Source organism: Helianthus annuus, chromosome 3 (assembly GCF_002127325.2).
Source record: "Helianthus annuus cultivar XRQ/B chromosome 3, HanXRQr2.0-SUNRISE, whole genome shotgun sequence".
NCBI classification, from domain to species: Eukaryota; Viridiplantae; Streptophyta; class Magnoliopsida; order Asterales; family Asteraceae; genus Helianthus; species Helianthus annuus.
The window spans coordinates 12,300,112-12,372,200 of NC_035435.2; the positions used below are offsets into that span (position 1 = coordinate 12,300,112).

Genomic DNA, 72,089 nt, shown 5'->3' on the forward strand with positions numbered 1-72,089 from the left:
GGAAGGTTTATAGTGATGCGCAACTCAAGAAAGGTTTTTGAGATACGAGTGGACACCAAGGCCGTTGACTGTTATTACGCATGCAGCTGGTTTCGAGGTTACATAGGAGCGGTTTACGCGGAGACATTAGTCTCACCGTTTGCAGTGGCCTAGCTTAATCGTCATGTTTACCATATGCATTTTCCAGCCATATTTTGCTATATTCTTACTGTTTTATTGGTTTCCAAACCTAAATATGTATGAAGAATATTTTCCTTTTGCTGGCACATCTTAACATGCATTACTTAACTTGTTCTCCTAATTTCTCTTGCGTGCTTTCGTTACATTTCATATATGTTCAAAACAGCCATTGTATTTATTAGAGCTATATGTTAAAAGTAAAAGTAAGCTTCCAGTGTTGTCCGAACCAATAACAGACTCTTTCATGCACTGTTGAACTCTAAAACGTTTAAAACCCTCATACATCCTGCAAACAAACGCTAAAAAATTATTACAGATACAATACCAAAACGTTACCCAAGACAAAAAACAAACCGAAAATCTTGTTGCCTTTCGACTTGTTCCTTGGTGATCGGATGTAACTCCAAAAACCAAACCGTTGTTTGCGTCCTTTTGTTTCGGACCCGCGTCGTAGACTATTCCTCGGGTCGCACGCCACTAGAAGATACATATGATTGACCACATATTTACATAAACGCGTCCCACACGACGGCAAAAAATAATTATCAGACGTCTTTTTGTAAAAAATATTGGGAAATTCTAAATGTGTATAGATGTGGAAACATTAAAAAGGTTAAGATAAATTATATGGGCTCGCCAATGAAATTGAGCTGCCACTTTTTGTTTCAGAGCTTCAATATATTATATAGAGCAATCTGCATACCATAATGTCATCCAAAAGATGAAGCAAACAATTTTATCATGAACAGGTCGGCTCAGGTTGTGTTTGTCTAATTAAAAATGGGTCAAAAGTCCAAGGAACTGTAAAATAAATTTTATTTTCATAGAACCACTTAAATCATTTTGTTTGTAATTTAGATAATTGTTGACTTGGTATAATTTTAAATATTAATCAGCCCTGACCCATTTTGACCCGCACAAAAACTCACCTATTTTCCCACCTATGTGGCACAAACTGTAGATGGTTTGATGTTATTACATACCCCGCTCGAGTCTCGAAAGTATGGATAAGTGGCTTTGGTCTCATAGGTTGCATCATATGCTTCAATGAGGTTACGAAAAGCATGTCGGATGCGAATTTCCCTAGACCAAAAGGGTTACAAGAGGGCATCGGCCCTAATGGGTCCAAAGGGCAGAGGTGCTCATCCAGACCCTTACAAATTATAATGTAAAGTGATCTTTAGAATCTAAAAGAATATACCTAAATTAGTATCATAACTATACACAAGAGAGATAAGTTGAATGATAGAAGTGCTAGCTATAAATGAAAAGCAACCTTGACTTAAGTTACATACTTACATTCTATGACAGAGTGACTTAACAAATATTCTCAGAATTAAGATTAAGCCTTTTAAGAGTAGTCCTGTTAAGTTAAAATGTACTCACCTCACAAAGAAACAGTTTTAATAACTTCTACCTTTTGTCACTCAAACCGTCGTAGACTATTCCTCGGGTCGCACACCACTAGAATGGTGGCTAGAGCCACTTGCAGTGGCTTATAAACAGACCCAGATTCGTATATTTGTCACCGCAGAATATGCCGACGTTAAATCAGCCCATAAGTTTGCAGAATTGTTTGCTGAAACTTTGCCTCAAAATTTGTCCTTTAACTGAACTCAATTAGGAGTTATTCGCAGATTTCGCTAAAAATTGAACCGTAAATTTGCGCCTCCTTAAATGATCATTTGATAACAGATCCATTCACTGTTAACACCCCCAGAATTAGAGTCTATTAGCTGAAGCCGGTTCGTTCGCTAAACACTGGTCATCCACAGATTGTTTTTCGCAAAAGCCGTTAAAATCAGTTTCGTTCGCTGCAGTTTTGTAAAACTCAGGGGCCAGCGATGAGCCTCTGTCCATGACCCCTTTTACTTTTCACGCCCACCATCATGCCCCAACCCCTTTTAGTTTCTTGTGTGGGTTTTGTAGTAGCGTTGCAATTTGTGATTTCATGAATTATCATTCAAACTGTCATTTTCTTCCCTTCTAAATCAACATTTCGTTCAGAGTCGGTACACCTGTAACTCTTAAAATTATTTACTAAAATGATTATTTACACCTTAATTAATGTCACTGCTTTTTGTCTCCATTGGTTAGGTTGACGTCACGCTTCCACCCATTATGTCTGGCGGCCATAAAAAACCACGCACAGATGCAGCGTCGGTTGCACTACGGAAGGAACGTAACAGGCGATACTATGCTTCAAGAAAAGCCGCTAAACAGTTAGGCCCTTGCACAATGCACAATCAGACCCAACATGTTCTCCAAACATGTTCGACATCTACTCCACCAGTAGAATGTTCTTCATCGAATCAGTCAAACAATCAACCACGCACTACACCCACCGCCCGGAAAAAAACAAACTCTCAGAGTTCTACTGTTCTGCCAACAGGCCTGCACACAAAAGCTCAAACACACGTAGCCTCCAATTTAACGGGTAAGCCGATACCCAAAGTCTCTCTATGTTATACGCACCGCTCATTTACTAAATTCAATTTCCCTGCCCGAGTTAACTAACATTACGTCATTCAACAGGTACTCAAGCACGACATACACTGGTCAATGACTTTCAACACATCATTCATAGCACAGCAGTTGTCGAACCAAGTACGCCAGATGATCCATATAACTTTGTCTACGAGGGCCTCCCCACATCACACCGTCTCCTAAAAGAGAATACGCCGTGTCCTCATTGTGCCGCAAAGCGATTCACTTTTGAATTCCCAACCTTTTGCTGCATGGACGGGAAAACCGTTCTTGCATATACCGGGATCCCACAAGAATTACACCATCTATACACATCACAAGAAAATATTGGGAGGGTTTTCAGGGAAAACATACGCGCCTACAATACAAACTTCTCTTTCACATCAATGGGTGTCTCCTTAGACGAAACAATGGCCAACATGAGAGGGGGTGTGTACACATTCCGTGCACACAAAGGAATTTATCACAGAATTGACCAACTGGTCTCACGGGATGGCACGCCCAGATACTTACAGCTATATTTTTACGACCCTGATACAGAGTTACAACATCGCCTGAGATGGCCAAATCTGGATGCTGATATCACTCGAATTTTAACGCATACACTCTCCACAAACCCCTATGTCCAGACATTTCGCCGCCTCGCCGAACTTGGCCCCCTGGACAACTACAGAGTCACCCTGAATGCTGCACTTCAACTTGACCAACGTGTATACAACCGACCTACCACATCTGAGGTAGCTGGTATATGGGTAGAAGGTAATGAGAATACCACATCATACAAAAGAAGCATCATTGTTTATGGGAGGTCTGACCATCAAACAACTATTCAACCATACTTCAGCTGCTATGACCCACTCTCATATCCTCTATTCTTTCCCAATGGTGAGCCCGGATGGCATTCAGGTATACCACGGCGTGGAGTACTTTCAAATCAACTCCAGCCGAATCACAATACCATAGACGACGACATAGACGGTAATAACATCTCTCCCTATAGTATTACAAAACCACAAACAATATTGCCTTCCAAGAATTATGTTACATTAATTACTATCATTAAACAGACCTGGAAACAAGAAGTTCCCGATCAACTGTTGCTATGCGAGAATACTACTGCTATAAGTTCCAAATGCGCCCAGCAGAAAACATATTGTTGTTGGGTGGGAGGTTGCTACAACAGTTTACAGTTGACATGTACATAAAGGTAGAGACATCACGATTAAATTACTATGAACGGAACCAACCCAGAATAAGGGCAGAACTGTACCAGGGAATTGTGGATTGCGTGAACGCCGGGGACGCTCACCCAACCAGAATTGGGAGGCGTATAGTTCTTCCTGCATCTTTCATTGGCGGCCCTCGCGACATGCGCCGTCGGTTCCTAGACGCAATGACTTTAGTACAGGATGATGGAAAACCAGATTTGTTTCTGACAATGACATGTAACCCCCAGTGGCCTGAAATTTGTCACAATTTGCAGCCAGGACAGACTGCACAAGACCGTCCTGATCTTGTTTCAATTTCCGTGCAAAATTGGAGGACCTGAAAGAACAACTCTTTAAAAAACACATTCTTGGCGAGGTCAAATCACACGTTTACGTGATTGAGTTCCAGAAACGTGGTTTGCCCCATGCCCATTTCCTTCTTATAATGTACCCGCATCACAAAATCAATAACCCAGATCAGTATGATAAGTTTGTGAACGCCGAAATCCCAAACATACAAACGCATCCCCAGTTGCATGAACTTGTCGTAAAACACATGATTCATGGCCCTTGTGGCACCCTGCGAATCAACAGCCCCTGTATGCAAGGGGATCCTAAAAAGTGTCGTTTTCATTATCCAAGACAATTTAATGACCGCACAACACAAGGAGAGGATGCATATCCACTCTACAGAAGGCGCAACAACGGGATAAAAGTCGACGTACGAGCCAACACTCTAGATAACAGATGGGTTGTTCCGTACAACCCAAAGTTACTTATGATGTTCAACTGCCATATTAATCTCGAGATATGCTCCAGTGTTAAATCCGTCAAATATCTCTTCAAATACATTTACAAGGGTCATGATAAACAAGTCATCCATATAGATCCGGATGGCGAGGACGTTGTTATCAACGAAATAAAACGATTCCAGGATGCACGCTATGTATCGCCACCCGAGGCAATGTGGCGGATTTTTGCCTTCAACCTTTCTCAGATCTACCCGACTGTTTTAGCATTACAACTTCACCTCCCTAAAAATCACACAGTTACATTTACAGACACCGCCATAATCTCTGAAATAATACACCGGGAAAGGGATAAACATACAATGCTCACTGCTTTTTTTGAGAAAAATAGACAGGAACCAGCAGCCCGACAGTATTTGTACAAAGACTTCCCAGCAAAGTACACGTGGAATAAAGCCAGCTGCCGTTGGAATTCCCGTTTGATAAAAAGGCAACAGAGAGGTCGAATTGTTTCCGCAAATCCATCTGAAGGAGAACGGTACTACTTACGACTTCTTTTGACACACATCCGGGGGCCTACTTCGTTTGAACACCTTCGCACTGTACAAGGTGTGGAACACCCTACTTTCCGTAAAGCGGCTTTAGAAAACGGGTTAATTGAAAACGACAACAACTTATCACTATGTCTCGATGAAGCCACCATATTTCAATTCCCAAATGCCCTTCGGAGGTTATTTGCAACCATATTGGTCTTCTGTGAACCAGGCGATGTTCGCAAGCTATGGGATGACCATTTTGACACACTTTCAGAAGACTATCAAAACCTTTCCAGTAGCAACAATCACATCCAAAATCTGGTCTTACAGGATCTTAGTTCACACCTACAATCTATGGGTAAAGATTTGGCCGACTATGACCTCCCAACCATAGAAAATGAACACACGCCACTAGACGTAACAGATCGTGACACACAAGAGGAGTTAAACATAGTTATTGACCCGGCCCACTTACATGCGTAATACTCCCTCAACTCTGACCAACGGAATGTGTTTGATGTAGTGATGCACTACGTTACACATGGCGTACCAGCAGTGTTCTTCATTGATGGCCCAGGTGGAACTGGGAAAACATTTTTGTACAACGCATTGCTCGCTGAGGTCCGTTCACGAGGCCTAATTGCACTTGCAACAGCTTCATCAGGCGTCGCGGCAAATAACATGCCGGGTGGTAGAACCGCACACTCAAGATTCAAAATCCCGATAAACCTATGTAACAACTCCATGTGCAACTTAAAAAAACAAAGTGGTGTCGCTCGCCTTATCAACTCATCGAAACTAATCATTTGGGACGAAGCCTCCATGACAAAACGACAATCGATAGAGGCAGTCGACCGCACCTTGCAAGACATCACAGGCATACCTCTCCCATTTGGTGGAAAAACAATGGTAATGGGAGGAGACTTCAGGCAAGTGCTACCCGTTGTCAAGCGAGGCACGCGAGCACAGATCGTAGACGCTAGCCTTCGTATGTCACCTCTTTGGGTATTAACTAGGAAAATGCGGTTGACCACAAATATGAGGGCAATCAGCGATCCATGGTTCTCAGACTTCCTATTACGAGTAGGAGATGGAACACAACCGTCAACAGATGGAACATACATCTGCATCCCCGCAGACATGACAATCCCCTTTACCACCAAAGAGGAGTCAGTTAAAGAACTCATTAACGCAATCTTCCCATCACTACGTACAAATGTCCAACCCACCGAATGTATAACATCACGAGCAATCTTAACAACTAGAAACGAGACCGTCGACGAGATCAATGACCATATGATAGACCTTTTCCAGGGGGACGCAAAAGTATACTACAGTTTTGACACAACGGACGACGACAAACAAAACCTCTATCCAACCGAGTTCCTCAACTCACTGACTATCAGCGGGTTACCACCTCACAAGCTTCGCCTGAAAATTGGATGCCCCATAATATTGCTTCGAAACATCGACCCGTCAAATGGTTTATGCAACGGCACACGACTTATATGTAAGGCATTCGCACCCAACGTAATTGACGCTGAAATAGCAATCGGTGACCATAAGGGGAAAAGAGTTTTCTTACCAAGAATACCCATGTGCTTATCGGAAGATGACATGTTACCTTTCAAACTAAAGAGAAAACAATTCCCCATCCGGCTTAGCTTCTCGATGACAATCAACAAATCGCAGGGTCAAACTATACCATACGTTGGTATCTACCTCCCGGAATCTGTGTTCTCGCATGGGCAGCTTTACGTCGCATTGTCAAGAGGCAAGTCACGTGAAAACACAAAGGTCCTTGTCCACCTGGATAAAAAATTTACACAGCCTGGCGTTTACACCTCTAATGTTGTCTATCGCGAAGTTTTGCAACCCTGATCCCCCAATCTTATACAAACCAAAACGTACGTTCGGTTATGTATTTAATGTCGCCAAGATGAAATAAAAATTGGGTCTCCACTCCACCATACATCACTTCCCAGATCCCCCATAGTGTCTTATACAATCTTTCCGATGTTTAATGTTGCAGTGACCGGTCTTTTTAATTCTACCACAACCCCCTACGAAAACATGTGATCTCAACTGAGCTGTTCCGTTTACTCATCGATTAATAAACGGACTCTGCTGCTGGTACGATTATACATTACTCCAAAAGGTTTACTCATACTCTTATGCTAATGTGTATTTACGATTAACAGTTGACCCGTTTGACGATTATGCAACACCATCTGCCCATACCAGTTTCAAAAAAAAAAAAAATACTACATCAATAGGCAATAAGTCCAAAACAGTTACAGTTGACCAATTTGTAAGACAATACCGGTTTGCATCACGACCAAACGGATCACCTATCATCTATCGTTATTATAACACTAAAGTTGACCCAACCAAAAGAACTTGACTGCTCATACTTTTTGATATATTTATTAACTTGGTGGTTTTTAAAAATTAATTTTCAGAAGTTTAAAGGCGACGAGAGGGACCAACAACGTTCATGCATCTGGAAGTCAACCAAAAAAATCAGAACCTGTTCCGCTTACCAGGTATGCCTACCTTTACTCATCTATTAATAAACCGACTCTGCTGCTACTATTATACATTACTACATACGCTTTACTCATACTATTATGCTCATGCGTATTTACGATTGCCACTTCACCCGTTAACCGATTATGTAACACCATCTCACCATAACAATTTTGGTTATTTTTGGTTTGAAAAATTGTTGTCTGAAACATGATTATCGTGGTGATTATATAAACAGGTCACAATTTCACAACCAAGCAAAACAAATACCACATGACGCGATGACGCCTGCCATTGCATGCCAAAATGAAACAACCAACAAGGGCATCGTAAACACATAAATGTATCTTGTAATGGTTTGTACTTCCCTAACCGGTTTTCATGGGATTTTAGTCACTAAATGTAACTGGTCTATTACTCTTTGTGAATGTCCTCCATTGGTATGTTTTTTGCTAAAATCACTTCCCAGTTCCTCCACAGCCTCTTATAAAATCTTCCCTATGTTTAATGTTCCAGCGACCGGTCTTTACAATTTTACCACAACCCCCTACGAAAACATGTCATCTCAACTGAGCTGTTCCGTTTACTCATGTATTAATAAAGGGACTCTGCTGCTGGTACGATTATACATTAGTCCATACGGTTCCGTTGCTGCTACTATTATACATTACTACATACGGTTTACTCATACTGTTATGCTGATGCATATTTACGATTGCCACTTTACCTGTTTGATCATTATGTAACACCATCTCAACATAACAGTTTTGGTTATTTTGCCTTCAAAAATTGTTGTCTTAAACATGAATATGGTGGTGATTATATAAACAGGTCAGAATTTGACAAGCAAGAAAAAAAATATCAGATAACGCGATCACGCGTCGCAATGCACGCCAAAATGCAACAACGTTTTAATAACCGCTTTTCGAAGCGTCAACAGATAGCCTTTCAAACCGTTTAAGCACTTCACCTGCGTTGTATAACATCCTCACACCAGCATCACTGATTACCCCTAAACTAGGGGTGTAAACAAGCCTAGAGGCTCGAGAGCTACTCGTGATTGGCTCGGTTAAAAGCTCGAACGAGCCGAGCCTTAACGAGCCCGAGCCCGAGCCCGAGCTCGAGCCTGAAATAGAGCTCCTTTTGTTATCGAGCCCGAGCTCGAGCCTGAAATACAAAGCTTGTTTAGGCTCGCGAGCCTAAACGAGCCCATACAAAATTTTAATTTTTTATATATATAATATATTAATAATGATGATAACATTGATGAGCCGGGCTTGAGCCGAGCTTTGTCTCGTTTAAGCGATGTTGAAGTGAGCTCGAGCCAAGCTTTTAGCTCGTTTAAGGTTGTTCTCCAAATAGTTCGAGCCGAGTCGAGCCGAACTCGAGCTTTGGGTTTTACTCGCGAGCCGAGCTCGAGCTCAAAGAAGTAGGCTCGAACCGAGCCGAGCTCGAGCTCGAGCTTCATAAAAACCTAACGAGCCGAGCTCGAGCCTGGTCGAGCTCGGGCTCGGCCCGGCTCGTTTACACCCCTACCCTAAACCGTCATAAAATTAGAACTTCAAATAAAAAAAAAACAAAAATTATTCAACCGCTAAAACCGCCCGCTTCCAAACCACCCTCCTTGCACATTCAAACAAATATCAACCGACATCACTAATTAACCCTATCATGTCATAAAAAACAAGTTCACCTAAAAAAAGTCCAAAAATATGTCAACCGGTATAACCCCCGCTTCGCATCGGTTCAAAAAACTTCAACACTGCATTCACCTTCAAATAAGAGTTGCAAATAAAACTTAATCGGTATTCCTATTCATACCGTTCGATACTACATTGAAATTCACTTGCACTCAAATCAAACTTACACTTAAATACATTATCTTTTATAATAAATAATAAATAATAAATAATAAATACTAAACAACAACATCCTCCCCATAAACCCCCCTGTAAAAAACACGTGCATCTCCTTCAAGCTAACCTAATGTTATAATCTACACCTGAATTCACAAACTGAAGCCCACCCTTAACCCTATTCAATATTTCGTCCATTCATATCACCCCATTCAATTGTTTTGTACGCTACTCAGGGAAAATCATCCCAATCATCGCAACATTCAATTGTTTCATATTTCATCCTTCATTGATCACTGACGATTCAAACCCAAAATTAAAGTCCACTCAGTAATTGACGCAACTAATTAAATTGCCACCATCGTTTGGAAACCCCCAATTATTTAACATGGAGCCCTCACATCAATTGTCTGCTCATTCCCGATTTCAATTCCATATTCTCAGGTTTGATTACCCAATTTTCTTATACCACTTCTTTGGGAATTCAAACAAACACGTTCTAACTTTCTGAATTATGAACAGGTCCGTGCAGGATTCTCGCTTCACACTGCGGCGTCCGGAATCCCCGTTTATCAGGTCACAATTTTCTCCGTTTTCCTTCCCTGCAAACTTATGACTTCATTTACCCGCTGCTTTCGCTTAATTTTAACAAAAACCGTACTTACTGGTTACACCAAAAAATGCATAAAAAACGCTGACCCAGACCGTAAAATGCATAAAACACGTCTGAACCGGACCGTAAATATCTCTAATTTCAGTATATACGGTTCACTCAAGATGTCAAACATATAGTGCATACGTCTAAAATAGTCAACTACCACTTAACTTACTACTGTCTCTTTCATATTTCATTAACATTTGCTTACCACATCTCACAGCAACATAAAAAAATATAACTCATTTCTGACTTTGTTAAAAATGATGATGGTTGACCACCATATGCTTCAAACTTCAAACCCAACTTAATTCTCAATTTAACTTGTATAAATTTCATGGTTTTGTCTTTGATTTCCAAAATATATGCTTTCAATGTCAACTGACTCATATATTATTGTCATACCTGATAACAAAATTAAATTTTGGAGTGGGAGGGTTTTCTATGGAGAATTACAATGTCCTTTATAACAAATTACGACACCATAACTTTCTTTCTCACTTCTAATCTGTTGGGTTTTAAGAATTCCTAAACTTGTCAGACATTACGTTTTATTCGCAACTTGCTTGCTTATTTACGACCTCCTCCCACTGATAACTACTTTGCTATCCTACTTTTCTACCCAGCCATGTCTTTAGGTGTTGAAGTCATTGTTTTTGGAATACTAACACGCCTACCAGCCAAGCAAGCGACCAGGTGTAAGATTGTCTGCAAGGACTGGTGTGCATTACTATCGACGCGGGCATTCGAAACATCACATTGCTCCCGCTCGCTACTTCCATGTAACCAAAAAACATTGTTAACCCGCCTATTGGTTTGCTCCGTTTACCCAATGGACTTTAAAACTTGTGATTATGGGACCCCGACTAACATTCAATTCCCATTTCCACCTGGTCTAAAGGGCATCTCAACACTAGCCCACCTGGATGGTTTGCTTTGTATAAGTTTGCAACCGACCAATGACTTAGTGCTATGGAACCCAACCACAACCAAGTACAAGCTTCTTTCCACCCCCACCGGCCAAGGACTCTATAATAACGTCAACGATGCGGTTGGTCTATACAAAGGGCCGGCGGACGACTACAACGTATTGCATATAAAGAGAACAACAGGTGTGACTACAGCACATATCTACTCCAGGCGTTTGGGAACCTGGAGACAAATACCTTTCGACACAAAACCCGAATATGCAACACGTATGTTCATTTGGTCACATGGGACTTTATGTGGAAACACTTTGTACTTCACAATCACAGAAGAATGGGATGTGTTTATAAACGTCGTAATTGCATTCAACACAATCACCGAGAAGATTATCGAGATACCATTCCCCCCAGTTCCACCGACATCCGTTTATGAGGGGGTTTTGGCAAATGTACAAGACTCACTACAAAGGCTTCTAATGACTACAAGTGGCGGGACTAAAAAGAAAGCCGACTTATGGACACTCAACGGCGATCGCTGGGATAACCTCTTCTCAACACCACCAGTGACTCGCATACCATTCTCAACATGGGTGACATTCACACACTTCATGACAAACGGAACGTGGTATTTTATGAGTGGCCCGATAAAGCTCTATGAATTCGCAACAGAAAACAACCCGTTGGACCGTTTCTACGCAGGGAACTGGTTTCAAGGAGACATAGGGGCAATCTTCACTGAAACGCTTGTGTCGCCAACTCCTTTAAACTAGCCCGCACATCATCAAAACTGTTTTCTTTTCCCCACATGCTAATACATCTTATTATTCAGATGTATGAATATCCAACATTGGTACCAATAAACTTTCGGAATTTTTATTTACATTCCGTTAATTAATGTTCACAATGAATTGATCACTGATGGACTCAATAATATTCTATCTACTTCACTTTCCAACCTCTCTTATCTATATACGTCTTTCACTTTTAAAGTATGCATACTAAAACCGATTTCCTACAACCCAATAAATCAATAAACTAACACTGGCATGTGACTTGTGTTTGAAAATATTTATTTAGAAATTACAAAAACTAAATGCCACTGACGGATTCCGGTGCTGCAGAACAACACTGATTAAATAACAACTAAACTTTATTTAACTACAATACAAAATTAACAACTCCCAAATTTCAGGACATCCATCAACACCAAATATTTAATGCTTTCAAAATGGGACAACAATCTTTTAATATTTACATTTACGACATGTGTTATGGAGATACGCCAATCATGACTCGCATTTACGTACATTGGTTCGTTTGGACTTTACCACAATATGGTGGACTCTAATGCCCTTACTATTGTTTTCAACTAAAGAAACCAGTGGATTATTTTCGTCCAAAACAAAACGGAAATGGGTCATTTTCATACGGATCCTAACTGTTACGTCTGGCCAGTTACGATGAACATCATGCCCTCAATTGCTAACAACGATTACACTCTTTTCCAGGAACCCACGAACAATGGAGGGAACAAGTAACCAACCGCAGGCAACACACCCCGGTACGTCAACAGCACCAACAAAATTTCAAAACATATTACACACAATTTATTCATATGCCACATTTTACCGCTCATAAAACGCACGTCACAATGCAACAGAAACGGCCCCAGCAGTCAAGCATAATAACAAAAGGAAAACACCATCTGTAACGAAACCATCGCCCAGGGAGTCTGACCCGCAAGCGGATTCCCCAACAAAGCACGTTAAAACAACCCCATCAGGTAGTCCAAAACATATTCAACTATTACAAATCAATTGCGTTTACATTGTCAGCATCATTTTCATTAACAAACAAAATCACATTTCAGCAACGTCCATGAACCACACAACAAACCAGCCAAACACGAACCAGGATGCTATTGCTACAGCCTCTGAAGCGGAGAACAAACGCGTTGACCAGGAAAAAAAGATAGACGATTGGGAAGATGATGAATGGTGGTCAACCAATATACAGGAGATCATCGACGCATGCACACCTCCTAACACCAAATGAACTGCCTCTATATGAATACGTGCTAATGGTTTTAAGGCGTGTCTTTTAAGTCAATGTTCAATAACTCAATGATGTTTTCCTTCTTAAGACCTGTGTTTTCAATTTCAAATAATCACCTCTTTGACCACCACATCCACCTACATTGTTCTATTAAAAAAATTAACAAACCTTTCTATAACAGCAAAAACAACCTGATATAATATGACGTCTTTACAATTTCCAAATATGATGTCTTTCACCACCACCTCCTAACTTCAGTGTTGTATAAAAAAAACCAACCTTATGCGAAAGTTTCTTAACACTCACACAACCCTTTAAACCTTAACCGTCTCGACTTGCTGATATATTTATGCTCGATATTATCGACTCCGCCGCAACGCGCGGGTCTCCCACTAGTTATATGAAAAAAAAAACCTTAGAGAACTTACCTCACCCGGAGCGATTCGTGGGGCAAACTCTGAAGTTTTTTGGGAAGAACCGACACTCTTCATACGGTTAAGCTGATAGGGGTCGATTGATACGTAAAGATTCTTAATGATGATATCTTTGGATCCGGGCTTAACCGCTAGGGAAAACGGTTCAACCTTGAGCTCAAAATCACATTCCTGTGGTTCACCATCGATTGTAGCCTTTATGGCTATGAATTTGTTTGTAACCTCCATTAATGAAGAGTTAGAAAAAATAGACAAAACTTAAAAGTTGGAAAAATAAAAGAGAATGGTCACCTTTGTACTTTTTTAAGACAACTTAAAAGTTGGAAAATAATAGAGAATGATCACCTTTGCACTTTAAAATAATAACACTACAGAATGAAGACAAAAGGGTAGAAAAGATTGTTTTCCCTTTCTTTATTTATTAATATTTGCACACTTTTTTTTTACTATATTGATGAAAAATAACAAAAGACATTTGGTCTAGTTGTACCAAAATATTGTTAACGAGTCTTTAAACTCATGTGTTGTGACAGACTGACAGGATTGTTAAATTGAACAAAAAACAGCCATAAAAGCCTTTAACCACGCACGCGTGTTAACTCGCAAAACATATAGCGATACAAAAACGAAATTTCAAAAATCCGAAAGGCGGTATCGTTAAACCGAAATAAATAAACAATGATTTATGTTAAAAATAATACAGTATTTCTTTTATTTCATAATTTTTTTTGATGTAATCAACTAAGATTAAGTGTGCGAAACGATGACTTCAAGCCATAAGACAAATATTTAGTTATATTTTTTTAACACTAATCAATTATTTTGAGTAACATTAGCCATTAAAAAAAATTATTTTGTGTGGTGGATGTATTTTGTATATAGTATAGATTAATTGTTGTTGGAAGAATTTATCCACAATACAGTCCACAAACATTGGTTAGGCTTTGGGCACATTTTAATTTTTTTCAACTTTACATACTTGTCATATTACCTATTTATCCTTATTTCACCCTGTCTCGTCATAAGGGTGTAAGGGCACTCCTCTTTTAGGGGAGTACCCTCTCTTACACACACTCAATCAGCACGCGCCATGTCAACTCCCCTCTTAACTCCCTCACACCCTCAATTTGATGGCGGCACTCCTCTCTTGGAGGACTTGTTTTTTTATTTTTTTTAATTAAGAAAATATTTTTATAAAAAGTAAAACATAATTTCATAAAATAAAAAACTACATTTCATTTAATAAAATAAAAATTACATCGCAATGCTACATAGAAATTTTAGAAATTGCACGGCCACCCGTACTTGTTAGCGATGTCGCGCTTTCGAGCGAGGATGAACGGCAACATTTCTGGCGGAGCATCGTCGTGCGGCTTGAGGAATGTTTTCATATCTCGATCGTACGCGTAGTTTCTCGTCGTCTCGCGTTGTTCCGTTATGAGCTCGCGAGCCTCCGACTCTCTTTTCTTCCTCAATTCAATCGCCTCCAATGCAATCGCGTGCTTCGCTTCTTTTATGGCGGTGTACTCTTTGAATTGTGCCGCCAACTCGGCCGAGCCCTCGGACGATGTCGCTTGATGCTTGTCTCGCCGTTGTGTTCTTTGTGGCGAGGGGTCTTCGTTCATATCGGGTATGGAAGGGTCCACGTCAACGGGCTTTCTTTTTTTGTGCCGAACCTTCCCCTTCCTCACTCAACAATGGGACTTGGCCCATTTGTCGTGTTTTCGAACGACCTCCCATGCCTCGACATGTTGAAAACCGCTCGGATATCTATCTTTAAATTCCTTTAAAGTTCACGTTGAGATCGCTACACCCGCTTCCTCGTGTGCGATTCTACATATTATAAAATAACAAGTGTTAAAAAAATATGAACTTGGTAAACAAAATTTAAAAATATACAACGTTATAAAATAAAATTTTTACCGCTTGTTGGTATAGGCCGTTGAAAAAGTTTATTTTCGTCATCATCGGGGTCCATTTAGACCGTACTTGATGCACGGTCCGATTACTTCCACCAATGGTGGCGTTACAATGATCTAAAATCCTACGCCAAAAACCATCGCGGGTTTGTTGATTGCCCTTCTTTTTGTTGGTACAGCAATCGTCTTCGGATTGTTTGTTTGGAGGTAAAGTAATCGTCTTTGGTGGTGACTTTAGACAGATTCTTCCAGTTATTCCAAACGGTAGTAGGCAACAAATTGTCAACGCTTCGTTGAGTTCATCTTATATATGGTCCCAATGTAAGTTAGTTACTTTGACCAAAAACATGAGATTGACTATTGGTGCTGATAAATCTAGATTGGAGGAGACGCACAAATTTGCCAAATGGCTTCTCGATGTTGGTGAGGGTAAAGTAGGAGGCGACAATGATGGTGTGGCAACTGTACAAATACCTTCTGATCTTCTAATCACAGATTGTTTGGATCCCATTGAAAGCTTGATTCAATTTGTATATCCATCCGTTTTACAAAGATATATGGATCGAGATTATTTTTCAGAAAGGGCCATTCTTACACCAAAAAATGAGGTCGTACATGAAATAAATGATCGATTGTTAGAGTTGTTTCCTGGTGAACCAACAGAGTACCTAAGCTCTGATAGTATATGTCAAACCGAACAAGTTAATGATTCCTTCCAGCAAGAGTTGTATTCACCTGATGTTCTGAATGGCTTAAAGATATCTGGTTTACCAAATCATCGTCTGGTTTTGAAAGTCGGTGTTCCAATTATGCTTCTTAGGAACATTGACCAACAAAATGGATTATGTAATGGTACAAGGTTGCAGGTTACATTTCTTGGAAAGCAGGTTATGGAAGCTGAAATTATATCAGGTGCTAATGTTGGAACTAGAACGTTCATTCCAAGAATTACCATGATACCGTCGGACAAAAAAAATACCCTTTGCTTTTCAACGACGACAGTTTCCTGTTGCTGTGTGTTTCGCTATGACAATCAATAAGAGTCAAGGACAGTCTTTGTCTAAGGTTGGACTTTTTTTAAAAGAGCCAGTTTTTACACATGATCAGTTATATGTAGCCTTATCAAGAGTTAAATCAAGAGAAGGGGTGAAGATCTTAATTCTAGATAAGGAAGGTAAACCGACAGATACTACAACGAATGTTGTTTATAAAGAAGTTTTCACGCACCTATGTTAAGTCTAATAAATAATTTTGTATATTATTATTTTTTTAATAAAAGTTGATGCATTTTTTTAATGTACTATATTATTATGAACATTTGTTAATTATTTGAGGTTGTTTATTAAATTTCCATATATTAATTTAGTACAATGTTATCATTAAATCATATATTTTTTATCCACATATAGATAATCATCGGTTATATGGTCTCATTTGTTAACATTTGATTGAAGGCCCAAATGGATATATTAACTGTTGTTTAAATATATTGTATATTCTTACATCAAATACCTAACCTTTTTAATATATTGACTATAATGAATAAGCAACAATCATCTTTAAATAACAGTTAGTAAATATTAAAGATTAAACATTAAACATGTATCAATAACAACACAAAATAAGTTATATATCATTTAGTAGTCTAAAAAGGTTTACATCATCATCTGTTAATACGTTCAAAAAGCATTATAAGATAAAGTCGCAAAATGAGATGAACCTAAAGTAGCCAACCAACAAAATTCCTTAAGTTATAGTTATATTGTTTATAAAGTTTGAAAGGAACTATTTGACAACCTTCTTCAAAATTAATTTCTTTTGAACTGGGCAATAAACAAACGTGCACTTAGCAGGAGGATTGATACCATTTGGTTTGGTAAATTTCGTACACCATTCCAAAGCCTTATATCGAAAACCACCACCGTTTTTCTCACCACGAAATGAAATCAACGTATCCACTCCATCCAAGTTCTGCACATACATCTCCATAGTCACGTCAATTCTTGATGCTTCAGCAAGATCAGCACTTAGACGCTAAGATAAATAATTAAATCAAAATATTAGATTATGACATATACAACATGGCAAAATTAAATACTAAAAACAAATTATTGTTTTTATACTATTTTAGATATAAATAATACTAATACTAACTGAACTTACAAAACGCCTGTCATACTTCCATTCAAACTCAATAGGATGGTAGTCTGGATCAACCATTTTATCTTTTTCAGAATCTGAAACTTCAACATCTTCTTCATCAGACATTTCATCGCTATCATAGTTTGTTGAAATGGAAGAAACATCATCATAATCATCGTCCATGGATTCATTATAATCTGGATCAGATTCATCTTCATCCTTTTCATGATCGGTTTCTACATCCGTGTCTTTTATATCAATATTGGAAGGACCGGGTTTAGGTATGTTTGTAGCAGCAAGCGTGTATACTCTTTTTTCCCACAAGAACCTCACAACCATTCAAGTCATAAACAATCAGCTGGAAATTTTGTTTAAAAATGTACCTCATCACAACGTAATAATCCGGGTATATAGGTACGTAAGAAACAACATTGTCCCATGAATCGTAAAGAAAATATGCTTTAGTATTCCGGTCTTTTTCAATCATCACATCAAAACTATCCCACAAATTAACATGGACCTTGAATGTTAACTTCCTAATAGATGGTAAACGTATTGTATCTTCAACGAAATCAGTAGGAATTATCTGCGTATAATATTCATCCAGGTGAAATAACTTAAATTTGTTAATGAAAACCATAAAAAAATTATTGTTTGTATACTCACCAAATTATCATTGGACTCTTGTGTGAAGCGTTGACAGAAGTACTCAACATTGCTTATCGTTCTCTCGGTAGACATGGAGGTAAATAAAGGAACATTAGATCCGAAGATCGGATGGTCTTGCATATTCTTAAAGGGTGTTAACAAGTACGAATACAAGTCAATTTGGTTAAACATCAGAAAACAACCCTCCGTAAAGGATAGTTTCGCTACAATATGTTCCCAACCATCCATGAACACAAACACATCTTTATGTTTAGTCAAAAGAACTTCAAATTCCTTACCGTTCACACATTTGATAATGGCTTGATTGTTTGGTTCAGCATTCAATAGGAATCTGTTGCTATATTGCTTTGGTATTTCCTTGAAAAAGATAACACGGATTAACATAAATAAATGAGGAAATATTGTTGTACTTATAAGATTAATTATCTTACTAGATATTCTGAAGAGTCGGAGGAAAATAATTTATAAAAAGACGTCATACTGATCTGCCTTTGAACAAACATGTATTAATTAGATTAGGAGTTCATGTGAATAAAAAACATAATCAATGTATTGAACATAATCTAAATAACAAATTCACATTACACAATGATTATCACAATAATCATAATGCTGACATTAAGATGATGCCTAATCTAATGAAATTAATATATCTAGAAACTAAGACCTAATACCATAAACATGCAGTATATAATAACTTAAATATAACATATACTTACAAATATAACATCTTCCATATGTATAATACAAGATAATCGTTTACTCTAACACATGTAATAAGTAAACGTCTTCAAAATAAGACATATAAAACACCGTGGCCAATATCAATAACCAAATCAAAATCTACAAACCGATTGCAACATTTAATCAAAAGATAATAAACAAAATTCAACATCAGAATTTTTGAATCTTACCTTTAACATGTCTATTATCATATATTACAAGTAATACATCAAAATAACACATATCGTTGAACTAATCTCATTAACAAATAGCCGAATATGATAAATAGATCTACAAACATGAATAGAAAAGAAAATCCACAATGGAAGAAGAGAACTTCAAACTTAACAATGGTTTGCAAGATTTAAGAAGAACAGTACAATAAAATTCAGAATTTATGTTATTCAATCATACCTTTATGATCTGATTACGTGAAGAAGATGAAGATGATGTAACCGATGAAGAAGATGGAGGTTATTGGGAAGTGGGAGAAAATCTTTGCATATAGAGAAGACATATGATCTTAGAAGATTTTGTGCAAAAAATAATAAAACAATTATATATGATTATTTGTTTTGCGGGTCGGTTTAATAAAACGGATCCGCGAGAAAGTTAAATCCATGTGTATTATTAAAATGTTTTTACATGCCATTATTAAAACGGATTTTTTAGGTATATTAATTACATAATTGATTATTTAAAAAAATCAAATAATAAAAATACACTAAAGATTCCATTAATAAAAGAATTACCAAATTTATTATTTAATTCCCCCAGTTTGATCTTCTATATAATTACTCTATAAAGCATATAAAATTCTTTGTTTACATTTTTTTACATAATGGGTGATCTTCCTTTTGATGTTATACTTTTTGAAATTTTAATAAGGCTCAATGAGAGGTCTATTGATCTCTGTAGATGTGTATGTAGAGAATGGCAACATGGGCTATCATCATGGGAGTTTGTGTGGCGACTGTATGCTGAAAATTATCTGGTAATATAGTATTTTTGTGTTTTAGTTATCTTTTATTTAATATACTTTTTTATCAAATATTATTTGTATTAATTCTAAATTATTTATCTTTCATGAACGCAGAAAAAACTATTGGAAGATAGCCCGTCGTTGGATAATGTAGTATATGAAGAACATTTTTCTCCTGAAATTAAATACAATTAGTATTTTCGACCAATTGAATTATATGTTCTTTGTTTAGAATAATAAGTGTTTCCTTTTTTTGATTAATAATTTTTGTGTTCAAGTTTTTTTGGTCCACACAAACATTTATAATATACTTTCAACAAATCATTGAAAAAATAATTATTCAACCCAGTTATACAATGAAGGTCAAACAACCTATTAAGCATAAGAATAAACGTGCACAATATTTATAAAGAAAAAAAAAACCCAGTTAATTACATCATCTCATTAGTTTTATTTAAAGATACTCATATATATTTGACGATATCATAAAATTAAATTCTGGCCATAAAATTTACTTAATCTAAAATATAAATTTTCATTTTCTAAATATATAAGGAAGTTATTAAATTTAAGTTAAAAATTACTGAGTATATAAAATATTGAGTTATAGATTATTAATTGTTATAATATACGTCTTAAACTTATGATGTATACTAAAAGATAGTTTAATGTCTTGTAAAATCAACTGAATCGTTACTTCAATTTTAAATTTGATATTCTTCAATATAGAATTAATATGAAGTTGATATTCTTGGATTAATTACCAAAACTAATTTCCGAACTTCCAAAACAATGTACATATCACTTTAGATTAAACAATTTCCAAAATTAAAAGTTTATTATCATTATTTAAATATATGCATATACATGTTAGCGATATCATTAAATTAAATTCCGGCCGTAAATTTAGTTAATATAAAATGTAAATTTAGCTTTTTTGAAATATATTATGACTATTAAATTTAACTTAGTATTTATTAAGTATATAAAAATATTTAGTTACACTTTGTTATTGTTAATTATTATAATTATAATATTCGTTTTAAATTTCTAAAAAAATACTAAAACATTATTACAATACTCTTAAACTTTCTAAATTAAGTGTATTAATTTTCGAGGCTTCGATTCATTCCAAAAACAGAATAGTCAAACTATTTCTAAAAAAAGATATATATTGAATATAAAATTCCGAAATCCAAAAATAAATACAATCATCTTAGTATTAACTTTATATATATATATATATATATATATATTTATTATTTATTATTTATATCGTAATATAACATTTTAAATGAAACAACTTCCTAAATTAAACGTTAATATAAATACATGTTCAAAGTTGTAAGAAATTTATACATTAGAAGAGAAAAAACTTTATTTGACATTGAATTTTAGAAGGTATGAGTTTATTTTTTTTACTCTAATCTACAAGAGCTCTATTAATTTACTAATGTCAGTTTTTACTTTATTTTGTACATTCAAATTTAACTATTCGTTTATATTATTGTAGATGTCAACTGATGAATTTATCATGAAGACTCCTTTGAGAAATATATATGATCTTTGGCAAATTATGAAGGTTTGTATATATTTTTATAATGGCAAGAGTAGAATTTTTTGTCTTTAAATTAACTATTATCATAATCTTAATTTTATACAGCCTCAATTTGTTATTATACTTGGTACTATTACTGGTATCGATAAGCATTTTGGTTGGCACTATATGGAGTGTCCTAAATGTTTAATCGAGGCTGGTACAGATTTTATAGATTGCCCGAGTATGGAGGAACATTTTTTCCATGTGTGCAAGAACCCTAATTGTGATGAAAGTGTTATATATCCAGTTCCAAGGTAATATGATCATTTGTTTACTTCCTTAATATTTATATGTTTTGTAAAATAATCAATTTTTATATATGTATGATTCTATTTAACTTAATTAGATTCAAAATAAAAGTTCGAGTGGAAGACAATAGTGATGATGTTCCACTAATATTATTTCATCCTCTGGTTGATGAAATCATTGAAAAAGTTGTTCTCAAGTCGGCTGAACAATTGTTTCAAGAAAATACAACACCTGTATGTGTAAATCATTTTTTCCTTTGTCTAATTTTTTTCATTATATTTTCTAAAAGTTTGTTATTAACTTTATCATACAATTTTTTGATTCATAGGTTGTTGAAAAAGTAATCTTTCCCGTGGATTTAAACAAGTTGATTGGAAAGAAGTTTGCCTTTAAAATTGAGATAACAACTTATAATCTTACTAACTTTGATGAGATGTATTTTGTTACGAACTTGACTGATGATGAGTCAATTATAATAAGTTCAAAGAAAAGATGAAGATTACTGAGGTAATTTTTTTTCAATATACGATTCATATTAATACATTAATATTTACTTAATTTTTAATTCTATTATTATTTAATTCATTTTCACATTTGTTTTAGGTAAATGATAAAGAATTTATCAAAAAGAAAAGTCACATCCCAAGTGTGAAGGACGATGATGCTAACACCAGTTGTGATAGCAATAAAACTAACAAACGTACATTGGATGACGTCTACATGTCTTCAACTTCAAGTAGTTTCAAGGCTTTGGAGAAAGTTAGCAAGAAATAAATTTAGATCATATTTCTATTAATTTACATCAGTTGTTATGAGTTTTACGTTTCTAACAATGGTATTTTGGATTTTTAGTATGTTTGATGTGTTTATTTGATCGTTATATGTTTTTTAATATCTTTTTAATAATATAAAAGGTATTCTTAATTCAGATTTTATGTCGGTTTACAGAACAATTCTTAATTCAGATGTCAATATGAATTAAAAGATTATAACTTTTACATAAAAATTAAAAATACACATGTAAACAAAATTAGGATACTGATGAAACAAAAAAAAAACAGATTATTGTCTAAATGAAAGAAGATATTAACGACTTATATTGTGTTCTTAGTGCACATTTTAGTTTCGAAATCTAACTTCTTCTAACCCGGGATGTTCCCGGGTGATAGTGTTTGTTTAAACGATTTTTACATATAAGTTATTTCACTAATACATAATTATCATAAAGTAAGAAATAATGCATAACAATTTTTATGTGGGTCAAAAGGAAGTTGGGCCATTATGAAAACATTTTTTTTGAATGTAGAACGTCAAAAAATAATGAATTCTAGCCCAAGGTATGTAATTTGACCCATTTGATCCAATAGAACAAAAAATAAACACATTGACCAACCAATTTAATTTACCCATTGTGTAAGGTTAATTTTGTAAACTTGCCGCATTAAAGGCTTTTTAAAATAATAACATATCAAACAAATTTTTAGATTTAATATAGCAAGCCATTATTCCGTATAATCATTCCAAAAGATTGATTAATCTTTGGCCACTTTATAGCAACATTTTATCTACATTTAAATATATACTTACATATACCACCAAACTAATTTTAGTCAATCTTCCAATCGATTTGCAATCAAATTTTCAATAAAATTCTTAATCCGAATTTTGAAAAACAAATCGATGAATCTTACATAATTTTTGCATTATTTGATTAAAAGTATATAAAATCATTCTATAAATAGATTTTCAACTGCCTTTAAATTTCCTCAAAGATTTGTTAAATATTATTGCATTATTCGTTACTAACATTAACAAATTAACACAATATACGTTTGACATCATGTGTATGGAAAGAATCTAATTATGGATAATTTATATATTACGTATTTTATAATTTAAAGTTGACATCTTTTTTTTAATAATAATAGATTTCCACTATATGATGAAAGTCCTATAAATACCCATATTTCGTGTAATTCATTCTCATTCTTCAAGTCTTATACATAACAGCTCCACTTACACGGTTAGTTACTGTATACTTTATTATAAATGTTCAATGTTCCATTCATAATTTTCAAGTTTTTATACAATAAGCAATTTTATTTATATGAGCCTTTATGATTCAATTTGTATTACTTGCAAAAAGATGAAGCTTAAGTATTTTATTTTAATTCAGAATATGATACTTTACTTTTCTTGTATTGTATATTACAACTTTTCCTGTTACAAGTATATCATAATTAATAAACCTGAAAAAGCTTATACAATCGTTTTTTTTAAATTTATTTTCAGAGTATTACGAATCATGGAACGTGTTGGGGATGACATGATATTTGAAGAGATCTTATCGAGACTACCTGCAAAGGTAGTTTGTCGTTTCAAATGTGTTTCTAAACAATGGTGTTATGAATTATCTACACCAAAGTTTGTTTCCATCCATGCTCGGCGAGTTGGAAATTCAATACAAAAGAAGCTGCTCTCCTTGAAAGAAAATTCCATTGTCGTTGACGACATAGTAGCTGGCAACTTAGAAGACAATACAAGCAAAACCGTTACTTTTCCATACAATGTCCATCCTTCATTTTTACGCATTATATGTTCGTTTAACGGACTGATTTTAGTTTGCATTAAAAGGAGTTACAGTGAGCTCGTCCTTTGGAATCCAACCACGAGGCGTTTTAAGTTGATATCGGACGACTACTTTGTTCGTCATTTTGGTCGACACAACGATACAGGTGGTATGTACTTTGACGAGGACAACGATCTAAAAGTGCTTCATATTAATTGTTACAGTGACATACTTACTGCTCGTGTATATTCACGACGTCATGACTCATGGAGACAATTAAATTTCTTGAGCGGAACTCAATTAGCTTCAAACTTTTATTCATGGTCTCCTGGAATTTATTCCGGCAAAACAATATATTTCATGGTTTCCAATTACTGGATTCCACCCGGTGAAAGGAACATAGTTTCTTTCGATGTTATCTCTGAATCTTTCAGTATAATTCGTTTTCTGGAGCATATGGAAGTCAATCCTTGCCAAGGACATTTTCTAACAATTTCTAACAAGCTGCATGTGATTGTTGTTCAATATGCTGGTGAACTAATTGCAGATTTGGTCAAATATGAACATGATGACTGGATCAAGGTATTTTCTTTCAATAAGGCTCGCATAGTTCATCATCTGGAGACGCAGCAAAGGACAAATATAATTCAAGACAACAAGTGATTGATAACAAGTATTTGGGGAGATACAGTTGAAGTTGTCCTTTGCAATGATTCTTTTAACTACATCCAACATGTTGACAACTACAACGGACCGAAAGGCGCATTATTTTTGGAGACAATCGTTTCGCCTTTCGATTAGAAATTATGGTTTAATTAGATACTATTAACTATTTCATCTTTTCATGTTTTGTTTTGTTTTTCTAACTATCTAATTTATTTCAAGTATCTGAAATTTTATCCTTTCGTTACTACAATAATACAAGAATTTTGTATTATGTTTCACCTTTTGTTATGTCCAATAAATGTATTGGTTCATAATTGCGGCCTAATTAAAATCAGGGATTGTGATTAGTTGTTTTGGACGGCCCAATGAGAGTTTACAAATTAAATTTGTCGGCCAGTATTTGTTGGTATATGTAATTTTGGATTATTTTTTATAAGGCGGCCCACTCATTGTTTTACAGACCCATTAAATCAAACGGCCCAATACGTGATTAGTATAATTAATGGTGTCAGACATTTTGTGTAATTTGTGATGTAAATGTGACTTTAAATTTCACGTGTTTGAACTTCTCATGTAAAGGTAATTTGGTTTTAAATTAACCTGGTGTATTTACATTTTCTATTACTATAATACTATATGTCATTATAAAATATATTATTGAAATTTACTTATATGGGTTTACACAACTTTCCTTTTGAATTTAATATTTGTGTTACTAATTTCAAAGATGTTATACGCAATTTATAACTGTGTATCCAAAAATACCCCAATCTTTTCAAAATACCAGTCAAAGCTTTAAACATATTTCAATTTAATATTTATTTTTGTTTTTTCTATTTTCGTTTAATTAATAAGGTTTAAAAAAATATTGTTATACTAAATGAGTTTGACAATAACTATGTACATTTTACAAAAGTTAACGTGGGTTTATGTAAATATGTATTTAATCCTTTGATATCTGGACCGAATATCCAAGCTATTACAGAGCATGATTAAACATCAACAACTATCACTTCTCAAAACTTCACACAATCATCACATAGATATATCTTCACCATCTCCAAACATTATTATATTGATATTTTAATCTTAACTTAAAAGTTAATAATTCTACATGAAACCTTTAAACACACATGGAGGCCAACTTGGGATATTATTCAAACCGAATAAATAATGTAGTTAGGAAGGGAAAGAACACACTAATTAGTTTATAAATTTTATTTATGTATTTTTTTTCAAAAATAAATTTTCCTATCTCGGGATGTTCCCAGGTGATAGCCTAGTTAGTTGATATACATATAAGTTATTATTATAAGACTTCTTTTTTTAACTAAAATTCATTTTCGGTGGTTTTAATACATTATATAGGGAAAATTACCAAAATATTAGTTGACCAAAACATTTTTCAAAAATGTCACCCTCCTGCGTCGGTGGAGAGGCGCATCAAGCTTGGGATGCGTCTTTCAAGCACGGGAAGCGTCTGTGAGCGAAACCCAATAAAAAATGGACACGTGGTCACGGGACGCGTCCTTGGAGTGAGGCATGATGCACGGGATGCATCCGGCTAGTTTCTGAAGCGTCCGGTGTGTTTTCCGGCGAGTTGCAGGTTTCCGGCAAGTTTTCCGGCGAGTTGCAGGTTTCCGGCAAGTTTTCCGGCGAGTTCTCATTGCTTATTATCTCTTTTCTGTAAGACACTAATCAAGTTCACAATATCACACATGAATTTGGCCCCAAATAGATCCCAACAGATCTTGAAGACCACGGACACCTTGTCTCTTAAGAAGATGACGAACTCAACAGATCTTAAATATCTTTCTGTTCATTATCAAAGAACGAATTCAAGAAATCAGTACCGAATTCCCAGAAACCAACACCTATATTTTATGTTGAACTCGCCGGAAACCTACAACTCGTCGGAAACACACACCGGACGCTTCAGAAGCTAGCCGGACGCATCCCGTGCATCATACCTCATCTTGTGGCCACATGTCCATTTTTTATTGGGTTTTGCTCACAGACGCATCCCGTGCTTGAAGGACGCATCCCAAGCCTGATGCGCCTTTCCACCGACGCAAGAGGGTGACAAATTTGAAAAGTAGTTTGATCAACCAACATTTTCGTAATTTTCCCCATTTTATATGTACTCATAGAGTCAATATTTGTATTTTTACATATTTCGTTTAGTTGATGCGCACATATCAATTTGAAATTTTTTTTTTGAAAGATGAAATTCTTTAATCCTTGTCGTCTGTGGGACTTGAACCCAAGACCTTCCCATTCCCAACCTAGGTGTTTTAAAGACTTTGCCTTTGCCAATGGACCACCACCCCATTGGTTTATCAATTTGAAATTAGTAGTACGTTCTTCACATTCAATCTCAAAGGGAAATAATAAATACACATTGTTTTTCATATCAATGATATTTGTTTTTAATATTGGAAAGTCAAAAGGGTTCGGCACCCACTAAATAAAGTAGAAATAGATTTAAACTTGTTATTTTTAGGAACAAAACACGCCATGAAATGTCACACCAATGCTTAAAATAGGGAACAACTAGCAATCTTCTAAATCATTGGAAACTCGAACAATCTTCTTCCCAACATTATACCCGCGAAAAAGTCCAACAAAAGCGGATGGAACACTTTCTAGACCGATTGATATGTCTTCAAGCACGTGCATTTTTCCAGCACGTATGTGGTCAACGGTTGTAGAGACAAACTCGGGAAACAAATGCATATAATCACCACCTAAGAACCCCTGAATCATGATTCGCTTATATACAACATTTAGCATATTCGGTGCTGCACGTTTTCCAACATCTGTGTATTCTGAAATGACTCCACAAAGTGCAACCCTACCATACGAGTTCATGTTTGATATTGCTGCTTCGAGCATCACACCTCCCACATTATCGAAGTATATATCAATCCCCTCTGGGAAATACCTAAAATTAGAAATGAAAAATCAATCTTTTTCAAAAGGTATATGATCGAAATACTTATAGAGGTGTGTAGTATGCATACTTCTCAAGGGTAGAATCTAGATCAGTTTCTTCTTTATAGTTAAACGCTCCATCAAACCCGAACTTTTCTTTAAGCAATTTCACCTGAAAATGGGTTTAAACAATCCGAATAGTGTTTGGTTTATCCATTTTACTCTTCCAATCCGAAACAAACTTTAAAATTAATATTAAAACCTTATATGGGCTCCCTGCACTACCCACAACATAACACCCTAAATTTTTAGCATACTGGCTCACCAAATTTCCTACAGATCCAGAAGCAGCTGAAACAAAGACCTTTTCGCCCTTTTTGGGCTTACATATTTCAAAGAAACCAGCATATGCAGTAAGCCCACTAAATCCTACAATTCACACACAAAAAGCCTATATAAGCCCATATCAAAATAAAACCCACAAACATCTTTATCTTGGATCAAAATTGTAGATACAAATGTTACCTAAAAGCCCAACATGGTATGACAATGGGAAGCCCATTGGGTCCAGTTTACTTAGCCAACAACCCATAAACCCTTGTGATATGCTATACTCTCCCCAACTTATAATGCCAACAACATAGTCATCCTTTTCAAATTCAGGATTCCCTGAAGCTACTACTTTTCCCACACCATAAGCACCAATCACCTTAACAAATCCAGTCAGTACAAACATTAAATTTTGGGTTATTGTGTATTTTGTTTATTTCTCATGGGCCGGTTTAGTTGGTGTGCAAACCGGGGTTTTCGCCCATACCTGTTCTAGTTGGAACTGGTATCGGATCTGGTCAACAAAAGTCAAACCCGGTTTTTACTGGAACCAATTTGGTTGAAGAAAATCAAAGAATTGGGTTTGATCGATTTAACACCGGGTTTTGACCGGGTTTAAACCAAAGTTTGGGGTTACAACTCAATGTCAACCCTATGGTTGGTATCGGTTTTCTTGCCAAACTTTTTTTGTATTTTATATATTTTTGTATGTATAAAGATAAGTTCAGCCCAACCTAAATATCATATATAATTTTTACTAGGTTAGAACCCCGTGTATTACACGGGTTGAATAAATGTAATTTTATATTATTAAATAATAAAAAGTTATATCTTTGTGAACCCCGTATATTGTACGGGTTAAATATATATAATTTTATATATCAAATAATAAAAAAAGTTATATCTTTAAAAACAATTTGTTTTACACATATTAAATAAATGTAATTTTGTATATTAAATACTAAAAACGTCGTATCTTTAAAAAAAACTCGTGTATAATCGGGTTGAATAAATCTACCAAATAATAAAAAAATTACATCCTTAAAAACCCCATATATTATATGTGTTGAATAGATCTAAAAAAGAGTTATATCTTTAAAAATCATGTGTGTTACACAGATTAAATAAATGTAATTTTGTATATTAAATACTAAAAACGTCTTATCTTTAAAAAACCCGTGTATAGTCGGGTTGAAAAATCTACCAAATAATAAAAAAAATATATCCTTAAAAAACCCCATGTATTATACGTGTTGAATAAATCTATTTTTACATAGCAAATGATAAAAAGTTATATCTTTAAAAACTTCATATATTACACAGATTATATAAATGTAACTTTGTATAGATAATAATAAAAAAATATACAAAATAGTTTATTAAAATTAAATTCCTTAAAATATAAAGTTACATTTTCATCATAAATATTATTTATAATATCAACAAAATCATAACATTTAACCCGTAAGATATTAAAATACGGGGTTAAATATAAATGTACGTAAATGTATATTAGATGGCAGGTAAATATTGAAGTTTTGACCTAATACAAAGAATATTTAGTTTAATCTCCTTCTCATTTAATATTATAAATTTAATATTATAAATGAGAAGAAGATTAAACTAAATAATAATTATCCATAAGATATTAAACTAAATAATATTTAATAGAAGAGTTATCTATAATTAATTATAATAGATTAAACTAAAATAATAATTATCTATAAAAGATTGCCTAATACGATGACAAGTGTCGCAAAAGAGGTTTCTTTTATTATATAGTATAGATATAGATTTTAAGTAGGAGGTCCTATTGATTTAGAGACCTAAATCTAAAGCCTCAAAATACTTGGGATTGGGCCAGTCCTGAGGTTTGCAATGGGTAGTAAATAGTTTGTTAGCGAATCAATTTGGGCTTAAGTAAATGGACCATGAATAAAAACGTGTAACAAAAATTGCAAAAGTTAGGTAAAAAGAATATAGATAAAATAAATTAAGTAGAAAAAAGGATGCCAATTTTCAAGGTTACCACATAACACAATAGCAATTTGTAATATTGTTTATACGAGTAGTTCAAACAAGAAACAAAATAATTATATACCCTAGTTGCTAAAACCGGTTTTATTTTTTAGTCACTTGATTTTTTTTTTAATTTTTTTTAAATAGCTCGTTTCAAATCCCTTTGACATAACTTTAAAAAACCCTGTTATATTTCTGAACAATTGAAAGTCTTTGGGTGAAGGGAGTTGTTACCTATTTGGAATAGGTAAACTCTCCATTCACCCAATCAGACATTGTCACGTCAATTTACCTAAATTGTTTAGGTAATGCTCAAAAAGTTGACGGTGGTTTACTTAATGGGGTTTAGGTAAACTATTTAAAAAAGAAAAGAAAAATGTGTGATTCGTTGAGAAGAAATGGACCCCACCACACATCCATCTCCCCCCCTTCCCTCCCTCTCATCGACTCGGTAAACCTTCACCGATTTCGCCCTCCATTTCGGTAACATGTGATCGGTAAACAAGTTGGCGGTGGATGAGGGGTCGGTACCGAATGGGTTTACCGCCCCACTCCGCTCACCCTTAGTTGGTGGTAAGGCCATCTCATGGATTTCAGTGGCTTTGGGCCATGATCTTAGAATAGACCCACTAAACATGTTATTATATGAAAAAAAATAAACTTAGAGAACTAACCTCACCCGGAGCGATTCGTGGGGCAAACTTTGAAGTTTTTTTAGAAGAACTGACACTTTTCATACGGTTAAGCTGATAGGGGTCGATTGATACGTAAATATTCTTAATGATGACATCTTTGGATCCTGGCTTAACCGCTAGGGAAAACGGTTCAACCTTGAGCTCAAAATCACATTCCTGTGGTTCACCATCGATTGTAGCCTTTATGGCTATGAATTTGTTTGTAACCTCCATTAACGAAGAGTTAGAAAAAATAGACAAAACTTTGCACAGAATGAATTTGCACCTTAAGACAACTTAAAAGTTGGAAAACAATAGAGAATGATCACCTTTGCAATTTAAGACAACTTAAAAGTTGGAAAATAATAGAGAACTAGAATTGAGACCCGCCGCAATGCGGCGGGGATTCTTTAGTTATGACTAGGTCGATCTAGGACCCGCAGGTTATGTTAAACCTGTCAAGCGGGAAAAATAGACGATGTAAAAACATTCACCCACACACGCATGTTGCGTAATGTTAACTTGCAAAATTTAGAACGAAACGTAAAAAAGTTAAACCATAGACGCACGTTGCGATATGTTAAGTCACAAAATTTAGAACCAAGCATAAAGCGAAAAATTTGTCGAAAATGAAACTGTAAAAGACTAAAGTTAAAAGTAAAAAATTTGTGAGGATAGATTGCAAAAAATAAAAAGTTTTGGGTTAAAAGTAAAAAACAAATAGTTTCGGGCTAAAAGTAATTTATGAAATACTTTTGGGTGAAAAGTAAAAAAATCAATTTTTTTTGAAACCTCCAAAGCCAAGGTTACGACAACCATATGCATAACGTTTTTTCTTTGGAAAACCCCCAAAGCACACGCCGCGTTGCGACGTGGCGTAAAACGATGTCAAATAGTACTAATGTCACACAACCATTATCGACCACCAACACTGACTCGACCTAGGGTTTGCGTGTTGCGACGAACCTGTTAAACATGAAAAAAATAGAGGTAAAAACGTTGAACCACACATGTACGTTGCGTCGTATTAACTTGAAAAATTTGAAACAAAGCATAAAAAAGTTGAACCACACTTGTACGTTGCATCGTATTAACACGAAAAATTAAGAACTATACGTAAAACGAAAATTTGCCAAAGATGAAAAGTATAAGTGACAAAATTTGTGAAGTTAAATTGCAAATAATGAAAAGTTTAGGGTTAAAGTTAAAAAAACAAATTATGTAGGATTAAAATTGTAAAAGGTAAAAACCTTTGGGTTAAAAATAATGAAAAGTTTGTGTTAAAGTTAAAAAAACAAATTATGTAGGGTTAAAATTGCAAAAGTTAAAAACCTTTGGAATAAAATTAGAAAAAGAATGTTTTTTTTTTTTTTTTTGAAAAACTCTCAAAGCACATGTTACAAGTGGTTATGCACAAAAAGTTTGCTTATTTATATATGGAATAATGATCACCTTCGCACTTTAAAATAATAATACTACAGAATGAAGACAAAAGGGTAGAAACAGATTGTTTTCCCTTTATTTATTAATAATAGTTTTCTTAGGGTCGCGCGTTACATCGAAACCGAGTAAATAATAATGTAAAACAAACGTGATTTGAAAATAAATCATGTTATTTAGAAAGCCAAACCATTAAAACGGTTTAGTTTATCATCGTATATTTTATGATACCAAATAAATACTTTATTTAGAGTACAACTTTGTTTTTAAAAAAACTTATAACAGAATGTCTGGGAAAAAAATTAAACACAACTATACACTTAAGTTTTAGAAAAAAGTTATAAACGTAAATTATTAAAAAAAGTATCAAATATATCGATAAATTAATATACGTTCTAAAAAAAGAAAAAAAAGAATTATTAAAAAATGGTATAGGAAATATATGGTTTTAAAAAAGTGAAAAAATAAAAAATATGTTATTCAAAGTAAATATAATAATAAACTATTATAATATATTAAATAAAAGAAAACAAAAAAAAACTATATGTTTTTATAATAATAAAGTTACTATTTATCGTTCTTCGTCAATAGATACCAAATAAATACTTTATTTAGAGTACAACTTCTTTTTTAACAAAACTTATAATAGAATGTCGGGGAGGAATCAAGCACAACTACGTACTTAAGTTTTTAGAAAAAAAATTATAAAAGTCAATTATTAAAGAAGTATTAAATTAATTGATAAACTAATATATGTTTTAAAAAAAGAAAAAAAAATTAAAAAAAATGGTATAGGAAATATATGGTTTTAAAAAAAGGAAAAAAATTAAAATATGTTATTAAAAGTAAATATAATAATAAATTATTATAATATATTAAATAAAAAAACAAAAAAACAATATATTATTATAATAATAAAGTTACTATTCATCGTTTTTCGTCAACAATATTTATATAATAATATAATAATTTGCACACGATTTTACTATATTGATGAAAAATAACAAAGGACATTTGGTCTAGTTGTACCAAAATATTGTTAACGAGTGTTTAAGACCCATGTGTTGTGATAAGACTGTTAAATCAAACAAAAAACAGATATAGAAGCCTTTAACTATGCACGCGTGTTTTCGCGTGTTAACTCGTAAAACATATAGCGATACAAAAACGAAATTTCAAAAATTCGAAAGGCGGTATCGTTAAACCGAAATAAATAAACAACGATTTATGTTAAAAATAATATTTCTTTTATTTCATAAACTTTTTTAGATATAATCAACTAAGATTAACTTTGCGAAACGATGACTTCAAGCGATAAGACAAATATTTAGTTATTTTTTTAACACTAATCAATTATTTTGAGTAACATTAGCCATTAAAAAAATTATTTTGAGTGGTGGATGTATTTTGTAATTGTTGTTGGCAGAATTATCCACAATACAGTCCACATACATTGGTTAGGCTTTGGGTACATTTTAATTTTTTTCAACTTTACATACTTGTCATATTACCTATTTATCCTTATTTCACCCTGTCTCTGTCATAAGGAAATAGATAAATCTGGTTAATTCCTTCTAACCCTATTTTTAGTAGTTTTTAGTTAAAAAAAAAAGAATTTAAGCTCTTTAATGTTAACAAATAACCTCTTTAATACTCCTTAACATAATGAAGGAGTGGTATAAAATATGAATTTAAATGTCATATCACCGTTAACGCCTCAGGATACACCCTAAGACATTACACGCGTGCTCTTATGCATAAATGGGTAAAAAAATTTCGTAATGAAAAAGTGGTTGAAATATATAAATAGAAAAACGGAACAGTTGCCAATGATGTAGTGGTGAAGTGGTTGGGAAATAATTGGTGTTCCTTGTGACCCAGGTTTGATTCTCACTTTTCTCATTATTTTATGCGGCATCCAGGTGAAGAGGGAATACGCGTGGCGCCGGTTCGACTTGGATGGGAGGCAAGATTTTACCGGTTATTACACTGTCGTGCATTCGGGCGGGTGGAGGTCGGGTTTCCGCACATCTGGGGAGAGCCAGGGGGTTGGTAACAATCTAGGAGTCGATTTTGACCACAACGTCCGTTTCACGGTGATTGACACGTCGTTTTTTACCGTTAAAAAAAACGAAACAGTTTAGAAATAATCAAAGATATATTTAAATACCACTTGGTTATTTTAGAACAAAAATAAATACAAAAGAAGAATAAAATAATTATCCAGGACCTAAATGTTGCTTTCATGATTACATAAGCTTTTTTTTTTATTCATTTTTTCATTGTTTTCATTGTTTTTTTTTTTTTTTTTTTTTTTTTTTTTTTTTTTTTTTTTTTTTTTTAAATACCACTCGGTTATTTTAGAACAAAAGTAAATATAAAAGAAAAATAAAATAATTATCCAGGTCCTTATTGCTGATTTCATGATTACATTCAGTTTTTTTTCTTTTATTATATAACTTTCACATTTGTGTGAAATAGAAGTTGTATCATGTGCTTCATTTAATTTTTGAAGACTTAATGCTTTTATTGGTCGGCATGGGTGGTGGGTGATTCATCGCCGCCCTAAATATAACAACTCTTCTAAAAATATTTCCGATCCTCCTAAAATATTTAAAACGCTTCAATACGCCTTAAAATACACCCCATATACGTAAAATGGCCCTAAATACCTTCATTTTTACAAAAAAAAAAAAAAACAAATAAATTAAGTTTTACCAGTCGCTCGCGGGCCGCGACCGTATTGGTTGTGTGCTTCGCGGGGCGCGACAGCTCAACATCAGGACGACACCTGGTGCCGCCACGTGCCAGCAGCGTGTCAAGCCTAGTGGCAGAATCAGCCTAGCTAGGGCCAACCCTAGCAGGCCTCGCGGGCCGCGAAGACGTTTCCTAAAACTCTCGCGGGGCGCGAGAGACTGGTCGACCAGACCTATAAATAAGGGCCTCGGGCTTCAGTTGAGAATCGTTTAATTTTCGTGTTTCTCTCTCAATTTCTACATAGCAATTATAATCCTCGGGCATTATACCCCCCTAATTAGCAAAGCTCTGGCTCGTTGTGAGTATCATAAACCCCGGTTACGTATTAGATACGCTGCCCGATTGATCTAGTGCTCCGTAACGGCTGTTGAGGTTCTACCCGACGTAGTCATTGTAGTTTCTGTCTCGGGGAGGGTATAACTAATATAAAATTGAGTTATTATACTAACGCGTGTGCATTATTAAAAATTTATCGATTATAACCAGGAAGCCACAGGAAATTACCTAAAGTAGCAATGTGAGTAATCTCCTTTTTGTAAACTGATTTTACAAAACCTTAATTATTTTAAATTATAGATAGCAATGATTGAGTCTTTGTAATTCTTCAATTACTGCCGGTATGTTGGGAATTTGTAAACAAAATGTGGAACACGTTACCATTGGACAACGAGATAGTCAATTGATAATATGACCCACCAGTTAGGATTGACAGTACTGAATGAGTAATTGTGTAGATATAAACATTGTAATCGCTCTCAATACTGTAAAATGATAAAACTCTTCTTGATTAAATTGGGATTCACTCACCAGTATTTCCCACTAACAAAATGTTTTTAAAACGCGTTTCAGTTAACAAAATATGAAAGCCAATTAGAAGCCAGCTGGACAGCACTGAAGGCTTGGATAAGTGGCTATAAAAGTTACCTAAATAAAAAAGATATTTTTATTCAATAAAATAGGGTTTATCCCTATAAACATGTTTGTAATAGAAACTTGGGAGTTTCCTATGAATTTAATATTAAAAAAATGTGGTATTTTACTATAATAAAATATTTCCTAACTACGATCCTTATGTAAATTCCGCTGCCAAATTGATAAACACTGATACCACTAAATCTGAATTCGCAGCCACCCGCTCCCGGGTAATTAGGGGACGGGGGTTGCGACAGAAGGTGGTATCAGAGATACAACCACTCATTCAGCCACAGAAGTGTTCTGCTGACACCAAATATTTTATTCATTATATTAGGAAATAATCTACGTGATTACATGAATATCTGTATAATATTGTTTTGTGTTATTTGACAATTTGTTAGTTTACAGTATGAATGATCAAGGACCATCAGACGCTTATCGTCAATTGTCCAACTCACCTAGGGACGGAGGAACTTCTTCCCAGCCTACCCCGTCGGGGTACTCCGCTGATACATAAGAAGGGATCTTTGTGTTTAAGGCATAGTCCGAAGAGCCATTCCCTTCCAAGAAGAGAGGATGGTTCGGTCAGGGAGCGCACAAGCGTATGAAAAGAATGAGAAAGTTGCAGCAACAGCGGGCCTTAGCAGCGGCCAATAGAGAAATGAATGCTCAAACCCAGGATATACTCAATATGAGATTAGCTAATTTTCACATATTAGCTACTACAGCTGCAGACCCAAATCTAGAACAACTCATTGCACCCCAGCCGTTACCACTATTTCCCACACAACCTATGCAAATTGAGCCAAATCCAGTAGACCAGATTCCAGTGCCTGCTTTTGACCCAGCTGAAATCCCTAGAGTACCAGCACCCCATCCCCCAGGCTATGACCCATGGTTTGACGACCATAGGGATTTCCCAGAACTCCACCCACAAGAGGAGCCCATCCAAAACCGAGTAGCACCCTATCCAAACATTGACCTTCTAGACCCATACTAGGATAATGACTAGTATATTCGAGAAATCCTAGAGAACCTGTACCCTTACGAAAAACCAATGCCACAATACCCTAACCTGATACTAGCACCCGCACCACCTATGAGCACCAAGAACATACAGGAACTCCACACCTTTGGTGAGGAGATATTAGATGTAAGTGAAAGAATGAGACAGATAAGGGAGAGACTCGTTTGGAATTCTGACGTGTAACACCTCGAAATTTTGTGTCCAATAATGTGTTAACACGTGTCATGAATTTACACGTGGCATTAAATATTAAATAAAGGACTAAAGTTGACAAACCTTGAAAGTATGTAAATTCGAGGGTTATAAATGTCAACAAAGGGTAAATATACTGTATAGTAACCCTAAACGATGCTCGTACCTTCAAACGAATAAATCATGGATCGTACGGAGCGAAACACGGAAGAAAGTGAGAGATTACAAGCTACAGGGGTTAACTGTGTCAACATGTTTAATTATACCTCTGAGTGACCCTTTGACGAACCCGAGGCTTTGTAACAGTAAAATACGCTCACTAGAATATACTATATAAATTTCACGAAGTTCTGTTTTAAAACGAGAAAGTTATGATCAAATTCGTACGAGAGGGGTTAAAAGCGTCGACAATAAAAGTTAAGGCTTTTCGGATAGTAATTAAACTAACCGGGGACTTAACAGCACGAGTAAAAGGCACGAGGCCCTTAACGGTAAATAATCGAGGGCCAAATCGCAAAGTTACTCCTTCGAAACCGAAAGGTCAGGTTAATCATTACAAAAGATTTGAAAATCTTTGAAAACAGACCTCATGCGGGCCGCGTTGAAGATATGCATGAGCCAATGCGGGCCGCGCGCCAGTTGAAGATCTGTTTTCTGACATTAAGATCCATGCGGCCCGCGTGTGAGTTGCTTGATCCTAATGCGGGCCGCGTACGAGTCCCAGATGCAGAATTCTTGGACAGACTTGCTGTTTGAAGTTGTGAACAATCATATGAGCAATAAATGAAGCATGGGCGCCCTCTACTTGACCCCTAGCACCCAGGGCCACCTGCTGAACATCCATGATGCCTTGTAGGTTGATGTGTAATGATCCTAAGCCTCATTTTTCACTATAAAAGGCAAGACATTGTGCATAAGTGAAACACACCTCAAACCTGCTCTCTTGGCCATCTCTGGAGCTCCCAAGCACTCTTCTAACATTCTAAGTCGTGCACCAAGCTTCTGTAAGTATGTCAACCCTTTTATGGCTTAGTTTTTGCTTAGTTTAGCTTAAAAGTCAATCCGTCGTAATTAACGATTGACTTTGCGATAAATCACGAATGGTCCAGTGGTTTGTCGAATCAAAGATAGTTATATGATGGTAATCATGTGGGCATTAAACCCCTAAAAGGGAACCCTCTGATTCCCACTCTAACTAGATCAAATATCGAGTCAAACGTGCTTAGAAAAAGTCAACAGAAGTGTCATTTTGCGATTTCTTGCATAATCTATAATGTAGATGATATGTAACCTGTTTGAACACTCATGAAACATGATAATAAGTATATAAACTAGTCTAAGCTTGTTTGATCCGACCATTTATTGTTTTGACCCGGTTCGGAGCCGAAATTCGCAAAAGTTTGACTTTTGCTTTGACTTCAGTTCTGACCCGTTAAAGTTTGATTTAGATATGCCTTAGGACTCTCTTAGGACCAGGTTACATGATGGTATACCCCTCTGTGACCGGTTCGTTGTTTGTCCGAGTCTTTTACACATTTCCGTTAAATGCTTAAAAGTTGACCGTAACGCCCTTTTTAATTTAAAACGAGAATTTCGGACATGTGAAAGGATCTAACTGTTAGGGCAGGATTTTTAATGACCTGTGATCCTTACATGATATCCTAACAGTGATCCTTGTTTCTATGGCAGATAGTGATCCTCAGAAGAGCTCCAGGGTCAGGATCATGGATCATCCCAAGGATCCTCATACTAACGATTGTTCTCTTTGAATTTCATGTTGTTTTGCAGGAATTACGAGTTGGACCCGGTCTTGGCAACGTTATTAAGGAATCTTCCACGCTAATTTCGCACATGCATAACCGGAAATAGACGTTGTGGAGAATATGGAAACTTAGCACAAATTACGGATAGTTTGTTAGGCTAAATTTACTTCTATTTCTAAAAGGGGTAACGAGCTAGTAGTTAGGTGACTTGCCTAAATTCAATCACACACACCTATATAAACTGCACTCTCGAGCATTTGGCAGCGGACGACACATTTCTTACACGCTCTAGCATACTACACCATAGTGATCCTTGTACCTAGCTCGTTACTATCCGAAGTTGTAAAGATTATTTATTATATTTGAACTTGGTGATCGGTAGTTTCCATCACCCGAGGTTTTTTATGCCGGAGATCATTCATTGATCAAGGGCTTTTTCCTCGTATAAATCCTTGTGTCACTTGTGCAATTCACATTTAAGTGATCCTTTTCTTTATTCATCATTTCAAGCATCATTCCCAGTTACAGAGAGTTTGGTTGCATTATCCTTATGTGATTTTTGACCAAAACAGTTTGGCGCTCACCGTGGGGCAATTGGTGCTTCATTCATAAGAAAGTTTTCTGTTGGTGATCATTCTGGACCGTTGCATACGAATACATGGCTTCATCGGTGAAGAATACCTCTACTGCGATGTCTGCGGTCAATTCATCTCAGGGCATTCCACCTTTGCCTCCACCACCAGCTGGATCTCAGAAAAATGCTGAGAAGAAACCAACTCCTATTTTCTCTAAACCTCCAACCTCTTCTGCTTCCTACACTCCCACTACTAGTGACATATTTACTTTGATTTTGCAGATGAGAGATCATATACAGCAACAGGACAAGACCAATGACAGGATCCTCAAAGAAATCGGAGATCTCAAGAAACAAAAGAAAGCGGCAGAGGATCATTCTCCACTGGTGCCCAAATCTTTGAATTTTGATACTCCGGTGATTACTTCTCAGCCATCAGAGGTTCCAGATATTCAACATGTGGGTGGACCAAGAGGAGTGCACTTCGGTTCAGCAATAGTGACTCAGGCATCAGGTTCATATTTCCAGCCAGCAGGATCCTATCCTCAGCATATGGGATCCTTCATGAATTCAGGAGCCTACTCAGGAGCACAGCAGGTTCAAGGATCCTCCTTTGTTCCAGGATCATCCCAGGTTCAAGGATCCTCCTTTGTTCCAGGATCATCCCAGGTTCAAGGATCCTCCTTTGTTCCAGGATCATCCCAGGTTCAAGGATCCTCCTTTGTTCCAGGATCATCCCAGTTTCAGGGATCCTTCCAGATGCCAGGATCCTTGAAGAGTTTGCAAACAGGAAGTTCAGATGTCCATCAGGGAGATTTTATTCCAATGCAGACCATTGCTTCCACTGGTCCCTCCATCATCCCAGAGTCCCAGCAATATGGATTCACATCCAGTGTTCCTAACTTGAACCCAATGGGAGGTAACACTTTTAATAATTCTCTTACCACTAACCATGGATTCATGCAGGATGCAGGTATCAACCATGCTATGGCCAAAGAGCTGCAAAAACTGAAGGATATGATATCAAGTGTTCCAGGGGTGGTCAAACCTATCCCGGAGATTGCAGATGGAAGCCATAAGATATCTCATTTTGCACCACCAATTTGTGATGCTGAGATACCCAAAAGATTCCATATTCCAACTATGAAGCTGTATGATGGTTCAACGGATCCTGAGGAACACATAGCCCAATACAGGGAGAGGATGGAGATCAATCCGATTCCAGAAAGGTTAAAGGAAGCATGCCTATGCAAGGGATTTGGATCCACTCTTACTGGATCAGCTCTCAAATGGCTGCTAAGTCTTCCCCCTCACTCTATTACTTCATTTGCTAATCTGGTTAACTTCTTCAATAATCAGTTTTCTTGTAGTAGAAAATTTGAACGATTGACTAGTGATTTATGTAGGATAACTCAGGGTCATAATGAATCATTAAGGGATTATATAACCAAATTTAGTAAAGAATCCTTGGACATTCCCAACTTGGATATAGCCACGGCTGTTGAGGCCTTCAAAATGGGATTGCTTAGGGATTCATTGTTCTATGATGATCTTGTTATGACACCATGCAGGAACCTAGATGAAGTAAGGACTCGGGCACTCAGGTTCATCCGGCTAGAGGATGACAAGAGGATCCAGGAGAGACTGGCAGGATCCTCAAAACAAGAAAAGCAAGGATCCTCGTTCAAGAACAACAAATTCAAATCCTATAACAGAACTGACAACCAGAACGTGCATGCTGTTGACCAAGAAGAGGATGATGAGGATTATCCTCCAATTTCTGAATATTGTTTTTCCGTTGATAACCATGAACTAATCCTTGCAATGCAGAATCTAGGAGAAAAAGCCAGATGGCCCAGAAAAAATGACAAACCAGCCGCAATTAAAGACAAATCAAAGTGGTGTGCATACCATGAGGATTTTGGGCATTTAACAGAGGAATGCATCGCATTGAGAAAGGAAATTGGATATCTGCTGAGCAAGGGGCATTTAAAAGAGTTGCTGGGAAGAAAAAAGCCAAGGACTTAGGATCCTGAAAGGATCCCTGAAAAAGCTCCAGCCCCTCCGGCAGATGCACAAGTGATAAACTTTATTTCTTGAGGGTTAGACATCTGTGGTACATCCTTCTCAGCAGCTAAAAGGCATGCAAAGGAAGCTAAAATGGATAATGGAGAAAGACCTATTTGAACATCGAGTGTCTCGGAAGGAAAAGTCATAACCTTTGATGAGGATGATCGTGTTGACATCCAGGATCCTCATCATGATAGTTTAGTTATTACTCTTTTTATTTCTAACCATTTTGTCCGCAGGATCCTTATTGACGGAGGAAGCTCAGTAAACATTATCCAGCTAGATGTTCTGAAGAAAATGGGTATCCCTGAATCAGATATCACACCAAGATCCTCCGTGCTTGTGGGATTTAGTGGCGAAACTAAGAGAACCCTAGGGGACATCAAACTCCCAATTTATGTGGAAGGATTGCATAATTATCAAAAATTTTGTGTTATTGACTGTTTATCTTGTTGTAATGTTATCCTTGGCAGGCCCTGGATACACGATATGAAAGCAGTCCCATCCACCTACCATCAATGTGTAAAGCTCCCTAGCCCTTGGGGAATAGTCAAGATCGATAGTGATCAGCAGGAGGCTAAGGATTGTTATACTTCATCAATGAAACCAGCCTCAAAATCAAGGGAGCAATAGCAATTAAAGTATCCTCCAAGGGATGTCTTGGAGGCAAGAGAGCAGGATGTGGTCGAAATCCTCATGGATCCTGATGATCCTGAATCCAAAATCTATATCGGGTCAGGGATCCTTGGCAAGATGAAAGAAGACCTTGTATCCTTCCTCAAAAGAAGAAAGTCTACCTTTGCATGGAAACATGAGGATATGACAGGTATATCTAAGGATATTATCACTCATAAACTTGGCATTGACAGGTCATTCAAACCAATCCATCAAAAAAGGAGGAAGTTTGCACCAGAAAGAAATGCCATTATCCAGGAAGAGGTAGAGAAATTGCTACGAGCAGGTATGATTAGAGAAGTAAAGTATACAAGATGGCTGGCCAATGTGGTTGTTGTTCAAAAGAAAAATGGAAAGTGGAGGGTATGTGTCGATTTCACTGATTTAAATAAGGCATGTCCCAAGGATCCTTTCCCATTACCCCACATTGACTCCATGGTGGATGCAACGGCGGGTCATGAACTGTTAACTTTTATGGATGCTTCATCTGGATTCCAACAAATTCAGATGGAACCATCTGACCAAGAGGATACGACTTTTATGACCCCAACCGGTTTATATTGTTATATTGCTATGCCGTTTGGATTAAGGAATGCAGGTGCAACATATCAAAGGCTGGTGAATATGATGTTCAAGGATCAGATTGGACAGACTATGGAAGTGTACATAGATGATATGGTGGTGAAATCCATAAAAGCTGAGGATCACCTAAGAGACTTGGAGGAAGCATTTGATATCCTTGACATATATAACATGAAGCTTAATCCTTCAAAATGTCACTTTGCTGTTAAAGCAGGTAAATTCTTAGGATATATGGTAACCAAGAGGGGCATTGAAGCAAGCCCGGAACAAATCAAAGCATTGGTGAATATCAGATCTCCTGCCAACGCTAAGGATGTGCAAAGGCTAACAGGCAGGATAGCAGCTTTAAACAGATTTATATCCAAATCCTCAGAGAAGTGTAAAGATTTCTATGATATCCTACGGAAGAACAAGAAATTTGAGTGGACTGAGAAGCATGAGAGTGCTTTACAAGCCCTCAAAGAATACCTATCCTCAGCTCCAGCGTTGATGAAACCAGAAAAAGGAGATGTGTTATCCTTATATCTTGCGGTATCCTCAAAAGCAGTAAGTGCAGTCCTTGTTAAGGATCATGAAGGTACACAATATCCTGCCTATTATGTAAGTAAGAGTTTACTTGATGCTGAATCCAGGTATTCACACCTTGAAAAACTTATTCTTGCACTAATTATGGCATCTACTAAGTTAAGACATTATTTTGAAACTCATGTTATTGTTGTTAGAACTAATATTCCAATTAAGAATGTCCTCAGGAAACTAGAGATGTCCGGAAGGATGGCTAAGTGGGCAGTAAAGCTTAGTGCCTATGATATAAGATATGAGCCTAGAACAGCCCTCAAATCCCAAGCATTAGCAGACTTTGTGGCTGATTTCAGTAGTGATTTACAAAAGGAAGCCGAATTGGAAGTCCAGCAGCTGGAGGAGACCAAGGATCCTTGGATACTACATACTGATGGATCCTTAAATGTCAAAGGCACGGGGCTTGGTATACTACTAAAATCGCCACAAGGGGATATAATACCCCACTCCATAGCTTGTGAGTTCCAAGCCACTAACAATGAGGCTGAATATGAAGCCTTGATTGCTGGTTTGCAAATTGCTAAGCATATGGGGATCAGGTATCTTGAGGTATACGTGGATTCATTGTTAATCACTAATCACTTTAATGGATCCTATGCTGTTAAAGGTGAAAAACTAACTAAATATTTAGAGATAGTCAAAGAATTGGCACTCTCCTTTGTTTTCTTTAGTTTGACACAGGTACCAAGGGAAGAAAATACAGAAGCTGGTGCATTGGCTAATCTAGGATCATCTTTGAAGATCCCAGAGGATATAAGTATCCCCATCATCCATATCCTGGCTCCTGCTATTGAAAATCAAGTGGCCATGGAAATAGAAGAGGATTCTGCAATGATCCCTAGTGAGGATACTCAATCTTGTTCAGGATCATGGATCTCACCAATCATGAGATACTTACAACACGGAGAGATTCCTATGGGAGAAAACCCTAGGACTTTCAGAATTAAGGTATCTCAATTCACAATCTTAAATAATATGTTGTATAAGCGATCTCTTGCAGGACCATATTTAAGATGTATCGAGGATCCTGAAGTTCAAGAAGTTTTAAAAGACTTCCATGAAGGAGATTGTGGAAACCACACTGGGGGCAGGACATTGTTCTCAAGGATCTTAAGGACAGGATACTACTGGCCAACTATGAAAAGGGATGCTGTGGAGTATGCTAAGAAGTGTGTGATCCTTGTCAAAGACACAGCAATATCCTTCATCAGCCGGCTGAATTTCTACATCCTATATCCTCCTCTTGGCCATTTATGAGATGGGGGATGGATATAGTTGGCAAGCTCCCTAAGGCACCTGGTGGAAAAGTGTTCATGCTTGCTATGACTGATTACTTCTCCAAGTGGATAGAGGCTGAAGCTTTTGCCCAAGTCAGAGAAAAGGAAGTTATATCCTTTATTAAGAGAAATATTATAACTAGATTTGGCATTCCTTCTGAAATTATATGTGATAATGGTTCCCAATTTATTGGGGGCAGAACTACTAACTTTTGTGACAGCTGGGGGATTAAGATGATAACATCAACACCAGTCCACCCACAAGCTAATGGTCAAGCAGAATCATCCAACAAGATCATCATCAACAATTTGAAGAAGAAACTTGGATCCAAGAAAGGGAATTGGGCAGAAGAATTACCTTATGTGCTTTGGGCTGATAGGACAACCCCCAAGAATGCTACTGGTCAAACACCATTCTCTTTGGTATTTGGGGCAGAATCAGTGATCCCAACAGAAATGGTGGTTCCAACTGCTAGAACAAGTACCCGTGATCCTGAGGAAAATGATGAGAACCTGGTTCAAGACTTGGATACTGTTAGGGCTGGATTTTTAATGACATATGATCCTTACATGATATCCTAACAAGTGATCCTTGTTTATTTGGCAGATAGTGATCCTCAGAAGAGCTTCAGGATCAGGATCATGGATCATCCTAAGGATCCTCATACTAACGATTGTTCTCTTTATATTTAATGTTGTTTTGCAGGAATTAAGAGTTGGACCTGGTCTTGGCAACGTAATTAAGGAATCCTCCACGCTAATCTCGCACACGTATTACCAGAAATAGACGTTGTGGAGAATATGGAAACTTAGCACAATTCAAGGGCAATTAGTTAGGCTAAATTTACTTCTATTTCTAAAGGGGTAACGAGCTAATAGTTAGGTAATTTACCTAAAATACGACCCCACACACTTATATAAATTGCACTCTTGAGCATTCGGAAAAAACAACACATTTCTCACACGCTTTAGCATACGACACCATAGCGATCTTTGTACCTAGCTCGTTACCATCCGAAGTTGTAAACATTGTTTCTTATATTGAAGTTTGGTGATCGGTAGTTTCCTTCACCCGAGGTTTTTTATGCCAGAGATCATTCATTGATCAAAGGCTTTTTCCTCGTATAAATCTTTGTGTCACTTGTGCAATTTACATTTAAGTAATCCTTTACTTTGTTCATCATACCAAGCATCATTCCCCGTTTAAAAAGAGTTTGGTTGCATTATCCTTGTGTGATTTTTGACCAAAACAGTTTGGCGCCCACCGTGGGGCAATTGGTGCTTCAATTCTGAGAAATTTTGTTCATTTCATTTATTTCGGTTCATTACCTTCAACCACATGGCTTCTCCAGCAAAGAACACTCCAAGCTCTATGTCGGAGGTCACTTTTTCACAGGGCATTCCGCCTTTGCATCATCTCCCCATTGCATTCCAGAAAAATGCTGAGAATTCTCCGAAAAAGACAACCCCCGTTTTCACAAAACCAACTGTTGTTTCTTCCTCTACACTTACTAACAGCGATTTTTATGCTTTGATTGTGCAGATGAAGGATCACATGCAGCAGGTCAAAACTAATGGCAGGATCCTTCGCTAAATTGATAAAATCAGCAGGGGATCACTCCCCTTTGATGTCGTGGTCGCTGAATTTCGACACTCCGGTCATAACTTCCCAGAACTTTGCAGCTCCACATGTCCAATACCAGGGTGGATCAACAGGAATACGTTCTGGATCATCGGCAATGTCTCAGATTCAAGGATCCTCGCAGGTTCAAGGATCCTCTCAGGTTCAAGGATCCTCGCAGGTTCAAGGATCCTCGCAGGTTCAAGGATCCTCGCAGGTTCAAGGATCCTCGCAGGTTCAAGGATCCTCTCAGGTTCAAGGATCCTCGCAGGTTCAAGGATCCTCGCAGGCAGGTTTAAGGATCCTCGCAGGTTCAAGGATCCTCTCAGGTTCAAGGATCCTCGCAGGTTCAAGGATCCTCGCGGGTTCAAGGATCCTCGCAGGTTCAAGGATCCTCTCAGGTTCAAGGATCCTCGCAGGTTCAAGGATCCTCTCAGGCTCAAGGATCCTCGCAGGTTCAAGGATCCTCTCAGGCTCAAGGATCCTCGCAGGTTCAAGGTTCCTCCTTCCAGAGTTTAGGTGACAAGGTTAGGTGGCCAAGGAAGAATGACAAACCGTCTGCCACCGAAGACGAATCGAAATGGTGTGCTTACCATGGGTATTCTGGTCATCTCATAGATGAGTGCATAGCATTTAGGAAGGAGATAGGTTATCTTTAGAGCAAAGGATACTTGAAGGAATTGCTTGGAAGGAAAAAGTCAAGGATCAAGTATCCTGAGAAAATTCCTGAAAAAGCTCCTCCTCCACCATCCGATGCTTGAATCATCCATTTCATCTCCGGAGGTTCTCAGCAGCTAAGAGACGTGCAAAGGAAACAAAGATGGAGAATGGGGGCAAACCTGTTCGGACCTCCATCCTTACCCAGAAGAAAGTGATATCATATGATGAGGATAACTGTGCGGACATTCAGGATCCTCATCACGACGGTGTAGTTATTACATTATTTATATCTAACCATTTTTGTTCGCAGGATTCTCATTGATGGGAAAAGCTCAGTGAACATAATCCAGTTGGATGTCCTCGATAGAATGGACATCCTTGAATCCGATATTGTCCAAAGATCATCTATCCTTGGAGAGACAAAGATTACATTGGGGGACACCAAACTTCCTATCTACATAGAGGGAGTAAATTATGTTTGTTTTGGTAAAAAATCACACAAGGATAATGCAACCAAACTCTAAGTAAACGGGGAATGATGCTTGGTTTGTTGAAAAAGTAAAGGATCACTTTGATAAGAAATATGCAAGTGACATAAGGATTTATACGAGGAAAAAGCCCTTGATCAATGAATGATCTCCGGCATAAAAAACCTCGGGTGATGGCAACTACCGATCACCAACTTCAATATATCAATATATGGTTACAACTTCGGATGGTAATGAGCTGAGTACAAGGATCACTATCGTAATGTGTGTCTAAGCGTGTGAGAATTGTGTTGTGTCTCTTCCGAATGGGGAAGAGTGTTATATATACAAGTGTAGGTGGCCTATTTTAGGTAAAAAGACTAATAATCAGCTCATTACCCCTTTAGAAATAAAAGTAAATCTAGCCTAAATTGTCGCCCTTAAATCATGCCAAGTTTCCATATCCTTTGCAACGTTCATCTCTGATTGAGCGTGTGCCAAAATTGTAAAGACGCGTCCCTTGATTGTGATGCTAAGAGCGGATCCTGCTAGTCATTCCTGCAAAACAACATTAAAGTTAATGAAAGCAACTGTTAGCATGAGGATCCTATGACGGTCCGTGATCCTGATCCTGGAACTCTGCTGAGGATCACTATCTGCCAAAGAAACAAGGATCACTGGTTAGGATCACATGTAAGGATCATGTATTATAAAAATCCAGCCCTAACAATGTTAAAAAAAAAATCTATGTTATTGATTGCTTATCTTGCTGTAACGTTATCTTTGGCAGGCCATGGATACACGATATGAAGGCAATCCCTCTCAACATATCATCAATGTGTCAAGGTCCCAATTCTATGAGATATGGTGAAGATAGAAAGTGATCAGCAGGAGGCAAAAAACTATTACACTTCTTCAAAGAAGCCAGCCTCCAAGGAGCAAGACATCATGGAGGCAAGAGAGCAAGACGTCAAGGATATTATGTTGAACTCAGAGGATCCTGAATCCAAAATTTTTATAGGATCTGGATCCTAGATAGTATTTAGCAGGATTTAGTATCCTTCTTGGAAAGAAGAAAATCTACCTTCGCTTGGAAACATGAAGATATGACAGGTATATCTAAGGATATTATCACTCATAAACTTGGCATTGACAGGTCATTCAAACCAATCCACCAAAAAAGGAGAAAGTTTGCACTTGAAAGGAATGCCATTATCCAAGAAGAGGTAGACAGATTGCTCAAGACAAATTTGAGTGGACTAATAGGCATGAAGCTGCACTTAACGTTCTTAAGGATCATCTATCCTCAGCACCATCCCTGATGAAACCAGAAAATGGAGAATCGTTATCCTTATACTTAGCTATTTCAGCTAAAGTAGTAAGTGTGATCCTAGTTAAGGATCATGAAGGTTCTCAACATCCGGTATACTATGTAAGTAAAATTCTACTTGATGCTGAGGCCAGGTATTCTCATTTGAAGAAATTAATTCTTGATTTAATTATGGCTTCTGCTAAACATAGACATTATTTTGAGACTCACACCATTATTGTGAAAACTAACATTTCTATCAAGAATGTTCTCAGGAAAACTGAAATAGCAGGTAGAATGGCAAAGTGGATAGTCAAGCTTAATGCATATGACATTAAGTATGAACCTAGGACTGTCATCAAGACCGAAGCTTTAGCTGACTTTGTGGCTGATTTCAGTAGTAATCTACAAAGGGAAGCTGAATTAGAAGTTCAACAACTTGAGAAGACCAAGGATCCTTGGACACTCTTCATGGATGGAGCTTCAAATGTTAAAGGAACTGGACAAAGCACACTACTAAAATCGCCACAGGGGGACATTATACCCCAATCCATTGCATGTGAATTCCAAACCACTAATCATGAGGCAGAGTATGAGGCCTTGATAGCAGGTTTGCAATTAGCTAATAATATGAGGATCAGGTATCTTCAAGTATATGTAGATTCTCTATCAATTACTAATCATTATAGTAGTTCCTACACTGTCAAATCTGAAAAGCTAATCAAGTACTTAGAAATAATCAGGAAACTGGCAGATTCTTTTGCTTTTTCAGTCTACCACAGGTACCCAGGGAAGAAAATAACTAACCTTGGATCATTCCTAAAGATGCCAGAAGATGTGAAAAATACTCATTACCCATGTTTTAACTCCTGCAATTGAGGATCACGTAGCCATGGAGATAGTGGAGGATTCTGCAATCATACCTGGTGATCCTACACAGTCGAATTCAGTATCCTGGATTCTTCCAATCCTAAGATATATACAACATGGAGAGATCCCTACAAGACAAAATCCTAAAGCTTTCAAAGTCAAGGAGACTGTGAAAACCACACTGGGGGCAAAGCCCTATTCTCAAGGATCCTTAGAACAGGATACTATTGGCCTACCATGAAGACGTATGCTGTAAGAAGTGTGATGCTTGTCAAAGACACAGTAATATTCTACACCAACCAACATAACATCTGCATCCTAAGAAGAAGCTTTCGCTCAAAGTCAGAAAAAAGGAAATGGCCAGTTATCAACAAAGAATGGTTGGAGCGTACAACAAGAATGTCAGGATTAGAAGATTTCAAGTTGGTGATTTTGTGCTAAGAAAAGCATCCCAGAACACTACAAATCCTTCCGATGGCGAGCTAGCACCAAAGTGGGAAGACCCCTATCTAATCGAAGCTGAATCAGGAAAGGGGGCATATCATTTGTTAACAATGGATGGTGATCTCCTACCAAGAGCTTGGAATGCTGTTCATTTCAAAAAATACTTTAAGTAAGAAGGATCGGGGATCCTCAGCGATACCGGTATTCTGATTAAGGATCCAGGATCCTCAAAGGATATATGATTCTACATTTGGTAACACATTACTTTCATTTTCATTTTCATTCATTTTATACTTATTACTTCTCATAAGTTAAAGATGTTAATTAGTTAACATCTATTTTCACAAAGTTTAAGCTTTTGCAGAGTTTTTATCATTTTACAGAAGATCAAAGTGGTTGGCCAACCCTCCAAAGTTTTGGGCTTGTCCCCAGTTTGGGGTTGTCCCCAGTTTTCGCCTGTAGCGCACGATGATCCTGGCATAGTTCACGTCTTTGGGACCAGTACTCGCTTTAGGGGTTGTTAACCTCATCGTACTGGCTATACCTAGGATCCTACGTATAATGGTAGACGTACCATACATCCGTTCCTAAGGTTTCTAACGTTTTCACGTTAGCTAAGGTTTTGGCATTTTCATGTCACTAAGTTTGGATAGTCGCCAGTGAGGGCCATACTCCAGTTTACATACGATCCTTGGGCTTGTCCCCAGTTATCCTTTGGGCTTGTCCCCAGTTATCCTTTGGGCTTGTCCCCAGTTATCCTTTGGGCTTGTCCCCAGTTATCCTTTGGGCTTGTCCCCAGTTATCCTTTGGGCTTGTCCCCAGTTATCCTTTGGGCATGTCCCCAGTTAATAACCTATCTTTTATATTGGCTTAGTCCCAAGTTATGTTCTATTTTTCAGGTTCTCGAAATTAAACAATTAAGGATCCTTAATCCTTATTATCCATTAAAGTTTCACTTATGGTTATCCTGATTAAAGGTTAGGATCCTAACTTGGATCCTCAGGTATGATCCTTAACTATTTTCAATTTCATTCATTATTTGTTTGAATAACCCTTAGACTTTGACAACTGAACCTATGATCCTTAAAATAAACTATTTTGAAAATTTTCGATTATAGGATATTTGATACAGGATCATATCCTAAATTTTTTAAACATAATTTGCTTAACTTTTCTTACTCAGACAAATATATATCAAAACAATTGGAAATTAAAGGGATAACAATACAAGATAAGCCAAAAAGATTAGAGTTATTTATTAACAAAGGTTTAAAACCCTTCAAAGTTGTCAAAATTGCCAACCCACGTTTCTACCAGCAAAACGTGGCCCGTCCACATGGGTTGGCAAAGGGTGTCCATTGTTTGTGCGGTCATAGCATGCAGGAAATTAAAAGGCGGCAGGATAACAAGTGGCTTCATCCCCCAAACAGAGGATCCCTCCACCACCTATTATCCTACCTATTGTCTAAAGGATCACTGATCCTTACCCTAAAGACTATTGTTCAAGTTACAGACCATAATTGTTTTAAAAACATCAACAACCACAAAAAAATTGGGCTCCGGCTATGTCTAGAAGTTTCCTTCATCGCCCAATCTTGCAGCTTAATCCTTAGGTGCACCATCACCACCAGCTCCACTTGCCTCTCCAGCATGATCCTTGTCAGCACCCTCAAGCATCGGGATCTCCTCAGCCTCCTCAGCCTCCTCATCATCCTCCAACTCTGCCAGTCTCGCCTTCCAGCCCTCCACGTCCCATGTGCTCCTGTCGAAGGTAGGATCCTGAGCCTCCGTAGCCATTTGTAGCTGGATCTTGTACATGGCTATCGCAGCAGAGACCTTGGCATCCTGGGTGATCTCATGCTTCTCATAGTCAAAGTTGATCAGCATCTTGGCAGCATCATCCTTGGTGGCCCGGAGCTCCTTCTCAAGATCAGCTATCTTAAGATCCTTCAGCACACCCACTTGTTGGAGGTCAGCAATCTGGCGGTCTTGATCCTCGACGTGGCCAACATACGTCTCTATCTCAGCAAATTTCTGCAAGGAAGACAAGGCATAACATCAGAAACAAGTGATCCTCAAAACTGTCAGGATACACAAACAGGGGCAGTGATCCTTACCTCGTTGAAGTAATCCAGAAACTGTTGGCGGAGCAGGGGCAGACCTTGTAAATCCTCAGAGGCCTTTCTCTTCTTTCCTTTACCCCTGATAGGTGCTTTAGGGGCTGAAGCAGTTGGGCTAGCAGCAGGAGTCTTCTTCCTTGAGGATTTGACATTTGTAAGATCATCGATGCCAAACTTTGAAGCAGACTTAAAGGATTTTCCGGCACCTACACAACCAAAATAAGATAAGTATTCTAATTAAACTTGAAAATCCTACATAGAATTACTTTTTAAATGAGGATACTTACTTGACATTGTGACAGAGGCAGTGGATACTTCCTGAGAATCCTGGGTGGCAACCTCGAAAGTTCTTATCTCCGGATCAAGCTTCTTAAAGGCCAAAAGTCTCTCTTTTGCAGCAGGAGTCAGCCTAAGATGAGCAACGGATATAGCTGCACAATAAACAAGAAAATGTCAGTGATCCTTATACTAAGGAACAAGTTCTATGGTGATCCTCCCAGGATCCTACCATGGGTAGCCCACTTCTTGGGCAAATCCTCCCCGTTAGGGATGGTATCTCTCCTAACAAAAAAGAACCGTCGCTTCCAGTTCGTGTCATTCTTGGTAACTTTGAAAACAGGATGGTCCTCTCCAGCTTTTCGTTTGAACAAATATCGGTGGGATCCAAAAGTGGTAAGATCATACATCTCAGCCAACTCTGCCATGCCGAGGTCAATCCCTTCTTGTTCAATGATCCTCTCAAGGGTGTATAACACCCTCCAGATCATCGGCATCGCCTGGATATAGCAGATGCCGGTAAGGGAGAAAAAGGATTGAGTGAACTGAGGAAAAGGATACGAATATCCTATCAAGAAAGGAGTTACCGGGAAAGCTACCCAAGTCTCAGAGATGAAATCACTCAAAGCGGTAGGACTGAAGGACTTGAAGAGGGCGCCGGAAAGTAATGACGGATTTTGTCGATTTGAGGGTCGGTAAAACAACACCTCTCGGTGGGAGAATCCTTGATGATCCCTTGACCCTTCAAGGGGCTGTTCTTTTTGAGATCCTTGCATGGAGAATTCCGGAGCAACATACTGAACGAGATATGAAAAACAGAGCAAGAGAGAAGAAGATGAAAAGGAGAATACCTGGTTGACCTTCTGGATACGGTTATAAAGGGAGTTGCTTTGAATTTAAATGCATTCGATCCTATCCCTATTTCTATTTATAATGATGATTTGTGCAGGGCTGTTACTTCCATGACGTCAGATCGCAACGGATAGTTCCATCTTAACGGCTATATATCTGTTGAGTTAGTTATGGATAAGACCGGCAAAATATAACTCGTCTATATTAGATAAATACTCCTTATATTTTGGGGGCAATTGTTAGGGCTGGATTTTTAATGACATATGATCCTTACATGATATCCTAACAAGTGATCCTTGTTTCTTTGCCAGATAGTGATCCTCAAAAGAGCTTCAGGATCAGGATCATGGATCATCCTAAGGATCCTCATACTAACGATTGTTCTCTTTATATTTAATGTTGTTTTGCAGGAATTACGAGTTGGACCTAGTCTTGGCAACGTAATTAAGGAATCCTCCACGCTAATCTCGCACACGTATTACCAGAAATAGACGTTGTGGAGAATATGGAAACTTAGCACAATTCAAGGGCAATTAGTTAGGCTAAATTTACTTCTATTTCTAAAGGGGTAACGAGCTAGTAGTTAGGTAATTTACCTAAAATACGACCCCACACACTTATATAAATTGCACTCTTGAGCATTCGGAAAAAAACAACACATTTCTCACACGCTTTAGCATACGACACCATAGCGATCTTTGTACCTAGCTCGTTACCATCCGAAGTTGTAAACATTGTTTCTTATATTGAAGTTTGGTGATCGGTAGTTTCCATCACCCGAGGTTTTTTATGCCAGAGATCATTCATTGATCAAAGGCTTTTTCCTCGTATAAATCTTTGTGTCACTTGTGCAATTTACATTTAAGTGATCCTTTATTTTGTTCATCATACCAAGCATCATTCCCCGTTTACAAAGAGTTTGGTTGCATTATCCTTGTGTGATTTTTGACCAAAACAGATACTATTGAGGAAATCAGGGATTTGGCTAGGATAAGGATGGCTAGCTACCAACAAAGAATGGCTGGTGCTTACAACAAAAATGTCAGGATAAGGAAATTCCAAGTTGGGGATATGGTATTGAGAAAAGCATTCCAGAATACCACCAATCCTGCTGATGGAAAATTGGCACCAAAATGGGAAGGCCCTTATTTGATTGAAGCTGAAGCAGGAAAGGGGGCATATAGACTGCTAACCATGGAAGGTGATTTGCTACCAAGAGCCTGGAATGCTGTCCACTTGAAGAAATATTTCATGTGAGCAGGATCCTCCTGGCACATATGATCCTTACATTAGAGGTATCCTTGAAGGATCCTTAAGGTGTCAATGATCCTTACTCTGGTAATATCCTAATCTTGAACTATTTCATTTTCTTATTTTCTTATTTAAGGATAAGGATCATGTATCCTTTATCCTTCTCTCACAAGATTTTGAGTTTTGATAGTCCAGGTATCCTTAGCATATTGTTGATTATCTTCAGAAGCAATCCAGATCCTTGGGTTTAACCCCAGTTGTTTGGGCTTGTCCCCAGTTATCCTTGGGCTTGTCCCCAGTTTCGCCTGTAGCGCACGATGATCCTGGTATAGTTCAAGTCTTTGGGACCAGTACTCGCTTTAGGGGCTGATAATTCTATTGTACTGGCTATACCTAGGATCCTACGTATAATGGTAGACGTACCATACATCCGTTCCTAAGGTTTCTAACGTTTTCACGTTAGCTAAGGTTTTAGCATTATCATGTCACTAAGTTTGGATAGTCGCTAGTAAGGGCCATACTCCAGTTTACATACGATCCTTGGGCTTGTCCCCAGTTATCCTTGGGCTTGTCCCCAGTTATCCTTGGGCTTGTCCCCAGTCATCCTTGGGCTTGTCCCCAGTTATCCTTGGGCTTGTCCCCAGTTACTAACTCTTATCTTATATTGGCTTAGCCCCAAGTTATGCTCTATTTCAGGTCCTTGAAGTTAAACAACTAAGGATCCCTGATCCTTATTTCTCTCTAAGGTTTATCTTATAGTTATCCTGATTATGGTTAGGATCCTAACTTGGATCCTCAGGTATGATCCTTAACTATTTTTATCTTCTTCATTGTTTGTTTGAATAACCCTTATACTTTGACAACTGAACTTATGATCCTTAAAACATATACTACTTTTTGGGATTTTTCAACTATAGGATATTTGATCATGGATCATATCCTAAATGTTTCCAATATGAGTTAATTCAAAGTAACTTATTTAATAAGTATACATCAAGACAATTAAAAATTAAAAGAACTTAAAGGATAACAACACAGGATAAGCGACAAAAGTTAAGATTTTATTTATTAAGCATAAAGACTAACCCTTCATAGGTTGTCAAAATTACCTACCCCAAGCATCTACCAGCAATACGTGGCCCGTCCGCTGGGGTAGGTAAAGGGTGTCCATGATAATAGTTTTCAAGTTGTGCAGGAAAATAAAGCGGCAGGATCACAATGGTTTCATCCCCCAAACAGAGGATCCCTCCACCATATGCAATCCTACCTATCGTCTGAAGGATCCTTGATCCTTAACCCTAAAACTATTGTTCATAAGTACAGACCATAAACTGTTCAAACAACCACCAAACAAACAAACAAAAAATTGGGCTCCGGCTATGTCTAGAAATTTCCTTCATCGCCCAATCCTGCAGCTTAATCCTTCGCTGCATCATCACCACCAGCTCCACTTGCCTCACCACCCTGATCCTTGCCACTGCCTCCAGCCTCCAGCCTCCAGCCTCAAGCGTCAAGATCTCCTCAGCCTCTTCATCGTCCTCCAGTTCAGCCAGCCTTGCTTTCCAGCCCTCCACATCCCAGGTGCTCTTGTCAAAAGTAGGATCCTGAGCTTCCATGGCCATTTGCAGCTGGACCTTGTACATTGCTATGGCGGCAGAAACCTTAGCATCCTGGGTGATCTCATGCTTCTCATAGTCAAAGTTGATCAGCATCTTGGCAGCATCATTCTTGGTGGCCTGGAGCTCCTTCTGAAGATCGGCTATCTTGAGGTCTTTCAGCACAGCAACTTGTTGAAGATCAGCGATCTTGCTATCCTGATCCTCAACGTGGCCAACATAGGTTTCAATTTCAGCAAATTTCTGCAAGGAAGACAAAGGAATGATGTCAGAAGCCAAATGATCCTCAAACAAGCAGGATATGTATGCAGGGACAGTGATCCTTACCTCATTAAAATAGTCCAGGAACTGTTGGCGGATCAAGGGAAGGCCTTGCAGATCCTCAGCCTCGGAGGTCTTTCTCTTCTTGCCTCCCTTTCCTCTGAGGGGTGCTTTAGGGACCGAAGCAGTTGGGCTAGCAGCAGGAGTCTTCTTCTTAGAGGATCTGACGTTAGTAAGATCAGTGATGCTGAACTTCGAGACAGATTTGGTGGATTTTCCAGCACCTACACAACCAAAACAAGATAAGTATTTTAACTTAATTTGAATTCCAGTATATAATTACTCTTTAAATAAGGATACTTACTTGACATTGTAACAGAAGCAGAGGATACTTCCTGAGAATCCTGGGTGGTAATCTTGAAAGTTCTTATTTCAGGATCAAGCTTCTTGAAGGCCAAGAGTCTGTCTTTTGCAGCAGGAGTCAACCTAAGATGTGAAACGGAGATAGCTGCACAACAAGAAAACAAAAGAATGTCAGTGATCCTTATACTAAAGGATAAGTTCTACGGTGATCCTTCCCAGGATCCTGTATCCTACCATGGGTAGCCCACTTCTTGGGTAAATCCTTCCCATCAGGGATGGTATCTCTCCTCACAAAAAAGAACCGCCGCTTCCAGTTAGTATCATTCTTGGTAGCCTTGAAGATCGGATGCTCCTCCCCAGGTCTACGTTTGAACAGATAACGATGGGAACCAAAGGTGGTCAGATCATACAGCTCACCTAACTCGGCCATGCCTAAGTCTATCCCCTCTTGCTCGATGATCCTCTCAAGGGTATACAAAACCCTCCAGATCATCGGCATGGCCTGAATGTAAGATATGCCGGTCAAGGAGAAGAAGGATTGGGTGAAGGCTGGAAAGGGATACGTGTAACCTATGGCAAACGGGGTCACAGGGAAAGCAACCCACGAATCAGAAGTGTGATCGCTCAGGGCAGAAAGATCATGGGGTTTGAACACAGTATTTGCAGGAAAACAGCACTGAATCCTGTCAATTTGAGGATCAGTGAAGATACAGCGTTCTTTAGCAGAGTCTGTAATGATCCCTTGACTCTTGAAGGGGCTTTCCTTCTGAAGACCCTTGGCAGGGGAATTCCGGAGCAACATTTTTGAACGAAATAGATACGAGAAGAAAAACAGAGCAAGCAAGAAAGAAGATGAAGGGGAGAATACCTGTTCAAATCCTCTGAATCCGGTTATAAAGGGAGAAGTTCTTGATTTTAAATACAAACGATCCTATCCCTATCTCTATTTATAATCATGATTTGTGCAGGGCTGTCACCTCCGTGACGTCAGGATTGCAACGGATAGTTCGTTTACAACGGCTATATATCCGATGAGTTAGTTACAGATAAGATCGGCAAAATATAACTCGTCAACGTTTCACAATTACTCCTTATATTTTGGGGGCAATTGTTAGGGCAGGATTTTTAATAACCTGTGATCCTTACATGATATCCTAACAGTGATCCTTGTTTCTATGGCAGATAGTGATCCTCAGAAGAGCTCCAGGGTCAGGATCATGGATCATCCCAAGGATCCTCATACTAACGATTGTTCTCTTTGAATTTCATGTTGTTTTGCAGGAATTACGAGTTGGACCCGGTCTTGGCAACGTTATTAAGGAATCTTCCACGCTAATTTCGCACATGCATAACCGGAAATAGACGTTGTGGAGAATATGGAAACTTAGCACAAATTACGGATAGTTTGTTAGGCTAAATTTACTTCTATTTCTAAAAGGGGTAATGAGCTAGTAGTTAGGTGACTTGCCTAAATTCAACCACACACACCTATATAAACTGCACTCTCGAGCATTTGGCAGGGACGACACATTTCTTACACGCTCTAGCATACTACACCATAGTGATCCTTGTACCTAGCTCGTTACTATCCGAAGTTGTAAAGATTATTTATTATATTTGAACTTGGTGATCGGTAGTTTCCATCACCCGAGGTTTTTTATGCCGGAGATCATTCATTGATCAAGGGCTTTTTCCTCGTATAAATCCTTGTGTCACTTGTGCAATTCACATTTAAGTGATCCTTTTCTTTATTCATCATTTCAAGCATCATTCCCCGTTACAGAGAGTTTGGTTGCATTATCCTTGTGTGATTTTTGACCAAAACAATAACCTTGGTTACTGATTTCTAAGCATGTCCCTAAAATTTCACATCAATCCGAGGTCCAGAATATGAGTTATGCTACATAGCGCAAATTTGCGAAACTTTAGTAATTAAATAGCGCAATTAGCATAACGCCTATCTAAACCCAGATTTTGACACCAAACCTTTTACTCACTGTTGTAAAATAATATTTTGGGATTTTTAAAGATTTTTAATTATTTTTAACCTGCTCATAACCTGCGGTTATGGCAATGGTTCGGTAAATACCGAATATACCCTTTTCGGCCATAACTTGAGTTCTACAAGGTCTTTTTACCCGATTCCAGTGGCTACTGATTTTAATTAATAAATAAAGTATTTTAGACTTTATAAACTGTTCAGGAAATTCAGATTTCCTGTAGAACTCATAAACCTCTTTTATAATCTTTAAAAAGACCGAAATACCCCTACGGGGCATATTGTGAACTTAAACTCGTTACGGGCATTATGGAAGGTATCCTACTAATACCACAACCTCTTTAAAGCATATTTACTTAGGAAAACAGTGTAGGACTCCTACGGTTACCCGTTGCGCCTTTAGCGCGCACGGTTCGGCTTATGTAACTAGTTTACATAAGTTAACCGAAACAGGTCAAACCATATTGTTTGGACCCCAAAATCCAGAGTATGATTATTATACCCATATAAAACAAGTCTTCAAACTTGTTGGGTCAAAATCACACTCCATTCACGGTTTTCGCCTTTCACGCGATTAAACCGTAACTATCCTTCGAAACTGACCGGTCTAGGCTACGGCTAAATTAAAGACCCGTTAGGATTCTAATAGGTTAATTTAAACCTTCGTTCCATATTAGGGGACCAGTAAAAGCTATCTGAAATTTATTTCAATTAAGGAATTATACTTGCAAAGGTAAATACTTTTAACTTATTTTCCGTTATACGGGCTTGGGTTACGGTATCTAAAATACCGCTTGGTCGGGCAATTGACCCCAACTCATTAGTAGTTGGGTATTATCGATGTGACCCGTTTAAAAACTTGTTTTGTTGGCTTTACGCCTTTGGGGGCTTAATGACCATGTCCCGGATATCCTTGGCAGCATTTTACGAAATGGCCACGACCTTGACATCCCGGTGTAGGCGTACATCCGGTGTTATGTCCATGACTATAAAAGTGTAGCCGTTGGTTACCCGCCACGGTTTTATGCTATGTGGCGTGTCTATTAAACTTTAACCCGGCACGACCCGGGCGACCGAACGCATAGTAACATGTAATTCTTTACAAGATTTGATTATAAATTATCCCAAGTTATAAAGAGTTTGTGCCTTGAGCATTTAAACCAAATTTTATCAAACATTTTACAAAAGTGTCGGTTGAATGTATTTACCAGTGTAAACTGACGTATTTTCCCCAAAAAAGACTAAATGCAGGTACTATGCGTAATTGGCTGGGATTTCTCCTTAGCATCATTAGAAGTCTCGCAAGCTTAAGATGCCTGAAGTTTGTTGAACAATACTCTATTATTATTATTTGATCCCCTGTGGATTATTATTTCAACAATGGTGATACATTGATATTACACTTAATGTTGAAATATATTTATCTTTATGCTTCCGCTGTGCATTCATATATATTGTGTGGTTTGACTATAATGTTGCCAACTACGTCACGGTAATCCCCCACCGGGCCCACCGGTGAGACACGTGGAAATTGAGGTGTGACAGGTTGGTATCAGAGCCAACACTGAGTGAATTAAACACTAACCTTTGTGTTTAATCTCAGTTACACAATTGCACATACTTGAGTCTAGACAAGAACATAGGACAAATTCGAATTGTTATTCCAGTTTGTCTTTTTATTGTTTATTGTTATTTAAAGTTTTGAAAGCAGGAAATATGCCACCTGCAATCAGACGAGGAAGAGGAGGAAGAGGCAGAGGAACGATCATTACTCACAATGATCACGAAGCTGGACCTTCGAACATGCGAGCTCCTTCCAGTACAAGAAGTGAGGAACCACAGAGGCGAAGAAGAAACCTTTTTGAACCTGCGAGACATTCTACCTCGCATAGCTCAACACCCTCATACCGTCATTCATTTGGACCAGATTCGGAAAATAATCCCAATAACCCTCAACCATCCTTTATACCTCTACAGCGATCTGCTTCGCATCGATCTTATGGCGATCCTTCACCTTTCTTCATAGGACAGTTTAACCCGGCGGATTATGTCCAGGAGCCAATAGGGTATAACCCTTTAGGAACTGAGGATCACTTTTCTGAAGATAATGCAGTGGATATGGACGAGGATACAGATCCCGTCGAGCCTGCACGGGGTACTCCCAATCATCCAATCGAGATCTCGGATGGGTCATCCTTCCATGGAACACCCTATCAAGGTCCCGATAGCTACCAGGTGAGGTTTGACCAATGTAATTGGTACTTTACACCTTCACATCATTTCTCGCCTCACGATCAACAGCAACAACAGGATCCTTCTGAGGATTCGCGGTTCGTGGCCGTTACGCCACCACCACCGCCACCGGTTCAACCAGTAATTCCAGATCCGCCATGGCGTAGAAGATCAGGCGCACGGATGTCTACCTGAGGAGGGGAATTTCACTTCAGCACCCCTCGCCACTCGAGTGCTAGTCACTTTCCGTCAGTGCCTGAAGAAGAACCACAATTAGGAGAACCTTCTGGTCACCCTGCAGAGGTGAATTCTGCACCAGTTGCACCACCTCCGCCACCATTCAGATATGACAATCCGATACCAGCGTACGGCGCTTCCACGGCGTACAATCCGTTTGAGCAGCCGACACACACGCACTACAACTATAACTATGATGCCGATCCATATGTGGTAGCGGCTAATTATAATGCCATCCATGGAACCTCTTGGAGACCAGATTACTCAGCTCATGGGTATCCAATACCTCCTAGACCTCCGGTTCAGCAACCGGCGCAGCAGCCACGTTTTTCTCCACCGGTGCAAGAAGAAATACTCCACCGTTTAAACCGTGTGGAACGAGACTTCGAACAAGAACGCAAGAGTAATCGTGGATTTCTCAAGGGCCTTGCAAACCTACTAAAAGGGAGGAAGAAACGAGACCATTAGTCTCCTTATGTAATGTTGTATTTGCAATTTAGTCCCTGCGTGGACATTTATCGTATTTCAGTCCTTACATGGACTTATCTTTTAGTCCCTGCGCGGACATCTATCTTGTATTGGTCCCTGCGTGGACTTGTCTTTCTATAAACCTCTGCGTAGGTACTTATTTAATTAAAAGTCCCGTTTAGGGCAGCGTGTAATCGTATTTGAAGTTTATGGAATGTTATGTTATAAATTTCATTTTTGTTATTACTATATATGAAATAAATCAAAAATCATTCCTTCTAAATTTTAAATCTGCCTAAATAAAGAATCTTAAGAGTGAAACCTAGCCAGGTGTCTTTTTAGACCCGACCAAGATGGTAAGACCTGATTAAAAGATTCAGAATTCCAGTTAACCTCTGTAATCATGTTAACGTTCATGACAGATGTGATTCGTTAAAGTCGCACGCGTCATTCTTATGTAAGAATCCTTCTAAGGATTCCAAAGCCCAAATTAATGATTTATAAATCATGGGTTAAATCGTCAATAAAGATGATCAATTATTAAACATCCATTAGCGATGTAGTGCCTGCGGGCCAAACTTATTAAACATCCATTAGTGATGTAGTGCTTACGGGCCATAATTATTGTCATATAAGACAAAAGACAGTGGTGGTCTATGACTCCCTGTCAGAAAGGGTAAAAGGACTACGGTTCAAACCTGCATACCTTGATTCTCTGTAATCTCGGCTAATATTATAAAAACGTCCTCGTGACTAGGCTTTTATGCCACTAACAATATTGTTTGTAATTAGGATAAGTTTTATTCAAATCCTAAATAAAAAGTGAGTAACAAATTAATCAGATATGGTCTCTGTTTACCATGGTTAATGAATTGCTATAAAAGACAATTCCATAATAAACTCCTAAATAAAATTTTCATTATCTTCTGTAACAGATTCAAGTTACCATGGCTGATCCTAGTGGAGATAATAGCCACTCGAAAGAAGACGAATATGATAACGCCCAGGTTCATTTGACGGGCGCAGAACTGAAAGCTCTTGTCGACAATGCTGTTAAGGCAGCTCTGGATCGACAATATGAGGAATATACTGAATCTCGGAGCAGAACCATATCCAAACCACACTCCAAGCCAAAAACCCACTCAAAATCACACAGCAAGCCACCGTCCAAGCCTAAAAAGGACGATGATAATCACTCGTCCAATGAAAACAATGTCCGTCAAGAGAGAGTGTATACTGATGCGTCTCGCGCCAGGGGCTGTACCTACAAGTATTTTGTATCTTGTAAACCCCGAGACTTCACTGGGGAGAAAGGCGCAGTTGACTGCATGACGTGGCTAGACGAGATGGACACCGTGGTGGACATCAGCGGCTGTGCAGAAAGAGATGTGGTGAAGTATGTGTCACAATCATTCAAGGGCGAGGCCCTGGCTTGGTGGAGAGCGTTGGTTCAGGCCTCGGGAAAGGCTGTTGTATACAGCATGACATGGGAGGAATTCATTTCTCTCATCAAGGAGAATTACTGCCCTCAACATGAGGTTGAAAAGATAGAGACTGACTTTCTGTCATTGGTGATGACAAACCTTGACTGCCAAGCTTACCTAACGAGCTTCAACACGATGTCCCGGTTGGTTCCATATCTGGTAACCCCGGAGCCAAAGAGAATCACTCGTTTCATCGGTGGGTTAGCCCCCGAAATAAAGGCAAGCGTGACGGCCTCTCGGCCAGCGACCTTTCGATCTGTAGCCGATATATCTTTGTCCCTTACTCTGGATGCGGTCCGACAAAGATCGCTAAGGAACAAAGAAGCTGAAAAGAGAAAGCGTGAAGATGAAACTTCATGGAGGTCGAGCAAGAAACACCGTGGAAACGGTGATAATAAGAGGGGGTCGTAGTCAAGGAAGGATGGGCAACAGTCTGGTGAGAAGCCCAAGTGCAAGACGTAAAAGAGACATCACTTTGGAAAGTGTAGGCTATAATCAAACTCGCAGACTCAGTCAAAGTCGTATGCTTGCGGGTTGTGCAAGTCCAAGGACCACAAGACCGTGGACTGCAAGAAGATAAAAGATGCAACCTGCTATAACTGCAACGAGAAGGGGCACATTAAAAGCAACTGCCCTAAATATGCCAAGAAGCCTGAAGAGGCCAAGAAGAACAATGCTAGAGTCTTCAGGATGGAGGCGAAAGAAGCAGTGCTGGATGATAACGTGATCACAGGTACTTTTCTCGTAAATGATATCTTTGCAAGAGTACTTTTTGATTCGGGCGCTGATAAATCTTTCGTAGATCATAAATTTTGCAAATTGCTGAATATGCCTGTCAAAACCTTAAATGTGAATTATGAGGTAGAGCTAGCAGATGGCACCATAGAAACTGTCTCCACTGTGTTAGATGGATGTGTGATATCCATTAAGGACCACTCTTTTCCTCTATCTCTACTTCCCTTTAAATTTGCCGGTTTTGACCTAGTATTGGGTATGGACTGATTATCTCACAACCAGGCCCAAATCGTCTGCAACAGAAAGCAAGTGGTGATAAAGACTCCGTCTGGTGAATCGCTTACCATCCGGGGAGATACCCAGTACGGATTGCCTGAGCAAGTGACTATGCTCAAGGCTTCAAAATGTCTAATGAAGGGTTGTGTCATCTACATGGCACAGGTGATTATTGAAGAGCCTAAACCGAAGATTGAAGACATTACCGTCATTTCGGAGTATCCAGAAGTTTTCCCTGAAGATCTACCTGGTTTGCCACCAGATAGGCAAGTGGAATTCAGAATCGATATCATCCCTGGAGCAGCACCTATCGCTAGAGCACCTTACAGGCTAGCATCAACCGAAATGAAGGAGTTAAGGACCCAGCTGGATGAACTGCTAACTAAAGGTTTCATCAAACCTAGTTCGTCTCCCTGGGGAGCACCTGTCCTGTTTGTAAAGAAGAAGGACGGATCGATGCGTCTGTGCATCGATTATCGCGAGCTTAATAAGGTCACGATAAAGAATAGATATCCCTTGCCAAGGATCGACGATTTGTTCGATCAATTACAAGGGGCAAGTTATTTTTCGAAGATTGACTTGAGGTCAGGCTACCATCAACTGAAAGTCAGAGATGAAGACGTGCATAAAACCGCATTTAGGACTCGTTACGGTCACTACGAGTTCCTAGTGATGCCTTTTGGGCTCACAAATGCACCGGCTGCGTTCATGGATCTCATGAATCGCGTCTGCAAGCCGTACTTAGATAAATTCATCATCGTTTTCATCGACGATATTCTTATATACTCAAAGAACCGAGCTGACCATGAGAAACACCTTCGTTTATTCTCAAACTTCTACATCATGAGAAACTCTATGCCAAATTCTCCAAGTGCGAATTCTGGCTACGAGAAGTCCAATTTCTAGGACACGTTGTCAGCGAGCGTGGTATCCAGGTGGATCCCGCTAAAGTAGAGGCTGTCATGAATTGGCAAGAGCCAAAGACGCCTACTGAGATTCGTAGTTTCCTAGGGTTAGCAGGATACTACAGGCGATTCATTGAGAATTTTTCAAGGATTGCTGCGCCCTTAACTTCCCTGACCAAGAAGAAGATAAAGTTTGTGTGGGGCCCTAAGCAGCAAGAATCCTTTGATATTCTAAAGCAAAAGCTGAGCAACGCTCCTGTGCTGACATTACCTGAAGGTACCGAAGAGTTCGTAGTTTACTGCGACGCGTCACACACTGGCATGGGGTGTGTGCTCATGCAGAAAGGCAAGGTTATTGCCTATGCTTCGAGATAGCTAAAGGTGCACGAGAAGAATTACACCACCCATGACTTGGAGCTGGGTGCCGTTGTGTTCGCACTAAAACTGTGGAGGCATTACCTGTATGGTATCAAGTTTGTGATCTATTCGGATCATAAGAGCCTTCAACACCTGTTTAATCAGAAGGAGCTAAACATGAGGCAACGCCGTTGGATGGAGACTTTAAATGATTATGATTGTGAAATCAGATATCATCCCGGCAAGGCGAATGTAGTCGCTGATGCCTTAAGTAGAAAGGAAAAGGTGAAACCCATCCGAATCAATGCCAAGAGCATTGAAGTGAAGAATAATTTGATTGAAAGGTTGTTAGCTGCACAGCGAGAAGCTGTGTTGGAGGCTAACTATCCTAAAGAGAAGCTGGGAGTAACTGAGGAGCAGTTAACTCTTAGCAAGGACGGAATTTTACGATTGAATGGACGAATATGGGTTCCGATTTATGGAGGACTACGAGATGTTATCCTCCAGGAAGCCCATAGTTCCAAATATTCTGTTCACCCAGGAGCTGATAAGATGTATCAGGATCTAAAGGCAAATTATTGGTGGATAGGCTTGAAAAAGTCTATAGCCGCTTATGTAGCAAAATGCTTAACTTGTGCGCAAGTCAAAGCTGAGCATCAAAAGCCGTCTGGCTTGCTACAACAGCCTGAACTTCCCGAATGGAAGTGGGAATGTGTAACTATGGATTTTATTACCAAGTTACCCAAGACGAGGAAAGGAAATGACACAATATGGGTTATCGTTGATAGACTGACTAAGTCAGCTCATTTCTTACCCATCAAGGAGACTTATAGCTCCGATATGTTAGCCCAGTTATACGTTGATAAGATTGTAGCCTTGCATGGCATACCTGTGTCTATTATCTCTGACCGGGATACTAGATACACGTCGCACTTCTGGAAAAGTTTCCAGCAATCTTTGGGCACACGTTTGAATTTTAGTACGGCTTACCATCCTCAGACAGACGGTCAGAGTGAGCGTACTATTCAGACGTTGGAAGACATGCTACGTGCATGTGCTATCGATTTGGGTGGTAGTTGGGATAAGAACCTACCATTAATCGAATTCTCCTACAACAATAGCTACCATACCAGCATTAAGGCTGCGCCTTTCGAGGCATTATACGGTAGAAAGTGTAGATCGCCTGTTTGTTGGGCAGAAGTTGGAGATGTCCAATTATCAGGACCAGAGATAGTCTTCGAGACGACGGACAAGATTGTCCAGATTCGAGACCGTCTCAAAGCTGCCCGAGATAGGCAGAAGAATTACGCGGATCCAAAGCGTAAAGATTTTCACTTCGAAGTAGGTGAAAAAGTGTTACTTAAAGTATCACCCTGGAAGGGGGTGATGCGTTTCGGTAAGAAAGGCAAACTAAGCCCGAGATACATAGGACCTTTCGAGGTTATCGAACGGGTCGGGTCAGTTGCTTATAAGCTAAACTTACCGGAGGAGCTCAATGGAATTCACAATGTGTTCCACATCTGCAATCTAAAGAAGTGCTTCGCTGATGAATCATTGGTGATCCCACACACAGATGTGCATATAGATGAGAGCTTGAAATTTGTGGAGAAGCCTTTGTCGATTGAAAATCGACAGGTAAAGAAGCTTCGAAGGAAGCATGTACCTATAGTAAAGGTCAAGTGGGATGCCCGTAGAGGTCCCGAATTCACGTGGGAGGTTGAATCCACAATGAAAGAAAAATACCCTTATTTGTTTGAGTAAATCTCGGGTCGAGATTTATTTTAAGGGGGTGAGGATGTAACACCTCGAAATTTTGTGTCCAATAATGTGTTAACACGTGTCATGAGTTTACACGTGGCATTAAATATTAAATAAAGGACTAAAGTTGACAAACCTTGAAAGTATGTAAATTCGAGGGTTATAAATGTCAACAAAGGGTAAATATACTGTATAGTAACCCTAAAATATGCTCGTACCTTCAAACGAATAAATCATGGATCGTACGGAGCGAAACGCGGAAGAAAGTGAGAGATTACAAGCTACAGGGGTTAACTGTGTCAACATGTTTAATTATACCTCTGAGTGACCCTTTGACGAACCTGAGGCTTTGTAACAGTAAAATACGCTCACTAGAATATACTATATAAATTTCGCGAAGTTCCGTTTTAAAACGAGAAAGTTATGATCAAATTCGTACGAGAGGGGTTAAAAGCGTCGACAATAAAAGTTAAGGCTTTTCGGATAGTAATTAAACTAACCGGGGACTTAACAGCGCGGGTAAAAGGCACGAGGCCCTTAACGGTAAATAATCGAGGGCCAAATCGCAAAGTTACCCCTTTGAAACCGAAAGGTCAGGTTAATCATTACAAAAGATTTGAAAATCTTTGAAAACAGACCTCATGCGGGCCGGTTGAAGATATGCATGAGCCAATGCGGGTCGCGCGCCAGTTGAAGATCTGTTTTCTGACATTAGGATCCATGCGGCCCGCGTGTGAGTTGCTTGATCCTAATGCGGGCCGCGTACGAGTCCCAGATGCAGAATTCTTGGACAGACTTGCTGTTTGAAGTTGTGAACAATCATATGAGCAATAAATGAAGCATGGGCGCCCTCTACTTGACCCCTAGCACCCAGGGCCACCTGCTGAAGATCCATGATGCCTTGTAGGTTGATGTGTAATGATCCTAAGCCTCATTTTTCACTATAAAAGGCAAGACATTGTGCATAAGTGAAACACACCTCAAACCTGCTCTCTTGGCCATCTCTGGAGCTCTCAAGCACTCTTCTAACATTCTAAGTCGTGCACCAAGCTTCTGTAAGTATGCCAACCCTTTTATGGCTTAGTTTTTGCTTAGTTTAGCTTAAAAGTCAATCCGTCGTAATTAAAGATTGACTTTGTGATAAATCACGAATGGTCTAGGGGTTTGTCGAATCAAAGATAGTTATATGATGGTAATCATGTGGGCATTAAACCCCTAAAAGGGCACCCTCTGATTCCCACTCTAACTAGATCAAATATCGAGTCAAACGTGCTTAGAAAAAGTGAACAGAAGTGTCATTTTGTGATTTCTAGCATAATCTGTAATGTAGATGATATGTAACCTGTTTGAACACTCATGAAACATGATAATAAGTATATAAACTAGTCTAAGCTTGTTTGATCCGACCATTTATTGTTTTGACCCGGTTCGGAGCCGAAAGTCGCAAAAGTTTGACTTTTGCTTTGACTTCAGTTCTGACCCGTTAAAGTTTGATTTAGATATGCCTTAGGACTCTCTTAGGACCAGGTTACATGATGGTATACCCCTCTGTGACCGGTTCGTTGTTTGTCCGAGTCTTCACATTTCCGTTAAATGCTTAAAAGTTGACCGTAACGCCCTTTTTAATTTAAAACGAGAATTTCGGACATGTGAAAGGATCATAACCTTGGTTACTGATTTCTAAGCATGTCCCTAAAATTTCACGTCAATCCGAGGTCCAGAATATGAGTTATGCTAAATAGCGCAAATTTGCGAAACTTTAGTAATTAAATAGCGCAATTAGCATAACGCCTATCTAAACCCGGATTTCGACACCAAACCTTTTACTCACTGTTGTAAAATAATATTTTGGGATTTTTAAAGATTTTTAATTATTTTTAACCTACTCATAACCTGCGGTTATGGCAACGGTTCGGTAAATACCGAATATACCCTTTTCGGCCATAACTTGAGTTCTACAAGGTCTTTTGACCCGATTCCAGTGGCTACTGATTTTAATTAATAAATAAAGTATTTTAGACTTTATAAACTGTTCGGGAAATTCAGATTTCCTGTAGAACTCATAAACCTCTTTTATAATATTTAAAAAGACCAAAATACACCTACGGGGCATATTATGAACTTAAACTCGTTACAGGCATTATGGAAGATATCCTACTGATACCACAACCTCTTTAAAGCATATTGACTTAGGAAACGGGTCAAACCATATTGTTTGGACCCCAAATTCCAGAGTATGATTATTATACCCATATAAAACAAGTCTTCAAACTTGTTGGGTCAAAATCACACTGCATTCACGGTTTTCGCCTTTCACGCGATTAAACCGTAACTATCCTTCGAAACTGACCGGTCTAGGCTACGGCTAAATTAAAGACCCGTTAGGATTCTAATAGGTTAATTTAAACCTTCGTTCCAGATTAGGGGACCAGTAAAAGCTATCTGCAATTTATTTCAATTAAGGAATTATACTTGCAAAGGTAAATACTTTTAACTTATTTTCCGTTATACGGGCTTGGGTTACGGTATCTAAAATACCGCTTGGTCGGGCAATTGACCCCAACTCATTAGTAGTTGGGTATTATCGATGTGACCCGTTTAAAAACTTGTTTTGTTGGCTTTACGCCTTTGGGGGCTTAATGACCATGTCCCAGATATCCTTGGCAACATTTTACGAAATGGCCACGACCTTGACATCCCGGTGTAGGCGTACACCCGGCATTATGTCCATGACTATAAAAGTGTAGCCGTTGGTTACCCGCCACGGTTTTATGCTATGTGGCGTGTCTATTAAACTTTAACCCGGCATGACCCGGGCGACCGAACGCATAGTAACATGTAATTCTTTACAAGATTTGATTATAAATTATCCCAAGTTATAAAGAGTTTGTGCCTTGAGCATTTAAACCAAATTTTATCAAACATTTTACAAAAACGTCGGTTGAATGTATTTACCAGTGTAAACTGACGTATTTTCCCCAAAAAAGACTAAATGCAGGTACTATGCGTAATTGGCTGGGATTTCTCCTTAGCATTATTAGAAGTCTCGCAAGCTTAAGATGCCTGAAGTCTGTTGAACAATACTTTATTATTATTATTTGATCCCCTGTGGATTATTATTTCAACAATGGTGATACATTGATATTACACTTAATGTTGAAATATATTTATCTTTATGCTTCCGCTGTGCATTCATATATATTGTGAGGTTTGACTATAATGTTGCCAACTACGTCACGGTAATCCCCCACCGGGCCCACCGGTGAGACACGTGGAAATCGGGGTGTGACATGACGAGCGTAAGATGAAATATTGGATGAACCCCTATCAGTAATAATATATATAGGTAAAGGAGCCTGTACAAAGTCATACTTTTGTAAGAAGTGTGGGAAATAATTTGGTGATGACAAGTGTCCTCTATCTTAATTAATTCAAAAGGGTATATTAGTAATTTACCTTTCTTATCAATTAATTGAGTTTCAAGATAGCTGAAAAAAAACTGTCGTCCTATTTTTTTGCAAGATCAAATTCCATTTTCACCTACGTATGCCATAAAACATCAGTTATACATTTATGATGGTGGCCACAAAATGAAGTGAAAGTGAGACTTAGATTGCCAACAAACGTATTACTATTTTTTGTTCTTAAAATGTAGACCATGGCCACTAAATCTGCATATACTGATATCAAGTATGTCGTCCATTTTGCAAGATCTAAGATGGGTTCATCATGGTGTTTTAAAATCTGAGAATGTTTTGTATTGATAAAACACCATGACTTGAATCATAGATTTTTAAAACACCACGCAATGAACAATGTCTCCAAATAGAACACCATGACTTAAATCATAGTCATGGTGTTTTAAAATCTGGGAATGTTTTGTATTGATAAAACACTATGCCTTAAATCATAGATGTTTAAAACACCACACCATGAACAATGTTTCCAGATAAAACACCATGACTTGAATCATAGATGTTTAAAACACCACGCCATGAACAATGTCTCCAGATAAAACACCATGACTTGAATCATAGTCATGGTGTTTACGATTTTTATACAATGTCTCCAGATAAAACACCATGACTTGAATCATAGATGTTTAAAACACCACGCCATGAACAATGTCTCCAGATAAAACACCATGACTTGAATCATAGTCAATTTATCCAGTTGTTTTAAAACACCATGCCATGAATCTGATTACAGTTCTCGTTATGATAATGTATGACGAATATGCAACCAAAGACCTCCTACAATTAAGGTGAATCATGAATTCCTATATTTAAGGAAAAAGGAGTAAATGTAGGAGTTTTTTGGTCGTGTATGATATGGTTACCATATTTCAAACATTGAAAAAGACACTATTGCCCTTTAATTTTACATAAGGTCCCTCTAACTAAAACACAATTTACATTTTTATACCCTATTGATCTCAACCATTAGATCAAATATCTAATGGTTTAAAACACTTCTTACCCTTCTTACATTTTAGACACTTTTTACCATATCCCTACCCTACATATATATATATATATATATATATATATATATATATATATATATATATGTGTGTGTGTGTGTGT

General features: G+C 37.9%; 7 protein-coding genes across 7 annotated transcripts in view; 6 read left to right on the forward strand and 1 right to left on the reverse strand.

The window, feature by feature from the left end:
* Nucleotides 1-271, forward strand: part of LOC110928652 (F-box protein At3g22700) — a 2,484-nt gene extending 2,213 nt beyond the window's left edge. Inside the window, exon 4 of the mRNA XM_035987380.1 lies at nt 1-271. This exon is cut by the window's left edge and continues 938 nt beyond it. Within this exon, the coding sequence (XP_035843273.1) occupies nt 1-153 (153 nt within the window). The 3' untranslated portion in view covers nt 154-271.
* Nucleotides 272-4,320: 4,049 nt separating this feature from the next.
* Nucleotides 4,321-5,643, forward strand: LOC110931221. The gene has a single exon (XM_022174624.2). The coding sequence runs from the start codon at nt 4,321-4,323 to the stop codon at nt 5,641-5,643; it is 1,323 nt and encodes a 440-aa protein (XP_022030316.2).
* A 42-nt stretch (nt 5,644-5,685) lies between these two features.
* On the forward strand, nt 5,686-7,041 carry LOC110931222 (ATP-dependent DNA helicase PIF1-like). The gene has a single exon (XM_022174625.2). The coding sequence runs from the start codon at nt 5,686-5,688 to the stop codon at nt 7,039-7,041; it is 1,356 nt and encodes a 451-aa protein (XP_022030317.2).
* A 2,621-nt stretch (nt 7,042-9,662) lies between these two features.
* LOC110928654 lies at nt 9,663-13,311 on the forward strand. Its single transcript, XM_022171674.2, has 5 exons — nt 9,663-9,989; nt 10,068-10,121; nt 12,635-12,687; nt 12,787-12,909; nt 12,997-13,311. The coding sequence occupies exons 1-5, from the start codon at nt 9,934-9,936 to the stop codon at nt 13,179-13,181; spliced, it is 471 nt and encodes a 156-aa protein (XP_022027366.1). The 5' UTR covers nt 9,663-9,933; the 3' UTR covers nt 13,182-13,311.
* A 2,570-nt stretch (nt 13,312-15,881) lies between these two features.
* Nucleotides 15,882-16,574, forward strand: LOC110931223. The gene has a single exon (XM_022174626.1). It carries the CDS (start codon nt 15,882-15,884, stop codon nt 16,572-16,574), a length of 693 nt encoding a protein of 230 aa, XP_022030318.1.
* Nucleotides 16,575-24,204: 7,630 nt separating this feature from the next.
* Nucleotides 24,205-25,131, forward strand: LOC110931224 (F-box/kelch-repeat protein At3g06240-like). The gene has a single exon (XM_022174627.1). It carries the CDS (start codon nt 24,205-24,207, stop codon nt 25,129-25,131), a length of 927 nt encoding a protein of 308 aa, XP_022030319.1.
* A 2,551-nt stretch (nt 25,132-27,682) lies between these two features.
* On the reverse strand, nt 27,683-31,325 carry LOC110931225 (2-alkenal reductase (NADP(+)-dependent)). Its single transcript, XM_022174628.2, has 5 exons — nt 31,092-31,325; nt 28,594-28,777; nt 28,331-28,497; nt 28,158-28,240; nt 27,683-28,078 (listed from the first exon to the last, which is right to left on the reverse strand). Exons 1-5 carry the CDS (start codon nt 31,323-31,325, stop codon nt 27,688-27,690), a joined length of 1,059 nt encoding a protein of 352 aa, XP_022030320.1. The 3' UTR covers nt 27,683-27,687.
* Between the last annotated feature and the right edge of the window lie 40,764 nt (nt 31,326-72,089).

Coding starts and splice junctions, on each gene's coding strand:
- LOC110928654 (XM_022171674.2), top strand. CDS start 9,934: ATGGAGCCCTCACATCAATTGTCTGCTCATTCCCGATTTCAATTCCAT. Junction 12,688..12,786: donor ACCGCAGGCAACACACCCCG/GTACGTCAACAG, acceptor ACAATGCAACAG/AAACGGCCCCAGCAGTCAAG. Junction 12,910..12,996: donor CGTTAAAACAACCCCATCAG/GTAGTCCAAAAC, acceptor ATCACATTTCAG/CAACGTCCATGAACCACACA.
- LOC110931224 (XM_022174627.1), top strand. CDS start 24,205: ATGGAACGTGTTGGGGATGACATGATATTTGAAGAGATCTTATCGAGA.
- LOC110931222 (XM_022174625.2), top strand. CDS start 5,686: ATGCACTACGTTACACATGGCGTACCAGCAGTGTTCTTCATTGATGGC.
- LOC110931223 (XM_022174626.1), top strand. CDS start 15,882: ATGAGATTGACTATTGGTGCTGATAAATCTAGATTGGAGGAGACGCAC.
- LOC110931221 (XM_022174624.2), top strand. CDS start 4,321: ATGTACCCGCATCACAAAATCAATAACCCAGATCAGTATGATAAGTTT.
- LOC110931225 (XM_022174628.2), bottom strand. CDS start 31,325: ATGGAGGTTACAAACAAATTCATAGCCATAAAGGCTACAATCGATGGT. Junction 28,498..28,593: donor ATACCATGTTGGGCTTTTAG/GTAACATTTGTA, acceptor TGTGAATTGTAG/GATTTAGTGGGCTTACTGCA. Junction 28,241..28,330: donor GTGCAGGGAGCCCATATAAG/GTTTTAATATTA, acceptor ACCCATTTTCAG/GTGAAATTGCTTAAAGAAAA.